Source organism: Dendropsophus ebraccatus, chromosome 2 (assembly GCF_027789765.1).
Source record: "Dendropsophus ebraccatus isolate aDenEbr1 chromosome 2, aDenEbr1.pat, whole genome shotgun sequence".
NCBI lineage: Eukaryota > Metazoa > Chordata > Amphibia > Anura > Hylidae > Dendropsophus > Dendropsophus ebraccatus.
The window spans coordinates 85,666,411-85,738,499 of NC_091455.1; the positions used below are offsets into that span (position 1 = coordinate 85,666,411).

The 72,089-nt window shown below is 44.8% G+C and overlaps 3 protein-coding genes across 4 annotated transcripts; 2 read left to right on the plus strand and 1 right to left on the minus strand.

Annotated features, from left to right (window-relative positions):
* The first annotated feature begins 1,123 nt into the window (after positions 1-1,123).
* HSBP1L1 (heat shock factor binding protein 1 like 1) lies at positions 1,124-7,635 on the plus strand. The gene is made up of 4 exons (XM_069960135.1): positions 1,124-1,259; positions 4,646-4,712; positions 5,082-5,173; positions 6,894-7,635. The coding sequence occupies exons 1-4, from the start codon at positions 1,143-1,145 to the stop codon at positions 6,897-6,899; spliced, it is 282 nt and encodes a 93-aa protein (XP_069816236.1). The 5' UTR covers positions 1,124-1,142; the 3' UTR covers positions 6,900-7,635.
* A 1,576-nt stretch (positions 7,636-9,211) lies between these two features.
* On the minus strand, positions 9,212-20,498 carry TXNL4A (thioredoxin like 4A). Its single transcript, XM_069960136.1, has 4 exons — positions 20,312-20,498; positions 16,268-16,440; positions 11,006-11,109; positions 9,212-9,647 (listed from the first exon to the last, which is right to left on the minus strand). The coding sequence occupies exons 2-4, from the start codon at positions 16,418-16,420 to the stop codon at positions 9,476-9,478; spliced, it is 429 nt and encodes a 142-aa protein (XP_069816237.1). The 5' UTR covers positions 16,421-16,440; positions 20,312-20,498; the 3' UTR covers positions 9,212-9,475.
* A 468-nt stretch (positions 20,499-20,966) lies between these two features.
* LOC138784543 (glyoxylate/hydroxypyruvate reductase B-like) lies at positions 20,967-49,138 on the plus strand. Of its 2 annotated transcripts, none has more exons than XM_069960137.1 (6): positions 20,967-21,035; positions 35,026-35,411; positions 36,409-36,580; positions 37,994-38,169; positions 40,282-40,378; positions 48,765-49,138. In XM_069960137.1, the coding sequence occupies exons 2-6, from the start codon at positions 35,027-35,029 to the stop codon at positions 48,919-48,921; spliced, it is 987 nt and encodes a 328-aa protein (XP_069816238.1). In that variant the 5' UTR covers positions 20,967-21,035; position 35,026; the 3' UTR covers positions 48,922-49,138. The 2 variants fall into 2 exon arrangements, with proteins under 2 accessions (XP_069816238.1, XP_069816239.1); XM_069960138.1 differs by lacking the exon at positions 48,765-49,138 and adding an exon at positions 43,759-45,793.
* The last annotated feature ends 22,951 nt before the right edge of the window (positions 49,139-72,089 follow it).

Genomic DNA, 72,089 nt, shown 5'->3' on the forward strand with positions numbered 1-72,089 from the left:
GATAGTAACGATCTGCTCTTTCTTTAGCTCATTGCTGAGACCCACTGTGATCAGGAGATATAACTAGGGATAGCTAGCAGCAGGCTGCATCGTCACAATAAGTGCCTGGAAAGTGGATCGCATGGAAGCTGCACGCTCTCCCTGGCTATATCTGAATTTAAAGGGGTAGTGCGGCGCTAAACATTTATTCACAGAATAACACACATTACAAAGTTATACAATATTGTAATGTATGTTATGTATGTGAATGGCCCCCTTCCCCGTGTTTCCCCCCCCCCCCCTACGCTAGACCCGGAAGTGTCGGTGCATTATACTTACTGCATTCGTGTCGACCCCTGGCCGCCATCTTGTGACAGTGACGTCATCTTTAGGAGGCCAGCCGAACCGCTCCATCGTCCCTCTTGTCAGCCCCCCTCTGCCGCGTCACCAGCTGCTCAGCCGCGATTGTCTGAGCACAGTTATGCTCAGCCAATCGCGGCTGATCAGCTGATGAGGCGGCATAGGGGGGCCGGCATGAAGGACGGATGGAGTGGTTTGGCTGGCCTCCTAAAGATGACGTCACTGTCACAAGATGGCGGCCAGGGGTCGACACGAATGCAGTAAGTATAATGCGTGGGTGGGGGGGACACGGGAAGGGGGCCATTCACATACATAACATACATTACAATATTGTATAACTCTGTAATGTGTATTATTCTGTGAATAAATGTTTAGCGCTGCACAACCCCTTTAATGTGCCTGATGACTTGTCAAAAGTGATTTTCAATGACAGGTACTAGTATTTACCACCTAGTGAATGCCATAAAAATGAGTCCTCAAAAAATATTTATATTACTATGTATTTCTTATATTTTACTATTATATCACTTTTTATTTATATGATTTATTTATGGTTTCAACCCCCCCCCCCCCCAAAAAAAAAAAAAAAGTATTAAAAATCCAAACAATGGTGGCCTGTCCTTAGGATCTGTGCCCCCCAGCCCTGGACCCCCCAGCTGTATGAAGGCTCCATGGCACTCCTGCAGGTGCTACAGCAATAACACTGTATGGAGAAATAAGAATCCTGCTGGCTACCGCTATATACTCCGCCACCTATATGGAGGCTGCTGTGTGGTACTGTCCTAGAGCGCACACAGCTCGGGATGACACCGCGTCCTTCCCGTGTCCTGGCTGGGCTCCCCGGCGGGGCTGCGGGGACGGTTGGAGGCACATTCCACAGAGCAGCGGTGGCCTCCGGGGAGGGCGTGGCCGCCTGCCAGGTAGGGGGCGTGTCCTCAGCGCTGCGAAGGTTTCCATAACAGTTGCCGGGCTATTGTTCCTGCTGTTTGGGGACGCTTCCCCCGGTACATAAGGCAGGAGGCGGGCGGGCGGGGGGCGCACACTGTCACCTGCACCATGGCGGACAACGACCCCAAAACACCACAAGACCTCTCGGATTTTGTAAGTTTGTGTAATTTCCTGTGTCCTGTGATACGATGCAGGAGTTTGTGTAACTTTACATGGAGACAGAGCGGCGGTGAGGGGTCTGTATGTCAGCAGCCTGGGAGGAGGAGGGGGAGGGGTACAGCTCCAGGTGCCATGAGGTGTGTGTAGGGTGATGCTGGCACAGGACTATAGTGAGAGGGTGCCACCCCAGCACAATGCCTGGCACTGGGGGAATAATGCTCCAGGGGTGGCATTAGGATTATAGGGAGAGGGTGCCACCCAAGCACAATGCCTGGCACTGGGGGGAATAATGCTCCAGGGGTGGCAATAGGACTAAAGTGAGAGGGTGCCACCCCAGCACAATGCCTGGCACTGGGGGAATAATGCTCCAGGGGTGGCATTAGGATTATAGGGAGAGGGTGCCACCCCAGCACAATGCCTGGCACTGAGGGAATAATGCTCCAGGGGTGGCAATAGGACTAAAGTGAGAGGGTGCCACCCCAGCACAATGCCTGGCACTGGGGGAATAATGCTCCAGGGGTGGCATTAGGATTATAGGGAGAGGGTGCCACCCCAGCACAATGCCTGGCACTGGGGGAATAATGCTTCAGGGGTGGCACAGGACTATAGGGAGAGGGTGCCACCCCAGCACAATGCCTGGCACTGAGGGAATAATGCTCCAGGGGTGGCATTAGGATTATAGGGAGAGGGTGCCACCCCAGCACAATGCCTGGCACTGGGGGAATAATGCTTCAGGGGTGGCACAGGACTATAGGGAGAGGGTGCCACCCAAGCACAATGCCTGGCACTGGGGGAATAATGCTCCAGGGGTGGCATTAGGATTATAGTGAGAGGGTGCCACCCCAGCACAATGCCTGGCACTGGGGGAATATTGCTCCAGGGGTGGCATTAGGATTATAGTGAGAGGGTGCCACCCCAGCACAATGCCTGGCACTGGGGGAATAATGCTCCAGGGGTGGCATTAGGATTATAGTGAGAGGGTGCCACCCCAGCACAATGCCTGGCACTGGGGGAATATTGCTCCAGGGGTGGCATTAGGATTATAGTGAGAGGGTGCCACCCCAGCACAATGCCTGGCACTGGGGGAATAATGCTCCAGGGGTGGCATTAGGATTATAGGGAGAGGGTGCCACCCCAGCACAATGCCTGGCACTGGGTGGAATATTGCTCCAGGGGTGGCATTAGGATTATAGTGAGAGGGTGCCACCCCAGCACAATGCCTGGCACTGGGGGAATAATGCTCCAGGGGTGGCATTAGGATTATAGTGAGAGGGTGCCACCCCAGCACAATGCCTGGCACTGGGGGAATATTGCTCCAGGGGTGGCATTAGGATTATAGGGAGAGGGTGCCACCCCAGCACAATGCCTGGCACTGGGGGAATAATGCTCCAGGGGTGGCATTAGGATTATAGTGAGAGGGTGCCACCCCAGCACAATGCCTGGCACTGGGGGAATAATGCTCCAGGGGTGGCATTAGGATTATAGTGAGAGGGTGCCACCCCAGCACAATGCCTGGCACTGGGGGAATATTGCTCCAGGGGTGGCATTAGGATTATAGGGAGAGGGTGCCACCCCAGCACAATGCCTGGCACTGGGGGAATATTGCTCCAGGGGTGGCACAGGACTGTAGTGAGAGGGTGCCACCCCAGCACAATGCCTGGCACTGGGTGGAATAATGCTTCAGGGGTGGCAATAGGACTAAAGTGAGAGGGTGCCACCCTAGCACAATGCCTGGCACTGGGGGAATAATGCTTCAGGGGTGGCATTAGGATTATAGGGAGAGGGTGCCACCCCAGCACAATGCCTGGCACTGGGGGAATAATGCTCCAGCGGTGGCATTAGGATTATAGGGAGAGGGTGCCACCCCAGCACAATGCCTGGCACTGGGGGAATAATGCTCCAGGGGTGGCATTAGGATTATAGGGAGAGGGTGCCACCCCAGCACAATGCCTGGCACTGGGGGAATAATGCTCCAGGGGTGGCATTAGGATTATAGGGAGAGGGTGCCACCCCAGCACAATGCCTGGCACTGGGGGAATAATGCTCCAGGGGTGGCATTAGGATTATAGTGAGAGGGTGCCACCCCAGCACAATGCCTGGCACTGGGGGAATAATGCTCCAGGGGTGGCATTAGGATTATAGGGAGAGGGTGCCACCCCAGCACAATGCCTGGCACTGGGGGAATAATGCTCCAGGGGTGGCACAGGACTGTAGTGAGAGGGTGCCACCCCAGCACAATGCCTGGCACTGGGTGGAATAATGCTTCAGGGGTGGCAATAGGACTAAAGTGAGAGGGTGCCACCCTAGCACAATGCCTGGCACTGGGGGAATAATGCTTCAGGGGTGGCATTAGGATTATAGGGAGAGGGTGCCACCCCAGCACAATGCCTGGCACTGGGGGAATAATGCTCCAGGGGTGGCATTAGGATTATAGGGAGAGGGTGCCACCCCAGCACAATGCCTGGCACTGGGGGAATAATGCTCCAGGGGTGGCATTAGGATTATAGTGAGAGGGTGCCACCCCAGCACAATGCCTGGCACTGGGGGAATAATGCTCCAGGGGTGGCATTAGGATTATAGGGAGAGGGTGCCACCCCAGCATAATGCCTAGCACTGGGGGAATAATGCTCCAGGGGTGGCACTGGGTCTCTGTGCCCATCACTTACTTGTGGCTGAGAGCAGCATACATTGCACTGTGCACAGAGATAAGCAGCTGTAGGAGTAACACATCCCTGTTTAATGGGAACATCAGATTATACAGCCAGGTGTGTATTAGGCATACACATCCCACCATAGTGTTCCTGGTGACCTAGGGCGGTCACTGGGTTATCAGTAACATTCATGGTACACCAGGATGGTGATACTGTGTAAGGTCTAAGGGGTGTAAGAGATTAGTACTTAAAGGAGAACTCTGGGGAAATGTAAAAATCCTGGGTGGGCAGGGGCGTTCGGGAACATAATAAAGAAGCAATGCTTCCCCCTCCCCATGCCCCCCGCAGCATCACCAATCCTGTATAATTACATCCCGACTCAGAAACGCCCGCTCAGCCAGTCAGTTTCCTGAACCCCCAGTGCCCACCCTGGATTTTTAAATTTTGCCATTAACTGAATACAGATCAAAGGGCCACTAGACATGTTTGGTTCTTAGAATCATGTTTCTATGCTTTATTATTACATTTTTTTTCTTTTCACCTTTTAGGCTGAGAGCCTTTTAAAAAACGTCCAAGAACGATTCCAAACCATGTCAGATCAACTAACACAGAGAAATATCCTTTTTGTGTGTTATTTTCAGCAGTATTATATTTTATACAAGGGGGGGGGGGTATATTTCTAAAGATAATGGGGGAGATTTATTAAACATGGTGTAAAGTGAAACTGGCTCAGTTGCCCCTAGCAACCAATCAGATTCCACCTTTCATTCCTCACAGACTCTTTGGAAAATGAAAGGTGGAATCTGATTGGTTGCTAGGGGCAACTGAGCCAGTTTCACTTTACACCAGTTTAATAAATCTCCCCCATTGAGGGCACATCACTAGGATAAGTCATTCATGTCCACACATATACATGAGCATATACATATATATGGGCTGTTATTTAAGCAAATTTATATGATGTTATTTTCCTGAATGTTTTACTGGATGAAATGGGTTCTAACATAGAAGAACTACAGAAGAATGTCAGCGACCTTATGACTCAGGCTGGGATGGAAAACACTGATGACACTGCAGTAAGTATCTTTAATTTACATTTATAATGTTGTGTTCTCACACTGTGCAGTTTCATTGCAGTACTGTGACTGTACTGCAGCGTTTTCCATGAAATGACTCAATACCATGCCAGTACCGCAACTTAAGAGAAACTGCAATGTCTGACCACAGCCTAGAGATGTGTAGTCAATATTGTAAATCATATTCCTATTACTAAAGAAAAGGGCTTTATCCTTTATAGTGTGAAGGATACACCTGTACAGGGATGTAGGTGGGATTTATGGGGCCCCATAGCAAGAAACTGTACAGGCCCCCTCCCCCCATAGTCACATTACCCGGTGCAGTCCCACGGCATTCCCTTCTCCCAGATGTAATGTCACTGGGGTGCTGGGAGAACAGAACACAGTGAGACTGGGCTGGGTCATGTGAGTATGGGGGGAGGGGGCTCTTGTGACTCTAAGTGCAATGCTGCCTCCAGCCACAAGAGAGATTGGCAGATTTTTCCCTCCTATTGTTGACAACTCGTTGTCTAGGTTATAGACCACCACTCTAATCTAAATACAGTGGTCTGGCTGGTGTATATATATAGCTGTAATGTAGATGTATAGAGATATAGGGTGGAATTGATTAACATGTCCCCTGGCATACACCAGGGAAGAGGTGCAGATTTTTGTGCAAACCAGACCACTGTTACCAGAGAAGAGAGGTGGTCAGTAACGTAGACAACAAACTGAAAGGGAAAGAGCGGGATGAAATTAATGTATTTTTTCAAAAATATTTAAAGGTGAAGTCCGGCCAGACCCTTTTTATTTATTTTTTTATAGAAAGTGCTGAGGGGGAATAAAAGAAATAACATGCTCTTACCTCCCCCACTTCAGCGCTGGTGACTGCATACTGCCGCTCCGGTCCCCGGCCATTTCCTTGTCTGAGTGGGGAGCCAGGTCGTGACGTGTGTGGTCCGCCCAGCCAGTCAGCGGCTGAGGTGGGACCCCATCTATGGCCGCTGGCTAACCTCACATGTCACAACCTGGGTCCCCTCTCAGACCAGAAAGCAAACGGGGACCCGAGCGTCAGTATCAGTAGCGGATTATAATAGGTCCTTTCTGGGCATCCTAAAAAGACCTATACTTTTAGTGGTGAAATGTCTCCTGGCTTCAGTTCTGCCATGATTTGCAAAAAATTGCTGCTTTTCTACAGCAATTTTGCACATATCAGGGCATCATTACTTTATCTATCCTGTACTATGAACACTACACTAGTGGTGCCATAGTTTCAATGGGTTGGGGGGGCCCAGGCTTGGTGAACAGCCCGGGGCCTATAGTAAAGTTAATCCGCCACTGGTCAGTATGCAGCCACCATCGCTGGAGCGGGGGAGGTAAGAGCACATTATTGCTTTTATCCTCCACCTCCCCAGCACTTGCTAAAAAAAATTGGGTCTGGCCGGACTTCTCCTTTAACTTAACAAGTATATATTCAAACAACATCTTTTTTTCAGCCATATTTTTAGACAGCTGTCATTTTCTTTGTGTTCTTTCCCCCACTTTATATGACTACACCATGTGAGGATGTCTTTCATAGTGACACAGCAAAGCATCATTTTGGACATTATTCCAATGTTTATTTTAGATCATTACAAAAGGATTTTTAAATTGAATTGAGAAACTCATCATTTGGAGATCTCTATAGAACTTAATCTACTTCTAGTTTATAAATATATCTTTTTTTTCTCTTCTCTTCCAGCATTGACAGAATCATTGAAGAATTCCTGCAACGTATTTTGTTATTGTATTAATAAAGTTTTAAGCTAAAATTATTTTTATGAAATGAATGCTGCTATATCACTATATTACACACTGTACTGTGAATGAGCAATATGCATTGTACATACCGTACCAGTATATTTTGACCTTCTGGCTGCAGTTACTATGTACACAGCTACTCTAACATATAGTACTGTGCCTCTTCTGTTCAATTGATTGTGTCTAATTAAACTTTTGCCTTTTTTTCCATTAAATTTGTGTTCCAGATGTGTTATTTTGTTCTGTACAGCTAGGGGGCAATATTGTTACAGAATAACTATGTTTAGTTATTTGGGTGTGTTCCCTTGTTCAGGTTGCAATTATTAAATACAAAGCTAGGAATAGATTTGAAAAGAACAATCTCTATGACACTCTGCCATTTATGATAAAATCTTGGCCTAATATTAATAAATCCAGAAAGATTTCCTGACCCATAGGGTTCTATTGGGCACTGAGAGCCTTTCAAATTTTTCTTGAAGGATGTCCATGACAGGAAATAGGTCCAGAAAATATAGGACATGTCCTATGATTGTCCTGAATTTGTGGCATGGATGCCCCATAAAACCCTATGAGAGCATTCGGAAACTGTCTGGAATTCCAGATGAAGCACCCAGCACTTTAACTGTACGTGTTGCTAATCCACAGTTGCAATGAGTGCTTATGGTTAAAGGGGTACTCCAGCGGGGGGGGCACTTTTCTGAGCGGACTTAGAGAATAAAAGGAAAAAAAATTTATAACATTTGTTTGATGGTACTTTTTCTTGCTGTATGTACTAAAAGAGAATGTATATGTAGTTTTATTTTGTTCTTATCTTATTACGATAAAATAAATAATAAAAAAAAAAGTTTTAAAAATCACTCAGACCCTGACCGAATTGTAGGACAAGTTGAGAAACTACTATCTTCTCGTCTCACTGTGTCTGAGACCTAGACAGGCCCATAGACTTGCATTGGCAGTCCATCTAGTTCACAGCCCAGTAGTGAAAACACTAAGGGGGGGGATTAATGAAAGGCCCGCCCCCCTTTTTCACGGCAGGATTCACTAAGAGACATACGCCTCTTAGTGAATCCGACCGGCCGGGCACCTGAATCTGCTCCTGGCATACCAAATCTACACCTGCTTCCAGCGTGGTAAATGAGGCGCGGGAGGAGGCCACGCCTCCTCCCCGCCTCATCACGCCCCCGCAAGCTCTGCCAGCCCGCACATCGGGCGAGCGAGGCGCACGCCAGGGAGAAGGGGCGAATTTGCACCTTCTCCCTGGCGTAAGCTTAGTAAATCCCCCACTATGTGTGTACTTCTGATCAGTTGTAGTCTGAACTCAGTCGGACACATCTCTGCAGCGCGCGCACGGCTCCATTCATTCTCTATGGACGCCAGACCTATCTCCACAGCGCTCGCGCCGGCTTCTGACTAGGATATCTCAGTCCCGGGACCGGGAGCCGGACTCGGCGGTATGAGGTCAGTATAAGGGGATCTAGCTGCGGGTCGGGAGCCTGTCACCCCGGCATGGGGGGGCGACAGGTCTCCTTTAAAGGGGCACCATATCAGGCTCTCTGCCCATCAGCGCGCTCAGAGAGATGATTGACAGGCAGAGAGGCCAGTAACAAACCTCTCTGCCTGTCAATCATCCCTAGAAGCGCTGATAGGCAGAGCGAGGTGACTAGGTATGGACAGGGAGCTGCCCGCCTCTGCCTGTCACACCCCCGGGTGATTAAAGTCCTTTTCTTTGGGTTTACAGCTACTGCTGCAGCCGCGGCCGGTATGTGCCAAGGCTGCTGCAGGAGCTGTATACAGTGTTTCAGGGAACCATATCAGCACGATTGGGCTGATTGGTTCCCTTCAACCCCCCCCAACTGATCAAAGTTTTTGATATCTTTTTTTTTATGAGAGTGGCCCTTTAAGTAATACTATAAATTTGTTTAACACTCATCTATAATACAGCCAGGTGCATCAGGCCTTAGGCCAGTTTGGACTGATGAAATCAGGCCACAAGCTCCATATAAATGTATCCTACAATGTAGTATGACAACTGGTAATGTTAGCTTATTGTCACTTTCACAGCAGAAACTATTTTATTCTGCACACAGGCTATGGCCATTACAATGGCTTCCCTATAACTGTAGTGTTTCCATTGTCTTTTGTACTGAACAAATACTGTAATTCAGGATTATCTCCTCCCTACTGTGAACCTAGAAATAGCTTGGAGAAGCAAAACGGAGCATCCTTGTGCGATGACCATATAACAGACACAGACAGCTGTTTTCTTAAACAAAAGATACACATTTCAGATTTATTGAATACAGTACAAAAGGACAAATACTTATTAACATAAATAAGATGTTCATATCTTGTGTTTTCCAAGTCTCAGATGAGGAAACTCACAATACATCCTCCTTGTCACAAGGTATAAACAGTAGAATTGCTCACTCCTTCTGAACTCACATGTCGATCATCTCATGACTGTCCAAGTTGACGTAATAAAATATATGTATAAAAGTAATATACAAGCAGGCAGTAACATCTTCAGTATCTGTACTTTGTGGAGTAGTCCTTGGGAGACACCACTAACCCTCTGCCCTTTCTGGCACCTCTGTACACAGTTTCCACAATATCAATCATCTCCTGTTTGTCTTCCATTGCCCAGTTAATCTTGTTGTTGTTACCAGTGCCTAAATCAATCATAATGTGCTTGTTCCTGTGGAAGGAAAGACACACAAAAAAAATTATAGCAAAAGCAGTACTAAAGAAAAGCAGCATAGGTACAGCCCATAAAATCTATGGGGGAGATTTATCAAACATGCAACCAATCAGATTCCAGCTTTCATTCCTCACAGACTTTTTGGAAAATGAAAGGTGGAATCTGATTGGTTGCTAGGGGCAACTGAACGAGTTTCACTTTACACCATGTTTGATAAATCTCCCCCTATAAGCGTAGATATTCCTGATGTATTTCACATATTTTGTGGAATACATCAGGAAACCAGCTGAATGATATTCAGTGGTATACCACTGCCAGATGCATCAATTGCAATACACTCACCACAGTCCAAAGCTGGCTACATTCAGTCCATTTATGCTCTTTTTTTTTTTGCAGACGCAAATAACTGCATCAAGCGTCACTTTCGGACTTTGTTGGGGCTACAAAAATCATTGGATCCTGATAAAATGTCAGATTCTGCCATTTTTCCGACGCATACCACAAAATAAAATGTATGTATAGATGTAAATGTAGCTTAAGGGTACAAACCCACTTGATGTATTTGCTGCGTGAATCAGTCTTAAAAATAAGCAGGCAAAACGCAGGTTGGCTTTATACAATTGTTCTGCGTTAAAATACGCAATTGCGTATTTTTGAAGCGTGAAGCTTGTGTTAGCAAAGCATCAGTTGTTAACAACCTGTGCGAAAAACGCATGTAGCTTCACGCTTCAAAAATACGCAATTGCGTATTTTAACGCAGAATAATTGTATAAAGCCAACCTGCGTTTTGCCTGCTTATTTTTAAGACTGATTCACGCAGAAAATACGTCAAGTGGGTTTGTAGCCTAAAGGGGATTTCACACACAGCCTTTTGCGGCAGTTGTTTGTGCAGTGTTTTTTTTTTTTTTTTTACATAGGCCCCGTTCCCTAAGCGGTTATTGGTGTGTGTCATTCTAGGGGGTGGGGTCTATGCGGTGATGACTTCACTGATAGGGCCGGGCTAAGTGGCGATTAGCCAGCGAAGCCCAGCCCACATATACCAATCCACAGATAATAAAAAACACTTTTTACCAGAACAAGCACCATGACGAATAATATAAAATAAGTAATGAAAGCTGTAACACTTACCCTTTACACCTGTGTAGAGCAGTCAAAATGCAAAAAGGGGGTGACAGTGTCACTTTAAAACAACAGCAACAAAATGAATATTTGGAATGATTCTTTAAGTGTCACTGTCAATATAAAAAACTTTTGGCATGTCATAGAGACATGTCAAAAGTTTTTATCGGTCCGGGTCTAAGTGTTCAGACCAGAAATATAGATCAATAAAAGAGTAATAAATCTATAAATCTTACCTGAAGAAAAACATGACTGTACAGGGATCATATAACTCATACATTTTATTAAAATCTGGTACTTCTGTTATATCCACCAGATAAATCACAGCAAAGTTTTTCACCTACAGTGAAGAATAAGATAATGTACAATTTTAGTTCTTCATGTTACAAGGCATTGCAGACATACAGCAAATGTTTCTAAAGAATAAACTGCGCAAACTCAAAACATATCATCCATATCACATCATCATCCAAGGTTCTACATTTAGGGTACCTTCACACCTACCGGATCCGCAGCAGATCTCACTTCTGCGGATTCGCAGCGAGATCAGCTGCGGATCCAGTATCATTCACCCCTATGATAGCACATACTCGCAGCGGGATTGATATCCCGCTGTGAGTACGTGCTTTAACTCCCTGGTGCCCGCAGCCCCGTCCCATCAGCCCTGCCGCTGGCATCCTCCATCCCCGCGCCCGCCGCCGAGAGCATACATTACCTTCTTGGCGGCGCAGCTACAGTGAGGTGGTGATCGGCTGAGCAGGACCGGAGCCGGGAGCCTCACTGCAGCCGCGCCGCCGAGCAGGTAATTAATGTTCTCGGCGGCGGGCTGCAGGATGCAGGCTCAGAAATGGAGGATGAAGGGGACGAGGATGAGGGCGGCGGGCACCAGGAAGTTAAAGCACATACTCACAGCGGGATGTCAATCCCGATGCGAGTATGTGCTATCATAGGGGTGAACGATACTGGATCCGCAGCTGATCTCGCTGCGAATCCGCAGAAGTGAGATCCGCTAGGTGTGAAGGCACCCTTAGGGTGCCTTCACACACACACCAGATCCGCAGTGGATTTCACACTGTGAATTCGCAGCGAACTCCGCTGCAGATCCAGTGCCTGTTCATCCCAATGAGAATACATACTCGCAGCGGGATTGATATACCCCACCGGCCAGAGCATACATTACCTGCTCTGCGATCCGGCTTGCTTTGGGGGTTCCCGGGGTCTGCCTGTCCCACTCAGCCAATCAGTGAGCTGCCTCGCCGCAGCCACTGATTTGCTGAGGGAGACGTCCAGCCGAGAACCCCCGAAGCAAGACGGATCCTGGAGCAGGTAATGTATGCTCTGGCCGGTGGGGGGTTAAATTATATACACACAGTGGGATATCAATATCTGCAGCCGAGTTCGCTGCGAATTCACAGTGTGAAATCCACTGTGGATCCAGTATGTGTGAAGGCACCCTTAGAGGGAGATTTATCAGACTGGTGTAAAGTGGATTCCACTTTTCATTCCTCACAGATTCTTTGAAAAATGAAAGGTGGAATCTGATTGGTTGCTAGGGGCAACTAAGACAATTCTAATTTACACCAGTTTGATAAATCTCTCCCTTAGGGTCCATTTACACAGAAAGATTATCTAACAGATTATCTGCCAAAGATTTGAAGCCAAAGCCAGAAACAGGCTATAAACAGAGATCAGGTCATAAAGGCAAGCCTCAGATTTTTCTTCGTTTCTAGTGTCAAAGTTTTTATTGAGGAAGATTTAATGCATACAATAAACAGGATCAAGGCAAAATCGTCCCACGCAGGGGGAATAAAGTACAATGTATACCTCCTCCAGGTTTGGAAGAAGAAAACATAAGATCAAGGAAGAGGAAACATAAAACAAACAAACAAACAAACAAACGGATATACAGTATTAGCATACAAGGTCGTTCAAGTGCCTGCAGGATTTAAACATAAAGGGTAATAGAGTCCTTGGGGGGAGTGGAGGGTTCAGCTCATGCATAGGTACGGAGGATTGCATTGCTAGGAAGCTAGACGGAGCATTGAAAGTAGGGATGGGGTGGTTGCGAAGTCTAGCCATGGGTGCCAGACTGTGGTGTATCATTCAAGTGTGTCAGTACGGGTGGCTTCAATTTTTTCATAGAGCATGATTACATTCACCCTGTCAACAACTGCCTGGACTGACAGTGTGGGAGATCTCCATTTGGCCGCTATGTGGATTCTGGCAGCCATAAGGACGTGTTGGAGTAGTTTATGTTGTTTGGAATTAGTGGAGGGAATTTTGTCTCCTAGTAGGAGTGCTGATGGCCTTTTAGGGAGGGCTTTGTGAAGCAGGGAGGAGAGAATTACCAATATAGAATCCCAAAAGCTAGAGACCACAGGGCAGGTCCACCAAGTATGCAGTGTATTGCCAATATCTGAGCAGCCACGGAAACAGGTCGGTGGCACATGGAGATAGAATTTATGAAGGAGGCTGGGCACATAATGGACCCTATGTAGCACCTTAATCGAGGATTCCATAAGAGATACTTGTCGGCTTCCTTTAGTGATCTGTTCACAGCAATGATGCCATCGCTCTGGGGATAGTGTAGGAGCAAGGTCAGTTTCCCATTTGATCATGAAAGGTAATTTGGTCTGTGGGGGGGGCGGGGAGTTGAATGTGGAACAAAGATCGGAGATTATCCCCTTCCCAGTTGGGTCAGAACGGCAAATGTGTTCAAATGATGAGAAGGAGGTGCTAGTATTGCCTTGCCACGGGAGGGATGCGAAAAAATGGTAAATTTGGCGTAGTCTAAACCTGAGGTTCTGAGGGCGGAACGACGTGGACTTGGCGGAATCTGTCTAAAGGGACTAATATGGAGTGGATTTTTCCTCTTTTCAAATCCATTACGGGCTTTAGCTTCAAATCTTTGGCAGAAAATCTTTCTGTGTAAATGGACCCTTAGTGTGCAATGAAAGCTTCTAATGTGCATGCTAAGTTAAAGTGGTTGTCTAGCGAAAATCTTTTTCTTTCGAATCAACTGGTGTCAGAAAGTTATCTAGATTTGTAATTTACTTCTATTTAAAAAATCTCAAGTCTTCCCATACTTATTAGCTGCTGTATGTCATGCAGGAAATGTTGTCTTATTTTCAGTCTGACACAGTGCTCTCTGCTGACATCTCTGGCTGAGACAGGAACTGTCCAGAGCAGGAGAGGTTTTTTTTATGGGAATTCAGAAAAAAACGAGACAAAGTTCCTGTCTCGGCCAGAGTCAGCAGAGCAATCTCGGCCATAGTCAGCAGAAAGCAGTGTGTCAGACTGAAAATAAAAAATCATTTCCTGCATGACATACAGCAGCTAAAGTATGGGAAGACTTGAGATTTTTTAATAGAAGTAAATTACAAATCTTTATAACTTTCTAATATCAGTTGATTTGAAAGAATTTCGAAGATTTTCGCTGGATAACCCCTTTAAACAAGTCTATAGAGTTATTATACCATAATGTGCCTTTGGGCCTTTATCGGACTGGTATACATGAGTAACAGTTTCCACATATAAAAACATGCTTGCTTCAACTATGCTGTATGGTAATAGTCTCATATGTAAATCTTTTAGTTGCTATGAAACTAGGCATTTTTGTCAGATTATGGGAGTTTTAGTTTCACAACAGATATGTCTTACAATTTACTGAGAAATACCAGTTCAGTCTCATTTATTGCTAAAAACCCTGAAAAGACAATGGGGAACATGTCCAGCATCTGATGGAGAAATAATAGGGTGTATGGTACGAAATCTCATTACATACGGAGGGATTGTGTCATTTGCCAATTGGTTAACTGACTTTTTTATGACCAGCTTCATTGTGATAAAAACCCTGTGCACAACATGCAGTATGAGGCTATGTTCCCACACAGTATTTTTAACCTCTTAAGGACGGAGCCCAAAATGGCCTTAAGGGACGATTTTCAATTTAGCGTTTTTGTTTTTTCTTCTAAGACCCATAACTTATTTTTCCAGCTACTGGGCCATGTGAGGGCTTGAATACAGCGATCTGCAGTTTATATAGCGTTTCTAATGTTTACTATTTATATTAAGGGTAAATTCACATGGGCGGATCCGCCGGGAGTGTCACGCACGAAATCCGCAGCTAATCCGCACTACACGTATTAATAATAATAAGAAGAAGAATAATATGTGTATTGCGGATTAGCTGCAGATTTCGTGCGTGAGACTCCCGGCGGATCCGCCCGTGTGAATTTACCCTAACAGTAAAACTTTTTTTTGCAAATAGGTGTGATTACAATGGCCCCTTTTTATTTTTTACTCTTATAGCATTTCGATTTTTTCACCTACGGGGCTGTATGGGGTGTCATTTTTTACGCCATGATCTCTAGTTTTTATTAATACCATATGTGTGGAGATGAGACATAATTGATTAATTTTTATACATTTTATTTAAAATAAAATGTAATAAAAATCATTAATCCTGACGGTTTTTAAACTTTTTTTTTTTTCTTATGCCGTTCACCGTGGGGGAACAATATTGATTTATTTTATTAGATCGGACGATTACGCACGCTACGGTTTATTGTATATTTATTAATTTTTATGTGTTTCATTTATAAAATGGGAAAGGGGAGTGATTTAAACTTTTATTGGGGGAGGGGATATGGTGTGTTTTTTAAAACTTAAAAAATAAAAAAAATAAAATTTTAACACATTTTGTGTCCCCTTAGGGACATTTTTACATTGGATTTTTAACACTGATCATTGCTATGCCATAGCATAGCATTGATCAATGTTATCTGCGATCATTGCATAGAGCCTGCCTGTGCATAGCATAGCATTGATCAGTGCTATCTGCGATCATTGCATAGAGCCTGCCTGTGCAGGCTCTATACAGTGATCGCCGATCTGACTGCCGGGAGGAAGGTAAGAGACCTCCAGCAGTCAGATACAACGATCGGAACCCCCGCAGTCACGCTGCGGGGGTCCCGATCGGTCGGTGAGAGGAGCACAGCTCCTGCCACTGATGTAAATGCCGCAATCGCAGCACTGCAGGGGTTAATGGCGGGCGGCCGCACGATCATGATGGCCCGTCATTACCAGTAAGGACCTAGCTGCATATAGCAGCCGGTCCCCATAGGCTTCGAAGTGAGCTCAGCTCCTGAGCTCACTTCAAAGCGCCGATGGACTACATGCCATGTCCATGTTTTCCTGGCAGCCCTAGGGCGGCATGCAATCTCTGCAGCCACCGGTAATCAAATGCCGAGTCTTTCAGTTACCGACTCGAACACTTTTGACAGATCAGCTTAACACTAGTCACGACCCGACTCCTAGAGCTATGCGGGCTGTGGCTGCTGGAGAAGATGATGGCAGAGGGATGCTCAGTGTCCCTCCAGTGCCCTGTGTCTTATAACTTTTGGGGGGCAATACAATACTTCAATAAAAATGTTCACCATACTTTTCCTTTAATATGTACCAGTCCAGCAATTGTAACCCCTCATGTTCACACTGACCTTCTCAGCTATGCTGTACAATACTTCATCCATCTTCATACATGTTGGATCCCAGTCATGTCCAAAGCGGATAACCAACACACGGTCTTCCTCAGAAAGGATGGCCTGGTCTACTTGCCAGCCATTGTGCAAATGTGGAAGCATATAAGACATGATGGCAAGTTTCTTTTACCCTTTCAAAAGATGATATAAAACAATTAATAATACATAATGATGGTTACAATAGAAATGATTAGTATTGAACGGACCTGTCAAACTGGTTGGGTTTGGCAACATTCTTCGACCCCTCGGCATTTGATTCCCAAGGGCTGTAGAAGTTGGAGGCCATCCTAGGGAAAACATGGGTAGAGCCATAGGCTGAACCCAAAGAGTTTGACAGTTCATTTCAACACTAGATAAAAGTTGGCCCATAGATACCTATAGGTATGACCATTTAAATACATTGATATTGGCCACACATCCCATTTAGACAGAGAAATGTGCAGCCTATAACAATGATTTTAACAGCTGCACATAAGATCAAATCGGCCAACGAGCTACCTCCCTTATGGTTCATCTGATTCATTTAATTTCTGAAGCCAAAGCCAGAAATGGATTTGAAAAGAGGAGAAATCTCAGTCTTTACTTTATGACCTGTTCTCTGTTTATAGTCTATTCCTGGCTTTGACTTCAATGATCTGTCAGATAAATCTCTCTGTGGAAACACACCTTAGAGCACCGATCACTGCAGAGCGCCAAGTATCAAGCCATGAAGCCGATCACAGGGATTCTCTGTAAAAGCATGATCCTATTCTTCATTATATGTTAAAATAACATAAATAACACTTGGAATGAAAGTATCCTCTTACCAATTTCAGGCTTGCACCTAGGGCTGGGCGACATGAACGATATGCAAAAATATCGTCATCAATTCGGATGACGATATAGATTTTCGCCATATCGTCATATCGCGATACATGCCCACGGAGCGGTAGTGAATAAGCTTCTCACTTACCGCTCCGTGGTACCGCGCTGCAGGGCCTTTCATTCACACATCGTCAGCGCGCTAGCCAACGATGCGTGTGACGTCAGGTCTCTCCCAGTGCATGCTGGGAAGAAGACGCGGCCCGTCTCGCCTCGCGGACTCCATCAGCCAGCCCTGCAGGAAAGGTAAGTAGCAGAGGGGTCAGGGGGTGCAGATGGCTATGGCATGGGGCTGATGATGGCCCAGGCTGGGGGGACATGATGTGGCAATGGCATGGGGCTTGGCTGGCACATAGGGAAAGCTGATGATGGCATAGGGGAGGGGGAGATGACTGGCACCGGAGGGGGGGGGGCTGATGACTGGCAACGGGGGGCTGATAACTGGCAAGGGGGGGGCTGATAACTGGCAAGGGGGGGGCTGATAACTGGCACAAAGGGAGGGGGCTGATAACTGGCACAAAGGGAGGACTGATAACTGGCACAGGGGAGGGCTGATGACTGGCACCAGGGGTGGCTGATTGCACAGGGGAGGGCTGATGACTGGCACAGGGTGGGCTGATGGCACAGGGGAAGGCTGATAACTGGCACAAGGAGGGGCTGATAACTGGCACAGGGGAAGGCTGATAACTGGCACAAGGAGGGGCTGATAACTGGCACAAGGAGGGGCTGATAACTGGCACAAGGAGGGGCTGATAACTGGCACAAGGAGGGGCTGATGGCACAGGGAAAGGCTGATGACTGGCACAAGGGGGGCTGATAACTGGCACAAGGAGGGGCTGATAACTGGCACAAGGAGGGGCTGATGGCACAGGGAAAGGCTGATGACTGGCACAAGGGGGGCTGATAACTGGCACAAGGAGGGGCTGATGGCACAGGGGAGGGCTGATGACTGGCAAGGGGGGGGGGGTGATAACTGGCACAAGGGGGGGCTGATGACTGGCACAGGGGAGGGCTGATGACTGGCACCAGGGGTGGCTGATTGCACAGGGGAGGGCTGATGACTGGCACAGGGTGGGCTGATGGCACAGAGATGGCACAGAGATGGCACAAAGGGGGCTGGTTGCACAGGGCTGAGCCGCTGATGGCACGTGGGTGTGCCGTGGTGTGTGTCACATTATCTTGTTAATGCCCATGCTGTTTGGTTCTAGTCTTCTTTATTGTTAATTTAAGATGTGTTATTTTCGTCGTTGAAAATAACGCTTTATAAGTATAAAAAAAACCTTGGCTCCTAGATTCTGATGAAATTTGGCAAGCCCTGACATAAGGGATAATGGTGCTGGCTGGGAGAAAGGATGATGGCAAAAAATGGCATGGGGCTGATGTTGTATACACACACAAAAAAATTGATATATCGTGATATATCGTGCATGCATCAAATTATATCGTGATATAAATTTTAGGCCATATCGCCCAGCCCTACTTGCACCCTTAGGACGCTCTATGACGAAGGGTGCAAGCCAGAAATGTGCAAGTAAATTGTGTCATGTGTGATTTATTTATCTTTTTAGTTTTTAATATATAAAGGAGAACATTGAGACTACATTCACACGTTCCGTGCATGGTCCATATATACAGACAATGGTGCCGGGGGGTTCCGAAGTCCGGTCCATAACACATAACGACTTTTTAATTGCTTTTTATTACAATTTTTCTGGATTTGATGCGACCAAAAATAAGCAATTTTGCACTTTTTGCGCTGACGCCGTTTACCGTACGAGATCAGTAATGTGATTAATTAATAGTTCAGGCGATTACGCACGCGGCGATAGCAAACATATTTATTTACTTTTATTTAAAACATGGGAAAAGGGGGGGGGGTGATTCAAACTTTTATTAGGGGAGGGGGCTTTTTACTAATAACAACACTTTTTTTTTTTTTCTGGGGGACTTCTAGTATATACACTTAGATCTCTCATTGCGATCTTTGCTGTATACTTATACAGCAAAGATCAATGAGATCGGCACTCGTTTGCTTTCGGCTGCTGCAGCTGAAAATAAACGAGTGCAGAGTCGGGGTCGGCGCCATCTTGCAGCGGACCCCGGCCGGCACCACACATGGAGATCTCCCCCACTAGACACCAGGAAACGCCTGCATCCGGTAATCGGAGGCAGCTGTCAACTTTGACAGCTGCCTCCGATTACCTGATTAGCGGGCACGGCGATCGGACCGAGCCCTCTAATAGCCGCAGTCCCGAGCTACACGCGGCACCCGATATTGCGGCGGTTCAGAGCGGGGTCGCCGCGTGGCCCCGCTCTGAACAACTTCTGGGGACATATGACGTACCGGTACGTTAAGGTTCAGACCTAAAATCATCGTTCACCACCAGTGCATCGCTACGGTTGAATAGCGGTGTGCGTCGGCGACCGTCGATTTCAGCAAAACCATACATTACCTGTCCGGGCGGAGGTCTTCTTCTCCCGATCCCCCGCCGCAGCATTGGCTTCAGAGCGGGGCTGTCCGAACTGACAGACCGCTAAGCCAATCACTGGCCGGGACCTCTGCGGCCAGTGATTGGCTGAGCGGTCTGTCAGTTCGGACAGCCCCGCTCCGAAGCTGCTGCAGCTCGCGGGAGAAGAGGACCTGCCCCCGGAAAGGTAATGTATGAAGCAAGGGCTGCAAGGACATCAGTAATAATGTCCCTGCAGCCCTTGTTTCACGATCATCGGGGCCGTGGAATAGGCCCAGTATACGAGCGCCGATCTAGCAGATCGACGCTTGTTTACGTCGTTGATCGGGCCCTGCTCGGCCTGTGGAATAGGACCCTTACAGGGGCCCGTCATGTATTACATAGCACTAATTACAATAACATGGACCCATAGCAGCACATAGTGTGCAGTAGAATGAATGGGCTCATGACCAGATCACAATAAAGTTGCAGGCAGGTGCAGTGAGATGTACAGCAGTCTTCCCATGGACAAAGCACATATCCATAGACCACAAGGTGCAGCCCGGGTACTACGGTCGGTGGTTACATGGGGCCCTCGTGATGAGAGGTTACATGGGGCAGGCACAATTCTGTCAGAGACATCAGCCCCAGCTCGTGAGCCCCGCAGCCCCGAGCCACCCACACCGGCACTTACCGCGTAGCCGCCGCCGGTACGGATCTCCTCCAGCACACATGCAACAGAGACCGATCCGCCCACAGCCCCGTACAGGAACCTCCTGGAAACTTCCACACCGGACGCCTATGCCGCCATGTTTAACAAGGGCAATGGAGAACGACGGCCTCTTCCTTATTCAGAAATAAAACCTACGTCCTATATTATTCAATACTCGGCACATTTAGAATTCCTAGTCACAAATTCTGTTGCTTTTTTGTAAGAAAAACAGACAAAAGTTCTGCTTAATGGCTAATGCCCAAAGTAAAGATGGCGGTCCACGCTTCATCCAGAACGCATGCGCTCTAGGGCCGTCCCAGTGACGTCAGGATTGTGACTCCGCCCGTGTAACTTGCTCCGTAGTAGCACATTCGGTTGTGTTATGGGACGGCCGTGTTATCATGTGTCCCCCTAATGCTCTATGTGCAGGAATGTGATAGTGTGTATTGCCGCCACATAGAGGCTCCAACTATAGCGGTCTGTAATGCTGGAACTTGTATTGTGCAGACACATTCTATGGGGTGATCCCATAGTGAGGAGGTATAGGAAGCCGAGGTGTATACACGTGGGTATAGAGCTGTGGGCGCTATGCCAGTAGGGGCGAGGGTCAGGGTGGCCTGGTATCATGGGTTGCTACAGCGCATGCTCAGTGCCGGCAGTAGTGATTCCTGGGGTGAGCGGCTTCTCTGCGGTTTTCCAGCTTGAGGTGAGTGTCAGAGAAGTACAGAAAGCTGTGCTATAGACATGAGTGGGGGCACCCGATTGCCGGGGTGCCCGTATGTAAGACAGCTGCCTTCCCCAGGGTATAGATTGTGTCAGTGAAGGAAGAGTCTATGTTTCTTAGCCAAGGCTGTGTTCACACCATGAAGGTGCTATCTGTGGCATGCACATGACTGCACATTGTCATAGTGAGGTGGTGATGATGTACATGTGCGGGACAGGGGCTAATGGGATTCGCTTTGGTCAATTCCCGAATGTTTGGACCCATTCACACTGAGCAAAATCGGCAGAATTCGTGGAATCCCGCCTGCCTCGGTGTCAGACGGCGTCTCTAAAGGAGGACTGGCACGCTTCTGCTACTCTCTGCTCAAGGAATTAACAGATAAAGCCGCTTCATTGAAAGAGATGGCAGGCAGGATTCTCTGCTGCGGAATTCCACCGTTTTTCTATTAAATGTGTCTATTAGATGTGTCTATATAATGTATTATTATATATGTACGATTCTGCCACACTGGTAGCTGATAGAAATCCAGGAAGTGAAGAGAACTGGCCTCTGCGCCAATTCACATTGTCTCCTGCTCCTTCTGCTCTCCCACCTTAGGAGACAAATATTCCATTCCTCTGTCTCACATTGTGTGTGTTTGCTGAGATCAGGCTGATGATGCAGACAGGGGGCAGGGCGTGATGTCACAGGAGGCTTGGCTAGATCCCCCAATCTCCTGAGTGATTCACCATCTCTGACCAGCCAGAAGCAGGTGCAGCAAATTCGCTGTCTACATTGAAATTTGGGCTATGTTCACACATGTTGGAGTTTCATTGCAGTACTGCAGCGTATTAACGAAAATGATGCAGTAACACAATAACATGATGCTAAATAGCACAGAGGATCAGAGCCGGCACTGCCAATCCCACCTTGACAAAAAACAAGACATAAACAGTATATCCCATGTAAGATAATATTGGATAAACTCCTTATTGTGGGGCTCAACTTCACAGATAAAAGATGTTTGTTCGTAATATGCGTGTAGAGATGAAAAGAAAAAAAAATAATTAAGAAAAGTTCTTTATTGCAATATCGGCCTTATAGGTAGGTAAACAGTGTGCTGTGTGGTGTTACAGGTAGAGAATACAGCGTGCTGTGTGGTGTTATAGGTAGAGAATAGAGCGTGCTGTGTGGTGTTACAGGTAGAGAATACAGCGTGCTGTGTGGTGTTACAGGTAAAGAATACAGCGTACTGTGTGGTGTTACAGGTAGAGAATATAGCGTGCTGTGTGGTGTTACAGGTAGAGAATACAGCGTGCTGTGTGTTGTTACAGGTAGAGAATACAGTGTGCTGTGTGGTGTTACAGGTAGAGAATACAGCGTGCTGTGTGGTGTTACAGGTAGAGAATACAGTGCTGTGTGGTGTTACAGGTAGGGAATACAGCGTGCTGTGTGGTGTTACAGGTAGAGAATACAGCGTGCTGTGTAGTGTTACAGGTAGAGAATACAGTACGCTGTGTGGTGTTACAGGTAGAGAATACAGCGTGCTGTGTGGTGTAACAGGTAGAGAATACAGTACGCTGTGTGGGGTTACAGGTAGAGAATACAGCGTGCTGTGTGGTGTTACAGGTAGAGAATACAGCGTGCTGTGTGGTGTAACAGGTAGAGAATACAGTGTGCTGTGTGGTGTTACAGGTAGAGAATACAGCGTGCTGTGTGGTGTTACAGGTAGAGAATACAGTGTGGTGTGTGGTGTTACAGGTAGAGAATACAGTGTGGTGCTACAGGTAGAGAATACAGTACGCTGTGTGGTGTTACAGGTAGAGAATACAGCGTGCTGTGTGGTGTTACAGGTAGAGAATACAGCGTGCTGTGTGGTGTAACAGGTAGAGAATACAGTGTGCTGTGTGGTGTTACAGGTAGAGAATACAGTGCTGTGTGGTGTTACAGGTAGAAAATACAGTGTGCTGTGTGGTGTTACAGGTAGAGAATACAGCGTGCTGTGTGGTGTTACAGGTAGAGAATACAGTGTGCTGTGTGGTGTTACAGGTAGAGAATACAGTGTGGTGTTACAGGTAGAGAATACAGCGTGCTGTGTGGTGTTACAGGTAGAGAATACAGTGTGGTGTTACAGGTAGAGAATACAGTGTGGTGTTACAGGTAGAGAATACAGCGTGCTGTGTGGTGTTACAGGTAGAGAATACAGTGGGCTGTGCGGTGTTACAGGTAGAGAATACAGCGTGCTGTGTGGTGTTACAGGTAGAGAATACAGTGTGCTGTGCGGTGTTACAGGTAGAGAATACAGTGTGGTGTTACAGGTAGAGAATACAGCGTGCTTTGTGGTGTTACAGGTAGAGAATACAGCGTGCTGTGTGGTGTAACAGGTAGAGAATACAGTGTGCTGTGTGGTGTTACAGGTAGAGAATACAGTGTGGTGTTACAGGTACAGAATACAGCGTGCTGTGTGGTGTTACAGGTAGAGAATACAGGGTGCCGTGTGGTGTTACAGGTAGAGAATACAGCGTGCTGTGTGGTGTTACAGGTAGAGAATACAGGGTGCCGTGTGGTGTTACAGGTAGAGAATACAGCGTGCTGTGTGGTGTTACAGGTAGAGAATACAGTGTGCTGGGTGGTGTTACAGGTAGAGCATACAGTGTGCTATGTGCTGTTACAGGCAGAGAATACAGCGTGCTGTATGGTGTTACAGGTAGAGAATACAGCAAGAGAAAGGGATCCCCGCTCCACAATCGCATCCTGGCTGGAAGATCCCCACCCCACTAGACACCAGGGATGGGGGACACAAACTATTTAAAGGGAACCTGTCACCCCCCGTGCCGGGCTGACAGGCTCCTGACCCCCCGCTAGAGCCCCCTATACTTACCTGATTGCGCCAGGTCCCGCTTCTTGATCGGGTACGGTGATGGAGATTTCAGCGCCTGAAGCCCGCCGCGCACGCTCCTGAGATGAGTCCGACGCTCATAGAGAATGAATGAAGTGTCGGACTCACTATCCACTCTCTACGGGCATCGGACTCATCTCAGGAGCGCGTGTCGGGGACCCGGCGCAGTCAGGTAAGTATAGGGGCTCTAGCGGGGGGTCGGGAGTCTGTCACCCCGACACAGGGGTGACAGGTCCTCTTTAAATGCAACTGTCAGCTTTAACAGCTGCATTTAAATGGCTAATTAGCTGGCAGCCGCCTTGCGCTGTGAGCCCTCCCTGCTTCCCCTTAACGGCAGCAAAACAAGTATACTCATGCATCAATCATGTCCCACCTTTCACTCTAGATCTATGCTGCTTAAACTGTGAGGCGCCCCCTAGTTGTTGTTAAGGCACAGCTGGGGAGGCAGTTCTCACAAAGTGACTATAAGCTGTACAATCCTTTCCCTGTCTGCAACAATCTCAGGTTTAGGAACATTATTGACTCATTTTGTACTTATTTTAATGTTATACAGAGTGTAGAATACAAACGAAGAATAGACTGAGCACTAGTTTTTATTTTTCCATGAACTTTCACCACAGATGGTGAGGGCCCAGCGTCCTCTTGATCATTCTGGTGAGGCCCAGGCATCATTATCATTGTTGGGTAAGGCTCCAGTAGAAAAAAGCTTGAGATGCCCTGCTCTAGATTATACAAATTTAATTCTGTAAAGGGAACCTATCAGGTAATTTTGAACATAAGATCTGCATATTCCCTTACATAGACAACAGTATAACTAAACCTGTATAAGTGCACCAGTATAAAGCGTACCTGTCATCAAGTGTGTGAAAAATAATACATGCAGCCTTGCTTGAGCAGTCTGTGATCCTTCCTAAACCCTTTTGTAAGCAGCTATATTCCTAGGAATGTGCCATAACCAATGTAAGGCTTAGCAGAACTACTACTTCTATAGTGACAAACAAAGCAGAGAATGATAGAAGTTGAGTTGTTCATAAGCCCTAGCTTGGGTTACACATTCACAAATACTGTTTCCCTGAAAATAAGACATACTCCGAAAATAAGACACCCCAACCAGCCTACCAGCTAGCCTAAAGTAAGGCATCCCCCTGAAAATAAGGCTGGCAGGCATACTGGTCCATGGTCCCCACATTCTGCCACACGTCAGAGGTCACGTGATGCATGTCCCACCGCTGTAAAAAGATGTTTATCAAATGATGCCAAGAAAGTAGACGAACTGTAAATGTACATTTTTCAAAAATTTGTGGGGTGTTGTATTTTTTGTAAATGCTATTTTTTAAAAAACTTTTAATGAAAATTTTAATTTGTTCATAATAAAAGGTTGACTATATTGACCAAAATCTACAACTATCATAATGTACAATATGTCACGACAAACTGTCAGAATTACTTATGTAAGTTTAAACATCTCCAAGTTTTTACAAAATAAAGTCAGACAGGTCAGATTTGCAAAATGTCATAATTTTGACTCTGATCATATATATATATATATATATATATATATATATATACAGTGGTACCTCGGTTATGGAACTTAGTTGGCTCCGGAAGGCAGTTTGAGAACCGAGCAGTGTCTTTCCATAGGAAATAGTGTAAATGTGTTTAATTGGTTCCAGCACCCACCAATAATTACCTACAGTACCCATATATTACATTGTATAGTGCCCAGTATAATCCCTAGAGTACAGGACAGTACAGCACTATATACTGTACAGTACATTATACACAAGAAACATTCAACAAAACCAGCAATTATAGTACAGTAGTCACTAACTCCTCACTCATCCTTTACTGTATAGCGTCCCGCCCACCCCAGCAATGTAACAGATGGGAGATGGTGGTGCACTGACTGTACTACTACTGTACTGTATATGCCCTACAGCAGTCTTATACAGCACTGTACTGTATGTGAAGTCTCGCAAGTGCTAAACTCACCAGGTACAACCCACCATCCACGCTTGCAAAAACATTCAGATACCGAGTACTTCAAGACAAGTGTTTGAGAACAGAGCAGAGTTTGAGAACCAAAGCAAAGTTTCCTTGAAAATACAGTTTGAGTTCCAAGCAGTTTTAGAACCGAGGTACCACTATATATATATATATATATATATATATATATATATATATATATATATATACTGCTATATTGCTTTCACTGCTCCACAAGCTTCATGCAGTGCTCTGCAGTGTTCACAAGTTTTTACACTGAGGCATAATTGTGTTTAGACATTGAGGCCTGCTGATCTTACACAATTACCTAAACTAGTGGACCTAAGTGACCCTTGCAATATGCAGAGTAAGCAGATGTCTACTTTGAAGGTTGTTTGAGCAGCAAGGACAGAGATCTCCACTCTCCAGGTACAATACTTTTTATTTATATTATTCTGTTTTGGGGAATATAAAATGGAATATACTATGTGATAAAATGATATACAGTATAATGGGTGGGGGACACAAGAATGCCTGGTATACTGGACATATTAAGGAGGGTAATAAAAAGTTTAGATATACTAGTGAAAAGAAGAAAAAGAAAAACTGCTGCATTACTAAGATAAGTAAAGGGGACAATACATTTATTGATGTAGATAAGACGGTCACTGACCATTTGAACAGCTACTTCTGCTCAGTGTTTTCAGAAGGAGGTCTTCACAATCACAGTTTTGTTGAAAACAGCATTGGCTCATTATATGGGTTTAGACCCAGTGTTTTCGGAGGCTGATGTTTCAGAGGAACTTGCCCATTTAAAGAACTTGGATCTGTGATTGCTGACCCCCTGACAGATCTGTTTAACCAATCCCTCCAAACAGGAGATGTTACTGATGATTGGGGAATAGCCAATGTTATACCAATCCACAAGAAGGGGAGTAGAGAAGAGCCCAGTAACTACAGGCTAGTTAGCTTAACATCTGTAGTAGTAAAAAAAATTATGGAAACACTTCTAAAAGAGAAGATAATAGATCATCTAAGAATCAACAATATGATGGATCCAAACCAGCATGGCTTTACTGAGGGCCGATCATGTCAGACTAATTTCATTGATTTCTTATATTATGTCACAAAAGTGCTGGATGAAGGTGGTGCCATGGATATCACCTATCTGGACTTCAGCAAAGCCTTTGATACAGTTCCCCATAAAGAGCTGATAGAGAAGTTAGATAAAATTGGACTGAATCCCTGGATAGTTCAGTGGATTTGTGGTTGGCTGAAGGATAGATATCAGAGGGTTGTTGTTAATGTTGTATATTCCGAGCAGAGACTGGTTACTAGTGGTGTACCACAAGGGTCTGTTCTGGGTCCTATTTTTTTAATATGTTTGTAAGTGACATAGGAGAAGGTTTGGTCGGTAAGGTTTGTCTGTTTGCTGATGACACAAACGTGTGCAATATGGTTGATATTCCTGGATGTGTCAGAAATATGGAAAATGATTTAGCTTTACTAGCTGTACTATATGTTTCCAAATGTAAAATAATGCACATGGGGGAGGAGGAATCCTCTATTCGAGGATCACATCGGCAGTTCTGTGTTGCCAAAGACTTAAAGGAGAAGTCCGGCCAAAATTAATTTTTGATATGTTGTTACTTATGAAAAGTTATACAAATTTCTAATGTACATTAATTATGGGAAATGCACATATAGAGCTATTTCCCTTAATTTAGTAGATCAGGAAGTGTTAGAAATATCTCTGAAGAAGTGACGTCACGACCCAGGGTGTAATTCCTATGGAGTGTCCAGCAGGGGGCGCTCTCTATATAGAAGTCTATGGGACTTTATTGTTTCTATGGGTTTCTATGTAATGTAATGTAATGTAATGTAGTGTACAGTGCTTTATTGAATGAATACATCTATGGAATACTTTGGGGAGCAAGTGTCCTTGCTCCCCAAAGTATTGCATAAATGTATTCATTCAATACATTCAATACACAGTAAGCCCGCCGATCCGCCGCATTTCCGCCGAATTTCCGCCGCATTCCCGCCGATCTGCCACACGCTGATCCGCCGCATTCCCGCCGATCCGGACCATATACATTGAACTACAGCTCCCATCATCTGCTTCTAGTATGAACAGGTGATGGGAGCTGTAGCTGGGTAATGGATATCACATGCCGCCGGGCGCAGGGGGGAGCCGCTCAGTACACAGCAGCTCTCCCCCCTCCTCCTCCTCCTTCCGTGATAACTTCCGCCTATACCAATGCTGACTCCCTGCCTGGCCGCCGCTCTCCCCCCCATACATACCGGCTCCCGATGCATCCTGGTGTCCGCGCTGATTCCGGGAGCCGGTATATGTGAGCGGGGAGCGGCGGCCAGGCAGGGACTCAGCATTGGTATAGGCGGAAGTTATCCCGGAAGGAGGAGGAGGAGGGGGGAGCGCTCCTGTGTACTGAGCGGCTCCCCCCTGCGCCCGGCGGCATGTGATATCCCTTACCCAACTACAGCTCCCATCACCTGTTCATACTAGAAGCAGATGATGGGAGCTGTAGTTCAATGTATATGGTCCGGATCGGCGGGAATGCGGCGGATCAGCGTGTGGCGGATCGGCGGGAATGCGGCGGAAATTCGGCGGAAATGCGGCGGATCGGCGGGCTTACTGTGTATTGAATGTATTGAATGAATACATTTATGCAATACTTTGGGGAGCAAGGACACTTGCTCCCCAAAGTATTCCATAGATGTATTCATTCAATAAAGCACTGTACACTACATTACATTACATTACATTACATAGAAACCCATAGAAACAATAAAGTCCCATAGACTTCTATATAGAGAGCGCCCCCTGCTGGACACTCCATAGGAATTACACCCTGGGTCGTGACGTCACTTCAGAGATATTTCTAACACTTCCTGATCTACTAAATTAAGGGAAATAGCAGTATATGTGCATTTCCCATAATTAATGTACATTAGAAATTTGTATAACTTTTCATAAGTAACAACATATCAAAAATTAATTTTGGCCGGACTTCTCCTTTAAAGGAGACCTGTCACCCCCGTGCCAGGGTGACAGGCTCCCGAACCCCAGCTAGATCCCCTTACACTGACCTCAGCTCGCCAGATATCCTGGTCAGAAGCCGGCACGCGCGCTGTGGAGATAGGTCCGGTGTCCATAGGGAATGAATGGAGCCGTGCACGCGCTGCAGAGATGAGTCCGGCTCCATTCATTCTCTATGGACGCCGGACCTATCTACACAGCGCGTGTGCCGGCTTCTGACCAGAACATCTCCTTCCCGGGACTGGCTCGGCGAGATGAGGTCAGTATAAGGCGATTTATTATTATTTACTATAAATATTACTTTACTGAAAGAGTAGTAGATGCTTGGAATAAACGTCCAGCAAATGTGGTTGGTAAATCTACAATAACAGAATGTAACCCTGCCTGGGATAAACATATATCTAGCCTAAGATGATGATCAAGTAAATAGTAAAACGGCAGACTCGATGGACCAAGTGGTCTTTTTCTGCCAACAATCTCCTGTATCTTTGTTTCATATTTAGGGTCTATTCACACATACAGAGTGTGCAGGAGATTGGATGCTGCAGATATCAATGTAAATAAATGACTTAACACAGCATTAAATCTAAGGGAACTATTACACGGAACGATAATCGGCCGAATCGGCCCTATCCGACTGATTATCGTTCCGTGTAATAAAGACAACAATCAGCTGATGACAACAATCATTGTTGATATAGGTTCTGACCTATAATCGCCGGGGCGCTGAACGCGCACCACTACGTGTAATAGCGGTGCGCGGTCGGCACTGTCGATATGAATAGAAGAATACATTACCTATCCTACTGCAGGGCTCCTCTTCCTCTGTGCTTCTCCCCGGGTCCCGCGCTCCAGCTTCACAGCGGCTTGTCTCAGTTTACAGGCCGCTCGGGCAATCACAGGCCAAGACCGTTGCGGCCAGTGATTGGCTGAGCGGCCTGTCGGCTGTGAAGCTGGAGCGCGCAGGACCCGGGGAGAAGCACAGAGGAAGAGGAGCCCTGCAGGCTGGATAGGTATGTATACAGTTTAAACAAGGGCTGCAAGCAGGGCCGTTTTAATACATTGGTGGGCCCAGTGCACAGCCCTCAAGAGTGGGCCCCCCCCTTCCCTTTCGGCACATTGTATAATGTACTGAATTTGCCCCCACACTGTATCAAGAGCCCCAATACATACAGTAGTTACCTTATAACACTATTTCCACCATACAGTGATTACATATTACATAAAAACTGCACTAAACAAATCAGAAAGACATCACCAATGATACCATTACATAATACCGCCACATCATGACCCCTAACTCTACAACCCTATAACAGAGTGCAGTTACATCCAGCAGTTACATCGGCGTCTTCTCCGATCAGAGTCTGTCACTTTTTCTTTTTCTCTCCATCCAAGTCTTCTCCTGGCTGTGAATCTTCTCTCCAGAATCTGCCAGACAAATATTTTAGGCTCCAACATATACAGTAGTTAGGTCCCTTGTACCCCTATACAGTAGTTACACCCCTCTGTACCCCTACATAGTTTTAAGGTATATAGACCCTCATGTGCTCCTCCAGTTATATACAGCCCTCCTGTGCATTCCCCCATTAGTATATAGCCCCCCTGTGCTCTCCCCCAATAGTATATAGCCCCCCCATGTGCTCTCCCAAATAGTATATAGCCCCCCTGTGCATTCCCCCATTAGTATATAGCCCCCCTGTGCTCTCCCCCAATAGTATATAGCCCCCCATGTGCTCTCCAATAGTATATAGCCCCCCTGTGCTCTCCCACAATAGTATATAGCCCCCGTGTGCTCTCCCACAATAGTATATAGCCCCCCTGTGCTCTCCCCAATAGTATATAGCCCCCCTGTGCTCTCCCCAATAGTATATAGCCCCCCTGTGCTTTCCCCCCAATAGTATATAGCCCCCCTGTGCTCTCCCCAATAGTATATAGCTCCCCTGTGCTCCCCCATAGTATATAGCTCCCCTGTGCTCCCCCATAGTATATAGCTCCCCTGTGCTCCCCCATAGTATATAGCTCCCCTGTGCTCCCCCATAGTATATAGCTCCCCTGTGCTCCCCAATAGTATATAGCCCCCCTGTGCTCCCCCATAGTATATAGCCCCCTGTGCTCCCCCATAGTATATAGCCCCCTGTGCTCCCCCATAGTATATAGCCCCCTGTGCTCCCCCATAGTATATAGCCCCCTGTGCTCCCCCATAGTATATAGCCCCCTGTGCTCCCCCATAGTATATAGCTCCCCTGTGCTCCCCCATAGTATATAGCCCCCTGTGCTCCCCCATAGTAAATAGCTCCCCTGTGCTCCCCCATAGTATATAGCCCCCTGTGCTCCCCCATAGTATATAGCCCCCTGTGCTCCCCCATAGTATATAGCCCCCTGTGCTCCCCCATAGTATATAGCTCCCCTGTGCTCCCCCATATTATATATCTCCCCTGTGCTCCCCCATAGTATATAGCCCCCTGTGCTCCCCCATAGTATATAGCTCCCCTGTGCTCCCCCATAGTATATAGCCGCCCCCCCATAGTACATTGCTCCCCAATAGTATATAACCCCCCATAGTATATAGCTTCCCTGTGCTCCCCAATAGTATATAGCTGCCCCCATAGTATATAGCTCCCCTGTGCTCCCCCATAGTATATAGCCCCCTGTGCTCCCCCATAGTATATAGCTCCCCTGTGCTCCCCCATAGTATATAGCCCCCTGTGCTACCCCATAGTATATAGCTCCCCTGTGCTCCCCCATAGTATATAGCCCCCTGTGCTCCCCCATAGTATATAGCCCCCTGTGCTCCCCCATAGTATATAGCCCCCTGTGCTCCCCCATAGTATATAGCTCCCCTGTGCTCCCCCATATTATATAGCTCCCCTGTTCTCCCCAATAGTATATAACCCCCCATAGTATATAGCTTCCCTGAGCTCCCCAATAGTATATAGCCGCCCCCCCCATAGTATATAGGTCCCCCGTGCTCCCCAATAGTATATAGCCGCCCCCCCATAGTATATAGCTCCCCTGTGCTCCCCCATAGTATATAGCCGCCCCCTTCATAGTATATAGCTCCCCTGTGCTCCCCCATAGTATATAGCTCCTCTGTGCTCCCCCATAGTATATAGCCGCCCCCCCCATAGTACATAGCTCCCCTGTGCTCCCCAATAGTATATAACCCCCCCATAGTATATAGCTTCCCTGTGCTCCCCAATAGTATATAACCCCCCCATATTATATAGCTTCCCTGTGCTCCCCAATAGTATATGGCCGCCCCCCCATAGTATATAGCTCCCCTGTGCTCCCCCATAGTATATAGCCGCCCCCTTCATAGTATATAGCTCCCCTGTGCTCCCCCATAGTATATAGCTCCCCCATAGTATATAGCCGCCCCCCCCCATAGTGTATAGCTCCCCTGTGCTCCCCCATAGTATATAGCCGCCCCCCCATAGTATATAGCCCCCTGTGCTCCCCAATAGCATATGTGCTCCCCCTCCCATATAACATTGAAAAAAACAAACACTGTTACTCACCTAGGTCCACGCGTTCCTCTTCTCTTCCCTCTTGTGGCCGCACTTCCTCCGGTCACAAGTGACGTCGGGCGCTAGAGGGAGAGTGCGGCCTCTTGTGACCGCAGGAAGTGCGGCCACAAGAGTGACTGACAGGGAGGGAGCCAATGGCTCTCTCTCTGTCAGTATCGCTGCTGCTGAAGTGCCGCAGCAGCAGCGGGCGGATGGGGGGCCCTGCAGGGGGCGCCATGGAGGGGTAAGTAGATTACCCATCCATGGCGCTCCCCCCTGACAGGCTGGTGGCCGGAGCCCTGTGCGACCGCATTGGTCGCACATAGCAACGGCCGGCCTGCTCGGGGGGGCCCCTTTAAGCAGTGGGCCCGGTGCACGTGCACCATGTGCCCTCTGGTTAAAGCGGCCCTGGCTGCAAGGACATTGGTAACTATGTCCCTGCAGCCCTGGTTAAACGATTATTGGGCCGTGTCATAGGCACGGTAAAACAAGCACATCGGCGCTCGTTTACAGGTATTATCGGGCCCCCATCGGCCCGTGTTATACCACCCTAAGGTAGCAAAAGAATGTATTGTGTGAGTTCTACTGCTAAATACCTAACAAGGTTAACCTAGGAATTTCTATACCTTAAGGAATGTAGTACAGCAAATAGGTAAAGAGCAAAGGTAAAGGTCCTCTAGTTAGATATAAAATACATCAAATTTACTAACACAAGTAAAAATGAAGTAAACGCATATAGTGTGAATCATAAAGACATATCAAAAGCTAGCAACTGGGAAAAGATGGTAAAATGTGCACAGAAAAATATGATCAATACAATATATAGATAAAGGGTACAAACCCACTTGCCGGATCTCCAGCGAGTCCAATCGCTGCGGATCCCGGCCCTATACTTTTAATGCCAGACAAACTCGCAGCAGAGATGTACATCCCTGCTGCGAGTTTGTCCGCAGCCCACCCCGTTAACCCCCTGCCGGCTGGACACTATACATTACCGGGTCCCCGCTCCTGCTTGCTTCGGGGCTCCCGGTGTCTGCACGTCCCGCTCGGCCAATCAGAGCGAGAGTTTCCTCGCTGCCAGTATGATATTGATACATCAAGCCAGGCAGGGAACCGATCCATAACTTGCCTTTCCCGTCTGTAAGGTCAGCAAAATTGCAGACGTGTGAAAGCAGCCTAAAGGGAAACTTTAGGAAAGCTTCTAAGCATTTGTCTCTATAGCCCACTGGGCGCTGAGGATGAAGATCATTTTCTTACCTTGATCCTCAGAGCCATTTTGAGGATATTTGTTTGTTATTTCATATGCAAATGAGGAGGGTCCGCCAGGGCGGATCGATGCAGTGAGGGTGGTAGCCCTACCCCCAGTGCAACAAAACACCTAATTAGCATATGGATAAACTACAAATATCCAAAAAATGCCACTAAGGATCAAGGTAAGAAAATAACCTTCATCCTCAGCACCCAGTGGGCTATGGGGAGTTATCAGCAGGTAAGATGTTTCCATTTAAAAGGTGGGACCCATTTTTTCTATATAGAACATGTAAAAAGATTTATCGAGCTTTCCTCTAGTCAGAGCCAGAGCTAAGAAACTAAAGCTGAGCTCTTATTATCCCTTTTAAAAAAACCTTCCAAACTCCACTGGTGTCACTCACCACCCCCCTGGAGTGTTTAGAGCGCTATCCTGTCCTTTTTGGTGTTTCCATTCAAACCTTCTGATAATCTGGCGCTATATCCAAGATGCCACCAGCCAGGATACTACATCTCCCAGCATGCTGGGAGATGTAGTATCAGAACAAGTACCTGCCCCCGTCATAGACCGATGCCTGATAAGCAAAGTGCAGAGAGCATTTTACATGCTCCTTACCGCTCTGTTATAGGATTGTATATAATGCTTCTGCGAAGCAGCACAGAAGACATGGCTGGTATACCTTGTTCCATCGCTGGCATCAGTGGTGGACTTGGCTTGCTCTCACTAGGACAGGTCCAACTCTCAGATGAAGAAGACCACATGGGCATCGTCTTCAAAAAGGATTGGGGAGTAAAGAAGGGAGATGGAGTGGACCTGCAGATGAGGACTTTTCAGCACTTCATGGGGGTGAGTTGCCCTGAAAACTGCTGAAACACTGCACATTGCTTAGTCAGGTTATATTACAGACTTACATAGCTAGCGGTTAACTTTGTATTGGTGAAAGAATGTTTTTGAGCAGTTTACCCCTTTAAAGCTGAGAGAAGCAGCTTTTAATGCTCTAATTGTGATTTGCTGGCCTGCATAATAGCTGGAATTAATCTATTGCCCATGTACAAGAGATGCGGGGGGTAGGACTGAGCTACTGGATGTTTCAAAAGCAAATACTATGTATATATTTACAGAAAGGGAAACTGTCAGCCAGAAAACACATCCCAAACTTACATGGCTACAAAGCTATAAAAGCAGTGAGACTATCCATCCAAATCTTTGTTGTTGTTGTCCGAGGCTGCAGCAACCTACAGAAATGCTTTTTTTTTTTTTTATACTCTTGACACTTTTTTTTTTTTTAGGATGAATCAAGGCAAAGAGCTACCTGGGGTATTAGTACAGGAGATTGGAGGACGTGATGGAGTCATGGAAGAACATGTGGACTTTCTCAAGGAGCGCTTCTCTCTGATTACTATGGAACAGTTAGAGGAAAATAAGGAAAAGTTAGCCGAAAAAGTGATATGCATATTTAACTGGGCAAATAAACCCGATGTTACCAGCGAGCTTCTAAAATGCCTGCCTAGGCTCAAAATAATAGCAAGTGCTGGAGCAGGAGTTGACCACTTGGATATAAAAATGATTTCAAGTTATGGTGTGAAAGTGGCAAACACACCGTTTGCTGTGACCAATTCTACAGCAGACTTGGCAATGACATTGCTTCTAGTGTCAGCCCGCAATTTCTTGGAAGGTAATGTTAATATACAACCTACACATCTCTAAACTCTTTGTACACTGATAACTACATACATACACTTTCCTGTAGCCGTCTTAGCAGTGCATGTAAGTTCACATTGCTTTTTAATCACTTTGTGCATCGGTGACTACCATCTCCCCATATACATCTATATGTACTGTGTTCAGAGGAAGTTCTGTCTACTATAACAGGATGTTGTGTTAAGTCCCTCCCACTAGGCAACAAGAGGCATCATAAGATCGGGATGTTTCTGGATGACGGCAAGGCAGGAAATACTTTACATTAGATGCAATGTTTGTACCTAGTGGGAGGTTCAGATTAGACATGTTGAAGCTAGTTCTGTAAAGGAGAAAATGGCGTGCATTATGACTGGATTTATAGAGCATACATGGATGTGTTTCCCAGTAGCAAATGATGCATTTGAAGAGGCCAATATAAGGATGGGCGTAATACTACAAAATGCAGGAGCCAGCTGTAGATTGTTTATAGTAGCCAGACAATAAAAACTCTCAAAGACTATAATAAAAAGCAAAGTTAAAGAGGGTTTCTGTTGTTCAGTGGGTTTCTGATGATCTCCACTTTGTGGTCCTGTCTTGACACAGAGAATGCCTGCTCAGCAAACCGCTGGTGAGGGGGATCACCAGCGATGACTGACTGGGCATTTCATTGAGGTTGAGTTTAATAATTAATACCTAATCATGATGCTGGGAGCTCTGAGGTTTGGTCCACAGAACACCGTCTGTACATGGACAGAATTCTGCGGATGTGTGAATACCTGAAAGTTATAATACAGTCTCCTGACTGTCTGCAGATTGGTTAGAGGTAATGTTAAATACACTACAGTGATTTGCTAATGCAGACATCATTTTTCAGTTTCAGGTTCTGTGTTCTATTAATATTTCATCCTTTGTTATATTTTGGCAGTATTTTGGTTCTGCTTAGGAATATGGATACTATATTTTTACATGAATTCTTATTTCTTTGAGCACAGCTCACCAGATTGCAGTGTCCCCCAACACTGAGCGATTTGAAGCTAACTGGGTAGGAGGAGACATAACCGGGATGACACTTGGAATTGTCGGAATGGGGAGGATTGGATACAAAATTGCTCAGCGAGCTAAAGCATTTGAGATGAAGATTCTGTATCACAATAGAAATCGCAGGTAATTCGGGGTTTCAAGTTCTGGTTATACAAAGAAGGGAAATCTCACAGGCAGCCAATGAAGATAAATTGGTAAAGGGAACAAATCAGGTTGACTGGTCCCTATTTGACAAGGATGATATGAACCTGCTCTCCTTTCTACACATGCTATATTATAAATCACAGTTGATGTCATGATCACACTCCATTTATCAGTAGGCCTGGCTCTAATCAGTCCTGAGAAGAGACAAATACATATTACAATAGATCGAGTGGTGGCCATGCCATGTAAAAGTCAAAGTGAATGGTTAAAGGAGAAGTACGAAGTAAATTACGAATATACACTTAGTATGGAAAATGATGGCAGAGGGATGCTCAGTGTCCCTCCAGTGCCCTGTGTCCCTCAGTGTCCCTCTGCCATCATTCTCTCCAGCAGCCACAGCCCGCACAGCTCTGGGAGTCGGGACGTGACATCACCATGTTATCCAGGAAGAGAAGCCTTGATGCAGTAGTAAGTGACGGGAAAAAACACTTTATCTGCATTTCCTGTAATAAGTGTATATTGGTGATTTGTATAACTTTTAGGGTCTGATCACGGAGGTCTAGCTGCTGGGACTCCATTTATCCCCTCTAAAGAGTCCATTAGTCAGATGAAAGCCAGCATGGAATACAATAGGAGATTATGTTCGTTCCATAAATGACATCTTAAATAAACCCGTCATGTGTACCTCATAGAGCTAAAATCAGACTCCCTTCCTTCAGGCTGTGCTGTCCTGCTCTGTGGGGATTCTGTCCATAAGATGGCCGACATGGAGGAGCATGTGAGCATGCCCCGCCCCCCATTGTCCTCCACAGGCATACACAGGCTCAGTGATGACTCATCCATGTCGGCCATCTTATGGACAGATTTACTACAGAGCAGGACAGCACAGTTTGGAAGATGGGAGTCTGATTTTAGCTCTATGAGGTACACAGGGAGTTGCTGTCAGTATATACAATAAGTACAATTATTAAAACTGAGCAATTTTGCTATAAAGTGGGCAACCCCTTTACACGTAAGGGATCCGCAGCGGATTTCTCACTGCAAATTTGCAGCAAGATCCACTGGGGATCCTTGCCCTGTACACATATAGGCAGACAAACTCGCAGCAGGATGGACATCCCCCTGTGAGTATGTCCGCAGCCCGCCCTGTTAACCCCCCTGCCGCCAGAGCGTATACATCACCTTCTCCCCGCTCCGGCTGAACGCCGGCTCTATTACACAGGGAGATACAGTATCTGCCTGATTTCACAGACAACCTCTCCATGTTATAGGGATTATAGATCTATAATTTATTGCTAAGTAGTAGAATAGAAATAAATTTGTGTTTGTCATAAATTGCAGTGTTGATGAGAGCCATTTTTTCATTCATCTGTAATACATAATATCTTACAGGCTGGAGGAGGAAAGATCTGTAGAAGCCACATATTGTGCACGGCTGGATGATTTATTACAGCAGTCCGATTACGTAATGCTAGTTGTCAACCTTAGTCAAGAAACTAAAAAAATGATTGGAAGACATGAGTTTCAAATAATGAAACCTTCAGCGACATTGATAAATATAAGCAGAGGTGTGTATCTAAGGCCCATCATATATACACTGAGCCATGTGTTAGGTATTTTTCTTTATATAAAGAGGATGTACCACCAGGTACATCCTCTTGAACTTAACACACCGCGGCCCTGTTCCTGTGTACGGCGCCGTTCTATCTAGCAGAGCCGCGTCATAGAGGGGAGGGAATTCCCTTCCACTGAGGGCGGGCAGGCTGACCTCCAGTGCTTCAGCACCGGTACCGCTGGATAGAATGTCGCCGTACACGGGAAACGGGCCGCAGTTCGAAAAACTGACCGCGGCACCGGTTTCCCCATGACGGCGCCGATCTATCGGTGTGTTAAATTCAAGAGAATGTACCTTGTGGTAGATCCTCTTTAAAGTGGTAGTGCGGCGGTAAAGAATTATTGACAGAATAACACACATTACAAAGTTATGCAACTTTGTAATGTATGTTATGTCTGTGAATAGCCCCCTTCCCCGTGTCCCACCACCCCCACCCGTGTACCCGGAAGTGTGGTGCGCTATACATACCTGTCACGTGCCGACTCGTCTCCGATCTTCAGTCTGCGATGTCGTCTTTGGACGGCCCGGCCGAATCCCTCCGAGCATCCTGAGTGCCGGCCGCCCTCTGCCGCGTCATCATCTGCTCAGCCGTGATTGGCTGAGCCAAACTGTGCTCAGCCAATCGTGGGGAAGGGGGCCATTCACAGACATAACATACATTACAAAGTTGTATAACTTTGTAATGTTTGTTATTCTGTCAATAATTCTTTACCGCCGCACTTCCCCTTTAATGTTTGTGAACACAATAAGATTTATATGCTCGAGTAAGGACAGTACCATCACTTATGTTGTAAGACCACAATTAACAATTTCTTGCTCGTCCTTTAAAGGGAATCTGTCAGCTCCTGGGCCCTACCTGAGGTGCTGACAGTATGTTGTAGCTGGCAGCCCCCAGTGAGCATGGTGGCTTTTTTGGTAATTTTCTGTGCAGCGGATTATGTACAATTCTATGTCTCCTATTGTACTAAAGAGTCACAAAGCAGTTGTTCGTGCCACACTCTGGCATGCATCCTCCTCCCTCTTCATGAATAATCAATGCTGCCCCGCCTCCTGCTCGCTCAGCTGTCAGATTGCAGATCAGTCCTGTGTAGGCAGTTTATGTCTCAAAGAAACACTCAGGTATAATTGAATCTCTTCTCCCAAATGTGTTGGGGCTGTGGTCTAGGGGTAACTCACCTGTCTGGGGACTTGCCAGCAGTTCATTCTCTGGTTTGAATCCACTGATGGAAATTAGATGTCTTTTTTTTAAAACAATGTCCAATATTTGCCATTAAATGACGGCCATCAACTAAATTTCATCAGTGTGAGAACATAGCTTTTCTGTGTTCTCAATCCACTCCTGGTTTTGGTTGCAAAATACTGACAAAATACTAAGTAAAAATACTGTATGTGAACATAGCCTTAAAAATCATACAATAATGAGAAAAAAGACAGGTCTCTAAACAGGTGAGTTACCCCTAGACCACAGTTCCAACACATTAGGGAGAAGAGATTCAACTATATCTGAGTGTTTCTTTTAGACATAAACTGCCTACAGAGGAATGATCTGCAATCTGACAGCTGAGCGAGCAGGATGCCGGGCAGTATTGATTATTTATGAAGAGGGAGGAGGATGCATGCCAGAGTGTGGCACTAACAACTGCTCTGTGACTCTTTAGTACAGTAGGAGTAGGATTGAACATAATCCGCTGCACGAAAAATTACCAAAAAGGCACCATGCTCACTGGGGGCTGCCAGCTACAGCACACTGTCAGAACCTTAGGTAGGGCCCAGGAGCTGACAGATTCCCTTTGATCATTTGCTACTGAATATTTACAACAGCAGATAATCAATAAATTGTGATCACTATCACAAACTTTTGAACAATGATTCACTATGTGTAAAAGGACCATTAGCAGAGGAGTCCATTAACGCTTGTTTAAGCTGCACAATCTTCCTCTCATTTTCCTTTTCATTTCTTTACTATTATTAGTGATAGTTTAAAGGAAACCATACAGCATGATTGTGCTGACTGGTTCCTGTAAGAATTATATGGTGCATTGTAATGTAATACCTTTGCACTTAGGACTTGTTGTTGACCAAGATGCTTTGGTGGAAGCTTTACAGACTGGTGAGATAAAAGCAGCTGCATTAGATGTCACTTATCCAGAACCACTGCCAAGGTAAATACTTTATGTTCAGTTTCTTTATGTTATTACATTGTTAGATAATTTTTTTTACTATTTATTCAGGGAAAGCCACGTTTGCAGCTCCACACTGTCCACGTCACTTGAATGGGCTCAGCTGCATTACCAGGCAAACCTCATTTAAAACAATAAAGGGTTGTGACTAGTGATGAGTAGTTCGGAAATGATCAATTCAAAATGAACTAATCTTCAAAGTGACCTAAATAATTTAGTTCACTCTCCTGGCTAAGATTAGTTAAAAATGAATTACATCCAGGAGGCGACAGAGAGTCCAGTACAGCAGCTACACCTCTATCACGTTCACACTGCCATTTGTTTTTTGGTCCCCCATGCTGAAAAATAAAAATAATAAAACACAGCACATTCCAGAAAATGTAAATTAAAATAAAAGCTATTAAACTACATTTCCTATACACAGCCCATTTGTGAGAGTGTGTGTCTATGTGCGTGTAATAGAGAGAGAGAGAGAGTCTGTGTGTGAGAGAGAATGTTGACCCAGCTCACATGTAATGTAGCCATCTGGTTAGCCCAGGGATCCAGTCTTGTTGCCAGCACTGGTTCCTGTATCCTCACTCTAAGCTGTATATGCTACTTGCAGCTTTACTGCTCCCACACACATTCACTATAGTCAGTACCTCTAACCACCACATTTGTCACTGCTGAGCACAGTCATACACATGAACTAGACTCTCCTTATTGGTTCTCCTGGCTCATGTAGTTCATAGCTTACTGAGTGAACTAGATTCTCCTAACTCATTCTCCTGGCTTTGGCTCAATAGCTCATCTAGTCAGTAAGTCACTGAACAGCTTCCTCGTACATTTACCGTGTCAGTGCCTGCAATTACCACGTGTCACTGCTGAGCTCAGTTATTTACATGTGATTCATCTAGACTGTCCTGATTGGTTCTCATATGGTTCTTAGCTCACTGAGAGAACTAGATTCTCCTGATTCGTTCTCCTGTAGGTCAGTACTAGTTCACAGGTCACATGATGCTCCATCACCGGATAAGGCTCCTCAGGACACAGAGATGTAAGCTGCAGCCATGGTGGAGCCTGTGCTGTACTCCCATTTACTCCACCAAGTATCTTGATCTTATTACAATTTTTTAGCAATGTTTTTTTCTGACATTTTGCCACATATAGAGGATCTTGAAAAACTTGTCATGGGAATTATTCTGAAAAATCACTGAGCTAAAGGATGCAAAAAAAATGCCATGTGGGTATGAGGAGTATGAATAGGGGTATGAATGTGAGTAGTGGGTATGAGGGGTACAAATGTGGATATAACTTTATATTACTCTACTGACTCCCAGCTGATTTAAAGCTGCAGCGTTTTGGACAAAAAAATGCAATAAAGTTTTAAAAGCAGAAAAAAATAAATAATTGATTGATAAATTAGCAGCGTTCACTACGACACTATGAGCTTGTTATTTAAGTGATTGCATTAACAAAAATAATAACTAATGAATTGTCATCCCAGAAGGCTCTAAGTGTATTAGAGAAGATCTGTTTCTAGTGACGTCTTATCCGTATCTCAGAATCAGAGATATAATGAACTAAACGATATTTTGAACTACTCTTAAATGAACTAGATCATAGTGTCCTAATCCCCAAAATGAACTAGATTTCCCATCACTAGTTGTGACGCTTTAAAGAGCAATGTGGCCACTTTGTTCTGCTGATCAGTGGGAGTGTTTAGAAGTTTTAATTTCCGCCAATTACATGTTGATTGTCTATCATAGGGGTCCATGTACACAGAAAGATTATCTGACAGATTATCTGCCAAAGATCTGAAGCCAAAGCCAGAAACAGACTATAAACAGAGATTAGGTCATAAAGGAAAGACTGAGATTTCTCTTTTCAAATCCATTCCTGGTTTTAGCTTCAAATCTTTGGCAGATAATCTGTCAGATAATCTTTCTGTGTAAATGGACCCTAGGAATAGACCATCAACAGAACATTAATGGGAACCAATTGGCACAATTATGCTGATAAAGCTCCCAGCTGTGCTACATAGATGTCCTAAACAGCTCCTCTACTATATATGTGGTTTCTTCTTCTGTGGCCTGACATCCAGGAAAAATCTGGCACTTAGGGTAGGCAGAGTGCTATGAACTAGGCATCAGGGTGGAGTCTGGGCCATAACTAGCACAGCTCTTGTCACCATGCTCTGGGAGGTGATTGACAGTCAAAGAGACCTGTTAAAAGCCTCTTTGCCTGTCAATCAGAGAGCTATGACTAGTTATGGCCCGGACTCTGCATCGATGCCTAGTTCACAGCCTACCCCAAGAAACCACATATATAGTAGGGAAGCTGGTTAGAACATCTATATAGCACAGCTGGAAGCTTTATCAGCACAATCGTGCTGATTGGTTCCCTTTCAAGGAAATTTTAAATTAACTATATGCCCTACCATTTTTTATCACATTGTGTCCCGGGAGCTCAATAAAGATAATTCTATCCATGGCACTTAATATATCACCAATGTGTGAAGCTGTAATATATCCATGTGCGTGAGCTGTAAATGTAAATACATTACATTACTGTCTAGCTTGTCATCATACATGTCCTAGCAGTGACACTGGTCACCCAAATGGATGTGTGGACCACAGGGGAAGGCAAATTCATATGGTTTGGCTGCCTTCCCGAGGATAATGATCAGACATTAGTGTTCATGTAGGCTGATTATTTTTTTTAAATAATGCCAATAGGAAACAGATCATTATGTAATAAGCACTTCTGGTTGTTTATAGCTCTTTATTTTTGAAAATAATAGTTAAAGGAAAAGTCTGGCAATTTTAAACATTTTTCATCCGGCAGGAGGTAACATTATAAACAACTACAACACACCTCTCCCCATGCCCTTGCAGCGCTGGATTCCCAATCGGTCAGTGATGGGGACGAGAAACCACTGTAGTCACTGATCACAATCCATCAGCCTGGTCAGGCATTTTTCCCTGAGCCCTGACGTCATTGGATCTTCGGGGAAAATGCCTTCCAGACCAGAAGGCGGGCAGAGGGGGAGGTAAGTAATGATTGTTTCTTATGTTCCTTCCTGCCCCTGCCAGTTGTGATGATCAAACAGGGTCAAGGTTCAGGTTTGTACAAACCCTGTTTTCCAGGCAGTACTCAGGCTGTCCCCACCTTCCCCATGGAAGGGAAGACAGCGGGAGTCAAATGCCGATGGTTCGGGTTCGTACGAACCTGAACCTCGACCCTGTTCGATCATCACTACCTGCCAACTGTGAAAGTTTTCAAATTGCCAGACATCTCCTTTAAAATCTCAAAGTGGAACACTGCACAATGTATAGGAACCTTTTGGTTTCTTTATAACTGAGTTTACTTTTTTTTTTCAGAGATCACCCTTTGCTTAAAATGAACAATGTTGTTTTAGCTCCCCACATGGGCACTGCAACCACTGGCGCTCTATACTTAATGATGGAAGATATGGTTCAAAGTATGATGGACGCTGTTAATGGTCTCCCAGTGTCCAATGAAGTTACTGTGTGATAACTCAACATTTTGCACTTTTGATTATTTAGATAGTGATTTATACCCTTATACCTTTAACCCCTTAAGGACAGAGCCTGAAATGGCCTTAAGGATCGGGCCAATTGTCACTTTTGCGTTTTCTTTTTTTTCTCCTCGCCTTCTAAGACCCATAACTCTTTTATTTTTCCACCTACAAGGCCATGTAAGGGCTTGTTTTTTTTAAGGATAAGCTGTACTTTGTAATGGCATCTTTCAATCTGCCATAAAATGAATGAGGGAACCCCCAAAATACCATTTATGGGGTGAATCTGGGTCAAAAAATGCGATTCAGCAAATGTTGGGGGGGTTCCATGTTTATGTAATGCACCTTACAGTAAAACTGACATTTTTCCTTTATTCCATAAGTCAGTCTGAACACAGCGATATGCAAGTTTTTTCTAGGTTTTCTAACGTTTTACTATTTTTATTAGCAGTAAAACTTTTTTTTTTGCAAATAGGTATATTTAAAATGGCCCTATTGTGACTCTTATAGCGCTTTTATTTTTTCACCTATGGGGTCGTATGGGGCATCATTTTTTTGCGCCATGATCTCTAGTTTTTATTAGTAAAATTTTTTTCTAGATCAGACGTATTGATCGCTTTTTTTATATATATAAAATGTAAATTAACAAAAGCAATCTTTGCGTTTTTTTTACCGCTTTTTGTTCACGCCGTTCACCGTGTGGGAACAATATTGTTTTATTTCAATAGACGGATTATTACGCATGTTTCGGTATATTATATGTTAATTAACTTTATTATTTTTATGTGTTTTATGTATAAAATGGGAAGGGGGGGCTGATTTTCAATTTTTTTCGGGGGAGGGGCTTTGGGGCATTTTATTAAATTTTTATGGGTTTTTTTTTTTTACACTTTTTAAGTCCCCTTAGGGGACTTTTACATTAATACATTAGATTGGTCACACTGATCACTGCTATGCCATACGCTCCTATTCAATGGAGCGACGGCAGCAGACCGCTGCTATATGAGTCGCTTGTTTTTCAACAAGTTGAAACACAAGCGACTGCAACGATCAGTCGACATGAACGATGTCGGCTGATCGTTGCACTCTATTCCACGGGACAATTATCGGCCGAATACTAACGATAAACGTTCCGTGGAATAGGGCCTATAGCATAGCAGGGATCAGTGTTATCTGCGATCTTCTGATACAGCCTGCCTGTGGCAGACTCTATCAGAAGGCTGAAGACCTGACTAACAGAAGGAAGGTAAGAGACTTCCGGCAGTCAGGCCATGCAATCGGGACCCCCACAGACACACTCCTGTCACTTACACTTAAACGCTGCGGCGTTAAAGGGGTTAATGGATAGCAGCCGGTCCTCACCCACTATAGAGCGAGCTCGCGGCCTTGAGCCCACTCTATAGCCCGGGACCCTGGCAGGGCATACATTTACGCCCGCCTGCGTTAAGGCCCAGACGGCCCATGGTCGTTAAGGGGTTATGGGTCTATTTATAAGTACTTTAGCTGCTGTATGTCCTGCAAGAAGTGGTGTATTCTTTCCGGTCTGGCATGGTGCTCTCTGCTAGCACCTCTGTTTGTGTGAGGAATTGTCCAGAGCAGTAGCAAATCCCCATAGAAAACCTTTCCTGCTTTGGACAGTTCCTGTCAGAGTTGGCAGCAGAGACCACTGTGTCAGACTGGAAACAAAACATTATTTCCTGCAGGACATACAGCAGCTGATAAGAAGGCTGGAGATTTTTAAATAAGTAAATTAAATATCTATATAACTTTCTGACACCAATTGATTTTTCTCCCTTTAGTTCTAGACAATTATAGATGCGTGAATACAATTTTTGAGATGGAAAGAAGGCTAAATAAAAGTTTCTCTTTATTGTGAATGCTTCATCTTTTTTTCTTATGTCTTATGACTATACAGAATTATACTTGTGTTGCTAAACAGATTGCATTTTCTAAATAGAAATTCTTGCTTACATGGATTACGTTTCTGTTCATATTTGCATTGTGGCTTTTGTTCATGACGGAGACTCAACACACAACCATATTCCTTGCATTACAGATACAGCTGGTGCACAACAAACCTCAGTGACTTTAACCCTTTGAGGACCTGGCCCAAAATGACCCATTGGACCACGCAAATTTTCATTTTTGCGGTTTCTTTTTCCCCTCCTCCCCTTCTAAGAGCTCTAGCACTTTCAGTTTTCTATCTGCAGGGCCATGTGAGGGCTTGTTTGTTACAGGAATAGTTGTACTGTGTAATGGCGTCTTTCATTCTACCATAACATGTATGATGGAATTCCAAATATATTATTTATGAAGATATAAATAGGTGAAATCGCAAAAAAGAATGCAATATGGTAACGTTTGGGGGCTTCCTGTGTCTACGTAATGCACTATATGGTAAAAGCGACATGATACCATTATTCTATAGGTCAGCCCGAACACAACCATATGCAGGTTTACACAGATTTACTAATGTTATGTATATTCTTTGGAATTCTTTTTTTTTTTTTTTTTGCAATTAATTATTAATAAAATGGGCCTATTGTGACGCTTATAACTGTTTTATTTTTTCACCTACGGGGCTGTATAAGATGTCATTTTTTTCCACCACGATCTCTAGTTTTTAATAATACCATATTTGTGAAGATCAGACGTTTTGATCACTTTTTATTATTTTTTTTTATATATAATGTAACAAAAAATCGGTAATCCTGGCACTTTTTTTGCTCTTTTCGTTTACCCCATTCGCCGTTAGTAATGACGCCTGTTATATTTGAATAGACTAATTACGCACGCTGCGGTATATTATATGTTGATTTACTAATTTATTTGTATGGGGTTTTTTTTATATAATGGGAAAGGGGGCTGATTTAAGCTTTTATTGGGGGAGGGGCTTCAGGGGTATTGTAATAATGATTTTCACTTTTTTTTAAAAACACATTTTAAATCCCACTGGGGGACTTGTTAACACCATACTTTGATTGCAGACACTGATCACTGCTATGCCATAGGCATAGCATTGATCAGTGTGATAGGCGTTCTGCTCATTGAGCCTGCCTGAGGCAAACTCAATGACCAGAAAGCCGATCGGACTGCACGGAGGAAGGTAAGAGACCTCCTGCGGTCCGATACAGCAATCGGGACCCTTGCAGTCACACTGCAGGGGTCCCGATCTGTAAGCGACAGGGGACTCCCCCTGACACTTCCACTTCCACGCAGCTATCGCGGCGGTTAAGGGGTTAAAGACACGATGTAGTGCGATCGCTGCAGCCTGTCATTACCTGTGAGGGCCCGGCTGCTCACTGCAGCCGGCACCCACCTGCTGTGAAGCGCGCTCCGCTCCGGAGCACACTTCATAGCTCAGGACATACCGGTACGCCCAGGGTCGTCTAGGGGTTAATGGTGTCCAGCAGCTCTATGCCAGGACTGCTGACAGTGGCACCTAACAGAGCCTAAGTCTATATAGCCTATGTCTATGTTTGTTTATATATTTAGTAAAAATATACAAATGTAATGCTAACCATGAATACTGTATAAACTATAAACTTTGATCCAGGTGTGTGTTTTTAGAATATGATGGGAATCTGTCAGCTGCAATTTACTTTTCAAACTGCTGAGAGATATCTGTTAGGTCAAGGAGACACATGGTACCTTTCATATATCCTTCTGCACTTCTAGAACCTCACAAAATGATTTTATTCTATAGTACAAAGAGTCAAAGAGGCTTTCCTAAGCTCTTGAAGTGCAGAAAGATATAACGCCTCCTCACTCCCCCATCTCATACCAGAGCCTGCTTTAGTCTCATCTTCCAAGTGTCGATAAAGCAGGAGAGGAGGCATTATAGCTTGCAGCTTTTCAGGAGCTTGGAAAAACTTGACTGACCTACACAGAGCACTAAGCTCAACCCTATAGAACACCTTTGAGATAGAATGGACATTGAAAGCTAGGCCCTCAGTGACTTTACAAATGTACTTTGGCAAAAATTCTCACTGACAAATTCCAAAATCTTGTAGAAAGTTTGCAAAAGAGTGGGAGGTGTAAAGACTGCAGAGAGGATTACCTTTGCGGGTTCCATAAGGTGGATGCAACCAAGGGCAACAGATTATAAAACAAAGAAGGCACATGGGGGGGGAGGGGGTAATACAAAAAATGCAGCAACTCACTGCTAATGGCAAGACATAAACCCAATGCAAATATGAATATCACTTAAAACTGCCCCCTTACTGCTAAAGAAAATCTCTATCAAAATAATGAGGCTCTTAGGTTCCATCCTGTGTATGAAGCCACTTTGCTGTGGTGGTGGTGGTGGGGGTACACACTATTTGCAAATGGTATGCCAAAGCGGGCGGATACAGCGGGAGGAACGCCTGGAAAACTGGGATACAGCCTATGGCTGTATCCCAGTTTTCCAGGCGATCCTCCCGCTAGATCCGCCCGCTGCACGGAGCGGGCAGACAGCGGGAATCATTACCGAGGGTTCGGACCATCCCTAGTCTTAACAATAGCGGTGAGCTGCTGCATTTTTTGCGTGTCTGCATTGTCAGCCATAGCAATGTGCACCTGCCTAGTGCGAATGGTGTTGTAGGAGAACTGACCAAAGGTTTTTTTTCGCTTTTTTATATGTGGGATTACAATACATTTGTTGCACATTAGAAATATGTTAAGTTTTAACATAGTGCATGAGTTTAGGCTTACTGGGAAAAACCATTTAATGGTCACTTTACATGTCAGCCAAATAAAAAAACATTGACCAACCTGGTTCACAAATGTTAGGGTTTTTTGTTTGTTTGTTTTAGTGTAGACTTTTTAAACATTTTTTTAAACTTGTTTTATTTACATTTCTTCTAGAGATCACCTACTTCTTAAACTCAGAAATGTTGTTTTAGCACCCCACATGGGCAGTGCAACCTTCCAAACCAGGCATCTTATGATGGAGGAGATGGTGCAAAGTATGATGGATGTTATAAACAACCTTCCTATTTCCTATGAAGTTACTATGAATTAACATAGGAGATCCTTTGAAGATCTCTATCTCTAAGATATCCATTACTATAATACAAGAATGTCAATCCTTTTCACATGTGACACTCCAGCCATGATATTCACATTTGTTATCTAGATGATTTTGCTCAGATTACCCCTTACAGTTATAATTGAGCGCCTACACTCCAATCAGCTTAACTGTAAAAATTTTTAGAAATAAAATTTGTATCATTGCAAATGTGAAAATGTAGCCCGAACAAGAGACTGTTAAGTTTTTTTTTTAGTTTTTTTTAAATAACAGTGATAAAAAAATTATGTATTTTTGTTATTCATTTTAGATTGTTGTGACACACTTAGATCAAGTCTCCATATAAGTAATTTTATAGAAAGCAGGAATTGCTTTTAGTAGTAGTAGTCTTATCTTGTCTGTGCTTCGTTGCGTTTTTCTGTACTGTGAAGACACATATTTGTCAGAATCACACTACCTTCTTTATTAAGTGATCTTACGACATAAGATTGTTAAATACAGCTGCATTGGGACTGGGAGGGATAAAGAGTGAGTTGGTAAGCAACATGGACACGACAAAAGCTGCCTGTTGGTTGGATCTGGTCATTGAGAGGCGGGCCAAGAGAATGGGAAGCCGTGCTGACACAGATCAGCACACCAGGACCATGTATTGTGAGGCACAGTAAGTTAACAGACAGCGTTAAAAGATAGGATTAAAAAAAACAGCTCCACCCCTGTCCTCAGGTTGTGTGTGGTATTACAGCCCTGTTTAATTGACTTAAATGGAGCCACATTGTAATACCACACACAACCTAGGAGCAGGTATGGTACTGTTTTTGGAAGAAAGCTATTTGTTTTTTTAATCCTAGATAACCCCTTTAACCTGACTATATCTATTGACCATATAGGCTGGGTTCCCACTATGTATATTTGAGGCTGTATTTGGTCCTCATGTCAGGTCCTCATAGCAACCAAAACCAGGAGTGGATTGAAAACACAGAAAGGCTCTGTCCACACAATGTTGAAATTGAGTGGATGGCCGCCATATAACGGTAAATAACTTCCATTATTTCAATACAACAGCTGTTGTTTTACAATAACAGCAAATATTTGCCATTAAATGGCGACCATCCACTCAATTTCAACATTGTGTGAACAGAGCCTTTCTGTGTTTTCAATCCACTCCTTGTTTTGGTTGCTATACAGCCTCAAATATACGTAGTGTGAACATAGCCATAAAGTGTATATAGGTAATAAGCTTTTTATCTTTAAAAGTATGCATCTGGTTGGGTTCTCATGTTTGGATTGTACGTGCAGTCCAAGATACCTGATGAGCTGGTAGGTAATTATTTCATACTAGATCTATCTGTCTACCTTATATTTCATCTTTATAATCTATCTATTTAACAGTATGAGGATTGTGCTTTAGCTGATGGGTTGATTATCTGGCTAAAAGCTAAAGCAGTGTTTAGAGGTGTAAGTGGGGCTCCAGAGCAAACTTTTAGAATAATCATACAAATATACAGGTAAGAAACAATATCACTGCACCATGTCTACTTATGAGTAGATAAGCCACGGCACACCAGTTGGATGCAAGTTAGAATATTTAGTTACAGTGAAAATAGACAATGATAGTCTTTACTCCAGCCAGGCTATGTATATTGGTACAGCAAATGAGACCAAAGCTTAGTTGCTATGTTTCGGTCCTCACCAGGACCTACCTCAGGCACAAGGGTCTGTAATGCGAGTTGAAGGAATATGGTCTGGTGAAGAACGGATGGTTAGTAACGAAACACCACAACTAAACTTTGGTCTCATTTTCTGTACCCATATACTTATCCTGGCTGGAATACAGACTATACTTGTCTATTTTCACTGTAAATAAATATTCTCACTTGCATCTTCAACTGGTGTGCCGTGGCTTATCTACTCATACGTGACTGTTGGTTGAAGAATAGAGATAAGCAAACCGGGTTCGAGTCGATCCGAACCCAAACGTTCGGTATTTGATTAGCGGGGGCTGCTGAACTTGGATAAAGCTCTAAGGTTGTCTGGAAAACATGGATACAGCCAATGCCTATATCCATGTTTTCCACATAGCCTTAGTGCTTTATCCAAGTTCAGCAGCCACCGCTAATCAAATGCCGAAAGTTCAGGTTTGGATGGACTCCAGCATGCTTGAGGTTCGCTCATCTCTATTGAAGAACCAGTTGCTACAAGACCACCCACCACAGTGGCAGAGATGTGTAGTTCTGAATTCTATTCCTGGCAATTTACTACCAATACTATCACATAGTGACTAGTACCACTATACTGTCACTGAATAAAATCAACTATATAAGCACATATATTACCAAAACCAGTATATACAGGGCAAATAATACCATCACCACATGGCCACTACAGAAACTGGATAATACCACTATACTGTTACTGTATAAAATTCATTATATAAAGACCAATACTCTCCCTAAGCAGTGAACTGGATAATACCACTATACTGTTACTGTATAAAATTCAGTATATAAAGACCAATACTCTCCCTAAGCAGTGAACTGGATAATACCACTATACTGTTACTGTATAAAATTCATTATATAAAGACCAATATTCTCCCTAAGCAGCAGTGACTATGTAGAAGTAGATCCAGCTGTATACAGGTTCTGCAGACTTTATAAGTGTTTATGGTGCAGTTACATCCAGTGACTCACAGGGGGTATCTTCTCTGCATATGAATTGCCGGTGATGTTTTTGATAATTAAAGTTGTTGACTTTTTCATTTCTTCTCCATATTACTCAGCCCATTATGAAGACTTCCCTGGCTATCAATCTACCAGACAAACATTTTAACCCCTCCTGGCACCACGACGGACAGCTGCATTGTGGTGCCGGTAAGATGGTATAGAGGGGTCACCATGTGACCCCCCCTCTATACCGGATGGCCCCCGCCTACTGTCAGTAGCTGGGGGCTGACGCTAGTAGCTGGCACACATAATGCTCTGTCCTGGCTAATTAATCATTTAAATGCCACTGTCAAAACTGATAACGGCATTTAAATGGCTTCCCTTACCTTACATTGGTGGTACAGTGGCTAGATCAGCTACCCACAGCGAGATCATGGAAAGCTGATCATTTCTATAGGCAGCCCAGGTCCTCTTTTATGTGTCGGGCTGCCTATATTCAGCGAGGGGCTACAAAAGTGTGTTAAAAGAAAAGGTCTTTTAAATATTAATTAAATATATCCCAAAATGAAAGTTAAAATCACATTTCCTCATTTTTAAAATTAAAAAAAAAAAAAAAAACCCTAAAAATAAACATGTTAGCTATCGCCACATGTAGAATCGCTTGAACTATTGAATTATTACATTCCTCATTGCGCATGGTAATCGAAATAAGAGATTTTGGGCACATCACATCCCAGAAAAACTTGAATAAAAAGTGATCAAAAGTCGCATATATGCAAGTGTGGTATGGGTAAAAAGTACAGATCATGGCGCAAAAAGTTACAACTAAAATAGTCCCATCAACCACAAAATGAAAGCGTTACACATTGATTTTTTTTAAAAAGGTTATTTTTATTAAAGGAGAAGTCCGGCCAAAATTAATTTTTGATATGTTGCTACTTATAAAAAGTTATACAAATTTCTAATGTACATTAATTATGGGAAATGCACATATAGGGCTATTTCCCTTAATTTAGTAGATCAGGAAGTGTTAGAATTCTCTCAGATCCAGTGACGTCACGACGAAAGGTGTAATTCCTATGGAGTGTCCAGCAGGGGGCGTTCTCTATATAGAAGTCTATGGGACTTTATTGTTTCTATGGATTTCTATGTAATGTAATGTAGTGTAGTGTACAGTGCTTTATTGAATGAATACATCTATGGAATACTTTGGGGAGCAAGTGTCCTTGCTCCCCAAAGTATTGCATAAATGTATTCATTCAATACATTAGGATATCACAGTAAGCCCGCCGATCCGCCGCACTCCCGCCGCATATACACTGAACTACAGCTCCCATCATCTGCTTATAGTATGAGCAGGTGATGGGAGCTGTAGCTGGGTAATGGATATCATTTGCCTGCGATGCCACTGCTTATGCTGCCTGGCGCAGGGGGGAGCCGCTCAGTACACAGGAGCGCTCCCCCCTCCTCCTTTCGGGAACCTTCCCCCCTATCCCACTGCTGACTCCCCGCCTGGCCGCCGCTCTCCGCTCTCATATACCGGCTTCCGATGCTTCCTGGTATCCGCGCTGATGCATCGGGAGCCGGTATATGGAAGCGGAGAGCGGCGGCCAGGCGGGGAGTCAGCAGTGGGATAGGGGGGAATGTTCCCGGAAGGAGGAGGGGGGAGCGCTCCTTTGTACTGAGCGTCTCTCCCCTGCGCCCGGCGGCATAAGCAGTGGCATCGCAGGCAAGTGATATCCATTACCCAGCTACAGCTCCCATCACCTGCTCATACTATACATCCCCCCCCATATTCCCCGGGAGTTCTTTTGGATTTGTGTGAATTCACGCGAGATAAAGGGAGTGTTCAGATAGTGGCGGCAGGGGACTGTAATAATGTTATAAATGAGGAGCTGGACAGGGTAAGAACTATGGGAGATTCAATAAAAAAGGCCCCAACCTCTTTATGGTAATTTATGCAAGGTGTGAGTTGGATTGATTTTTGGAGGAGAATGCAAAATCCTGAAGGTAAGGCGTACTCTCTCAAGAATAGACCTAGCGATAGGGCATAAAGAACTGCTTCCTTGGATCCAAACTGTCAGGTATAAACCAAGAAGTGTATCTGATCACTCACCTATGTTAATTAAAATGAAAAGAGAGGTAGGAAGTCATAAAAACAGGGCTATTAGAGGTGTCAGATTTAATCCAACATGGTTGTCATTATGGAAGGATAAAAAAAGAGTTAAGGGAGAACATACAGATGTTTTTTGAGATAAATCAAGGAACGGCGTCAGAGGAGGTGATATGGGAAACCTTTAAGGCATATTTAAGAGGGATTTGGAGCGGGTGATAAGAACAAAGAAATTAGAAGTAGAAGAAGAACAGGTAAAAGAGAAGATAGAATAGTGGGAGATAAGATATACCCAGTCAAAGAAGGAAGAAGATAAAGAGGAATGGGAAAGGGCTATTCTATTATAAAGAAGTGTTGGAGGTAAAAGCTAAAAATTGGTTAAGTGATATGGAACAGGGGAGATATTTGGAAGGTAGGAGACCAGGTAGTTTTCTTGCATCTATGGTAAGAGATAGGAAAGATCAGAAAATTATAGCCGCAGTTAGGAATAGAGAGGGGAAACTGGTTAAGGATATGGATAAGATCAGGAAGATATTTTCTATGTTTTATAAGGAATTATATACAACTCAGCAGACAGTGGATCAGAATGTAATAAGGGATTATGTTAAAATGTGTAACCTGCCTAGCCTGTCTGAAGAGGCGGTAGAGAGCATAGAAAGTGAAATAACATCAGCGGAAATATGGAGGGTAGTAAAGGAAGCTCCCAGGATGAAAGCATCAGGACCAGATGGGATACCATTTGAGATCTTTAAAGAGTTTGGGGATATATTGGTACCTAGACTTGTGTCATTATTTCACAGTTTGCAGAAGGGGGGAGTTTGACGAGTTTAATGTATGAGGCAACAATTATTCTTCTGTTAAAGCCTGGTAAGGATGAATTAGAACCAGAAGCTTACAGACCAATATCGCTGCTCAACGCGGATGCTAAGATTTTGGCAAAGGTTCTGGCTAACCGTTTGGTAAAAGTGGTATCAGAACTAATTGCTGGAGATCAATGTGGATTTATGCCTGGAAAATCAACAGCGGAAAACATCCGTAGGCTGTTTTTTGAATCTTCAGATTGAGGGCGGGGGGGGGGGGGGGAACGCTCTATGCTGTCGTTGGATACGGTTAAGGCCTTCGACAGGGTAGAGTGGTCCTTCCTCTCAGAGGTTGTGAAGGGAAATGTGTTTGGGCCCAATTTTGTGAAATGGATGCAGTTATTATATAAGGAACCAAGGGCAGCGGTATTGGTCAATGGAGCTCTGTCTAACTGTTTTGCGTTGACAAGGGGGACGAGACAAGGTTGTCCTCTCTCCCCGCTTATCTATGCCCTTTTTATAGAACCATTAGCTATAAAAATAAGGGACGCGCAAGAGATTCAGGGGTTTGGATGGGGTGGGAGAGAGGACAAAGTCTCTCTCTACGCGGACGATCTGTTGCTATACCTGGGGAATACAAGGGATTCCTTAGAGAGGGTTATACATTTAATTGAAGAGTATGGAAAAGTCTCAGGGCTTAAAATAAACTGGACTAAGACAGTTTTGCTGCCACTTGATAGAGAGGTTGAGTTCCGGAATCTAAATGTCCTACCAAGGGATGGCACATTCAGATACTTGGGAATTGAGGTGGCAAGAAATATCAAAAGATACCCTCAATTGAATGTTGCCCTGATGTTATATAAGATTAGGACAGGGATTATGATTTGGTCAAGATTCCCTCTAAGTATGGCAGACAGAGTTAGTCTGGTTAAAATGATGATCCTGCCTCAGATTCTCTACTTTCTGGTGAATAGCCCTGTTTGGCTGGGAGAGAGGGTCTTTAGGCAGCTGCGGGCCCTGATAAGAGATCTAATCTGGAGAGGGAAAAGGCCACGAATATAAATCGATTACCTACAGTATGTAAGGAGTAAGGTGGCCTGGCGGTTCCGGACACAGAACTTTATTTTCTGGCATCTAGAATGCAATTTTTAATGGAAGAGAGTGAGAGAGGTCATCTGGTGGAGATGGTTAAAGGACAAGTGCCATGAAAACCTTTTTCCCAGTAATTGAAGCACATTACAAAGTTATATAACTCTGTAATATGCTTCAATCACCTATCTGCCTCCCTTCCCTGTCTTTTCCCCCCTCCACCCCCCACCAGGAAGTGCACTAAACTCACACAGACCTGATTACTGTCGTCACCGTCACCAGGCAGCTCCTTCTTGTGAGGATGAGTCATCAGCAGGAGGGCTGCTCTAGGTCCTGTTACACCAGCCTCCCCCTCCCCTCCTTGTCAGGTGACTCTGCTTGCTCAGCTTATCTTCTCTAGTGACATGACTCCTTCACTGAGTCCACGGCAGCAGGAGAGAGGGTATGAGGGGAGGGGGGAGCTGCCTATGTGCCAGAGTCAGTCTGAGGGAAGATAAGCAAGTGAGATGTGACAAGTGATGGCTTGCAGTTGTTCAGCCAATGGGAGATGAGCAAGCCTGTCACCTGACAAGGCAGGGGAGGGGGAGGCTAGTGTAACAGGAGAAGGAGCTGAGAGAAGAGCTTGGTGACAGTGACAACAGTAATCAGGTCTGTGTGAGTCAGGACACTTTGTGGTGGGGGTGGAGGGGGGGAAAGACAGGGAAGGGAGGCAGATAGGTGATTGAAGCACATTACAGAGTAATATAACTTTGTAATGTGCTTCAATTACTGGGAAAAAGTTTTTCATGGCACTTGTCCTTTAAGCAATCTGGGGGGAGGTTTGTGAGCTTTTGGGAACTGTTAGAATCAGGCTGTCTTAGTGAAAAAGGTCAAGAACTGTACCCTGCAGTTGATATGGTGTATAGGGCATGGTTAAAAGTTAAGATTTTGCACATTCATGGAGCTTGTTGTTTTACTCCTTTATTTTTGAATAAGTATTTAGGTGAATTTGAAAAGACACAAGCTAGAGGGTTATGGCACAAACATGGGTTGAGGTATGTGACACAGTTCTTCGAGGGGGGTCAGATGAAACCCTTAGAAGATTTGTGTATAAGTTTAGGGGAAAGGAGGAAATTACAATTTAGTTATGTTCAGATTAAACACGCATGGGAGAAGACACAGGATAAAGATAAACTGATAGAAGAGAATTCATGAGTCATCACATATATGCACGAGACAAAAAGTAAAAACAAAGGTGTTATCTAAGATTTATAAAATGTTATTGGAAGTGAAGGGTGAAGGCTTGGTTCACAGGAGTTAAAAGGAGTGGGAAAATAAGTTAGGTGGTATAGATTCAGTGGAGTGATATTTGGAAGATGGTTAAAATAGGGACATATAATAATGCACACAATTATTTAATTATTATCACATAATAATAATAATGCACACAATTATTTAATTATTATCACATAATTATTATTATCACAATTATTTAATAATTATCATTTATATTTCACGACAAAATTACTTTCAAAATTTAAGAAAGGGAATAAGGTGAAGTGCCCTAAATGCGATATTGAGGAGGCAGGGTTGATGCATATGTTGTTGGACTGTCCCATATTACATGATAGCTGGGGGAAAATTATTAAAAATATACAGGACAGGACACAGATGAAAGACATTGGAGGACCTCTATCATGGATTTTGGGAGGGGTAGGTCATATTCAATTGCATTATGCTAGGAGAATACTGCTGGGGTAATTGCTACTGGCAGATAGGATCTTAATTGCTAGAAAATGCAAAACCAAGACAGGCCCCTCGGTAGCTGAATATAATAGATGGATTAAGAAAGTTATAAATCATGAATATGGTGCGAGTGTGGAGAGAGGGAAGATAGTAAAGTTTTACAAGATTTGGGACCCCTGGCTTAAAAGTATATCCTTAGAAGAAAATATGGATTTAGTTGCTATCCTAAGAGAGGATTAAAAAAACAGCAGGATGGAAGACAAGTTAAAGATATAGTGGCTTATTTGCATGGATTTTATAAATCCCTCCGTCTCCCCCTTTTTTTTTTTTTCCCGCTCATCTCGGCGCCCTGGGTGGGGGTTTGGGTTTGGGACAAGGGGGGGGGGGTAATGTTGCAATAGGTGAAAAGATGGGGAAAAATTAAATTCTTGTGGTTTTGTAAAGGGTGGGGTTGCGTCGGACCCTCCGGATGAGGCTGAAGGGGGGGAAGAGGTAAAAGAGACTACATAGCTAGAAAGCGGAGGGGCTGGGTGGGGTGGGGTTCGGGGAGGGGGCCCATCCCGTTTCTGTTTAGAAATATTATTATTTATTTAGTTTTATTTATTTTTCTAATTTTTTTTTTTTAATATTTTGTTTGGTTGTTGGTTATTTTTATTACTTCTGTTTAGTTATGGAGGGAAACTTTATAAGGGTTGGTTAATGAGACAATACACTTAATAAAAAAAAAAAAATCCTCGCACTCACTTGTTAAGGCGGCAGGGCAATAGGTCTTGGTCGATTGGCATGGTGAGATAGTCTCAGGGGGTGAAGGTGCTTAATAATGGTGCCATCCTCCATGGGGAGAGTCGGGGAATCCAGTTAATAGATGAAAATGGTAGAAAAGAGTGAGGAGTTGTTTATACTGATTAATGTCTTTAGATCAGGCATGTCCAAAGTCCGTCCGGAGGGCCATTTGCGGCCCGCGTTCCGAACTTTTACGGCCCCCCAGGTATCCAGCTTGCTATTATCTGCCTGTGTTATAAAGCATATAGCATGTAGCATGTAAAATGGTCGGCCCTCGCACATGTTCACTTCAACAAATTTGGCACTCTTCGAAAAAAGTTTGGACATGCCTGCTTTAGATGGTGGAGTAAATTAGATTATGTTTATTTATTTATTTTCATTTCATTTCTTTATATATATATTTTTTTTTTTACTCTTTGGGAGAGAGGTGTTGGGTCCTCTTCGCCGGTTGCCCCTCGGTTCTCGATTCCCCGCCCTGCAGTTTCCAAAGCTTTGGTAGGCATTCCCCTTATTTTAGGTTTTGTTTTTTTTATGTGGAAATACTGTCCCGTAGCCGGAGCTAGAAAATACTAAAAAGGGTGTTATGGGCAATAAGAGGAATGTAAAGAAGATATAAAGTTGAGGAAGGGGTTGTAGTCTTTGACCAAGTTTGGGGGGCCCGATTCAGCCTCATTCTGGGAAAAAATCATTTCCCTGGAGAAATGATAAGTGTAAAAGGACCACTATGAAGATATGGGTTATTTTTAGGGGTTAGGGAATTTGTGATTTTGGACATTTGGACTTTGGTTGAATTTTAATGTCCCTCACTATTCGTTAATAAGAGGTGAAATTTTTGTATGGTGCTTATTGCAAAATAAAAGTTTAAATTAGGGATGGTCCGAACCCGCCGAGGTTTGGGTTCGGCTGAACCCGAACGCTCGGCATCAGATTCCCGCTGTCTGCCTGCTCCGTGCAGTGGGCGGATACAGCGGGAGGACCGCCTGGAAAACTGGGATACAGCCTATGGCTATGGCTGTATCCCAGTTTTCCAGGCGTTCCTCCCGCTGGATCTGCCCGCTGCACGGAGCGGGCAGACAGCAGTAATCATTGCGGAGGGTTCGGGTTCGTACGAACCCCGTCCGAACCAGGTTCGGACCATCCCTAGTTTAAATAAAAAAAAAAAAAACATTCGTTTGATGGTATTTTAACTTGCTGTATGTACTAAAAGAGAATGTATAAAGTAGTTTTATTTTGTTCTTATCTTATTGAGATAAAAGAAAAAAGGATAATAAAATAAAAAAAGTTTTAAAAATCGGTCAGACTCTGACCGAATCTTAGGACAAGCGGAGAAACGACTATCTTCTCGCCTCACTGTGTCTGAAACCTAGACAGGCCCATAGACCACCTAGTTCACATTCCGGTAGTGAATACACTAAGGGGGAGATTTATCAAAAGGTGTAAAATTTAGACTGGTGCAAACTGCCCACAGCAACCAATCACAGCTCAGCTTTCAGCTCTGGTGAAAGGAAAGCTGAGCTGTGATTGGTTGCTGTGGCCAGTTTGCACCAGTCAAAATTTTACACCCTTTGATAAATCTCCCCCTAAGTGTGTACTTCTGATCTGTTGCAGTCTGAACACTTAACCCCCCCCCCCCCCCAACTGACCATAGCTTTTGATCTCTTTTTTTTTTCTTAATGACAGTGCCCCTTAAAGCAATACTTTGGATTTGTTAAACACTCATCTGTAATACAGCCAGGTGCATCAGGCCTTAGGCCAGTTTGGACTGATGAAATCAGGCCACAAGCTCCATATAAATGTATCCTACAATGTAGTATGACAACTGGTAATGTTAGCTTATTGTCACTTCTGCACACAGGCTATGGCCATTACAATGGCTTCCCTCTAACTGTAGTGTTTCCATTGTCTTTTGTACTGAACAAATACTGTAATTCAGGATTATCTCCTCCCTACTGTGAACCTAGAAATAGCTTGGAGAAGCAAAACTGAGCATCCTTGTGCGATGACCATATAACAGACACAGACAGCTGTTTTCTTAACCAAAAGATACACATTTCAGATTTATTGAATACAGTACAAAAGGACAAATACTTATTAACATAAATGAGATGTTCATATCTTGTGTTTTCCAAGTCTCAGATGAGGAAACTCACAACACATCCTCATTGTCAAAAGGTATAAACAGTAGAATTGCTCACTCCTTCTGAACTCACATGTCGATCATCTCATGACTGTCCAAGTTGACGTAATAAAATATATGTATAAAAGTAATATACAAGCAGGCAGTAACATCTTCAGTATCTGTACTTTGTGGAGTAGTCCTTGGGAGACACCACTAGACCTCTGCCCTTTCTGGCACCCAGGGCCGGACTGGGACTGAAAAGCAGCCCTGGCAAACACACCCCACGAGCCAACATACAAGTCTTCCTGCACCCATTGCGCCAACTGTGCCACGCAAATTTTTTTTTAGATATGATCAGATACCAGGTGTACGCAGGTGCAGAAAATTATTTTCACCCCGTAGACTATATAAGAGTATACAGCTGTGATCAGACACAAAATACTGAACAATAATAGATTATCTGTTTGCTCTCCTGTCATCTGTCATATGAATCATACTAATAAAGGTAACCGTATTCTGCCCTGTAAACTATTTTTCAGGAACAGCAGAGCCCCAGGAGAATTTCATCTTATGGCCATGTTCACACAAAATATGCTTAGCATAAATCCCAGCCGTAATTTATGCAAAAACATACGTTGTATTGGAATTAATGGAATGCCGGCCGGAGCGTATACATACATTGAATAACGGCCGCACAGACATGTCAGTTCACACAATGGAGCATGTGGTTCTGGCTGCACGCTCCATTGTGTGCAGCAGTGAATTGAAATTCGGGCGTACACGGGTGCCCTGCATCTGAATTCACCAGAAATAAAGATCATCAGTAACACCTGCCGTTCTGTGACCCGCCCAGGTCACAGAATGGCCGGTGTTATACCATGTGTGAACATGGCCTAAAGTTACACTACTGAAATAGTTCAGGGGCCTCTTTCCTCCCTACCTTTGTATTGTGCAGTTCCCCTGTTATTCTTCCTGGAAATGGTTCCCCTGGTCCCTACACACTGACCCATCCAATAATCACTGACAGTATCAGACTATGGGGACACATCTTATTAAGCAGAGGATTGGTAACAACCAGATGTCAGTCAGGCCTGGGATACACAGAGTGTTATGTTCCTGTGTCACTCTCCATGTAGACCAGGCCTGAGAGAACAACACAAAGCTGTAATGTAGGATCCTCCAGAATTGTTATCTCACGGGCACAGATATTTCCTATAAGAGATGTCAGGAGAGCGGATAGTGACGACCGGGGACGTCTTCTCTGATCCCAGTCACTCTCCTATCCCAGATCACTAAGGAATGACCCCAGACCCCTAAAAAAATGAATACTCATGAAAATTCAGACCACCGTGTTAAAATACCCCAAACACAATAACTACTCAGCTTAACCCCTTAAGGACAGAGCCTGAAATGGCCTTAATGACAGAGACAAATTTTATGAATATGACCAGTGTCACTTTAGTCATTAATAACTTCGGGATGCTTTTACCTATCCGGCTGATTCTGAGATTGTTTTCTCGTGACATATTGTACTTTACATTTCTGGTAAATTGGAGTCGATACTCATAACAAATCTTTATGAAAAAAACCCAAATAATGTGAAAAAATGTGAAAAAATGCATTTTTCCAACTTTGAAACTTCTTTGCGTATACAGAAAGTGGTTATACCACATAAATTATATATTAAATAGCATTAGCAACATGTCTACTTTATGTTGGCGGTATTTATTAAACTATCTTTCATTTTTTTTAGACGATAGGAAGCTTAAAACATTAGCAGCAAATTTCCAAATTTTCAGTAAAATTTCAAAATCAGATATTTTTAGGGACCTGTTCAGGTTTAAAGTGTATTTGAGGGGCCTGTATGTTAGAAAGCCCCACAAAGCACCCCATTTCAGAAACTGCACCCCCCAAACTCTGCAAAAGCACATCCAGAAAGTGTTTTAACCCTTTAGGGGAGTCACAGAAATAAAAGCCAAGTGTGTAAGGAATTTGAAAATTTTAATTTTCTGTGCAGAGATTTTATTGTAATCCAATATTTTTCATAATTATAAACCTATTACCAGAGAAATGCACCCCAATAATTATTGCCCCGTTTCTGCAGTTTATAGAAATACCCCATATGTGGCCCTATTGCGCTATTTGACGCAACCACAAGCCTCAGATATAAGGGAGCGCCTAGTGAATTTCAACACCTCCGTTATATTTGGTCATTTTTGACTGTACCACTTCAGGTTGGCAGAGGCTCTGGGGTGTCAAAACCTAAAAAACACCCCTAAAGGGACACCATTTAGAAAACTACACCCCTCAAGGAATGTAACAAGGGGTGCGGTGAGCATCTGGACCCCACAGGTGCTTCACAGATTTTCCCAACAATATGGCGTGAAAAAAGAAAAATTTATTTTTTACACTAAAACGTTGTTCTAGCCTTCAATTTTTCATTTTCTTAAAGGGTTAAGAGGCAAAAAAAAACAAAAAATGTGTAGCGCAGTTTCTCCCGAGTACAGAAATACCCCACATGTGGCGATAGAGTGCCAAGGGGGCGCAGGACGAGCCTCCAAAGGGAAGGAGCGCCAATTGGCTTTTGGAAGCTGAATTTCACTGAAAAGGATTTCAAGGGCCATGTCGCATTTACAGAGCCCTCGTGCTGCCAAAACACTGGAAACCCCCCACAAGTGATTCCATTCTGGAAACTACACCCCTCAAGGAATCTAACAAGGGGTGCAGTGAGCATATGGACCCCACTGGTGACGGGCACAAATGTGGAACAATGTGACGTGAAAGGGAAAAATTTCATTTTTTCACTTTCATGGCACAAATGTGCCCGTCATCAAGGGGTCCATATCCTCACTGCACCCCTTGTTAGATTCCTTGAGGGGTGCAGTTTCCAGAATGGGGTCACTTGTGGGGGGTTTCCAGTGTTTTGGCAGCAGGAGGGCTCTGTAAATGCGACATGGCGTTCATCATCCATTCTAGCCAAATCCAACCTCCAAAATCCAAATGGCGCTCCTTCCCTTCGGAGGCTTGCCCTGCGCCCACATGGCGCTTTATGTCCACATGTGGGGTATTTACGGACTCGGGGAAAATTGCTCTACACATATTGTGTGTTTTTTTCTCTTTTAACCCCTTGTGAAAATGATAAATTCAAGGCTAAACCAACATTATAGTGTAAAAAATGTAATATTTCATTTTCACGCCACATTGTTCCACATTTGTGCCCGTCACCAGTGGGGTCCATATGCTCACTACACCCCTTGTTACATTCCCTGAGGGGTGTAGTTTCCATAATGGGGTCACTTGTGGGGGGTTTCAACTGTCTTGGCAACACAGAGGCCTTTTGAATGCAACATGGCCCCTCGAAATCCATTCCATCCAAATCCAGCCTTCAAAAACGAAATGGTGCTCCTTCCCTTCGGAGGCTTACCCTGCACCCGCATGGTGCTTTATGTCCACATGTGGGGTATTTACGGACTCGGGGGAAATTGCGCTACACATTTTGTTTTTTTTCTCCTCTTTTAACCCCTTGTGAAAATGATATATTCAAGGCTAAACCAACATTATAGTGTAAAAAATTTAATATTTCATTTTCACGCCACATTGTTCCACATTTGTGTCCGTCACCAGTGGGGTCCATATGCTCACTACACCCCTTGTTACATTCCTTGAGGGGTGCAGTTTCCATAATGGGGTCACTTGTGGGGGGTTTCAACTGTCTTGGCAACACAGGGGCCTTTTGAATGCAACATGGCCCCTCGAAATCCATTCCATCCAAATCCAGCCTTCAAGAACCAAATGGCGCTTCTTCCCTTCGGAGGCTTACCCTGCACACGCATGGCGCTTTATGTCCACATGTGGGGTATTTCCGTACTCAGGGGAAATTGCTCTACACATTAAATGTTTTTTTTTATCTTTTAACCCCTTGTGAAAATGAAAAAACATGACAAGATTAATGATTTAGAGTAAAAATTTTACAAAAATTACACTAAATGTTGGTCTAGCCTTGATTTTTTTCCATTTCCACAAGGGGTTAAAAAAGAAAATGAACACAAAACGTGTAGGGTAATTTCCCCTGAGTACGAAAATACCCCACATGTGGACATAATGTGCCATATGGGCACAGGGCAAGTCACCAAAGGGACAGAGCGCCATTTAGAGGCTGGAATGGAGGATGGCGGCCATGTCGCAATTACAAAGCTCCTGTGCTGCCAGGACAGTAGAAACCCCCGACAAGTGACCCCATTCTGGAAACTACACCCCATAAGGAATCTAACAAGGGGTGCAGTGAGCATATGGACCCCACTGGTGACGGGCACTTACGTAGAACATGTGCCGAGAAAATAAAAAATACAATTTTTTTCATTTTCACGTCCCAAATGTGGCCGTCACCAGGGGGCCATATCCCCGCTGCCCCCCTTCTTAGATTCCTTATGGGGTGTAGTTTCCAGAATGGGGTCACTTGTGGGGGGTTTCTACTGTCCTGGCCGCACAGAGGCTTTGTAATTGCATCATGGCATCCTCTAATGGGAATGGCGGCCATATCTATTTAGCTGGGGAAAAGGGACAATTCTAATTTATTTGGGGGTATTAGGCCAATTATTAGTTTATAAGGTTGGAAATGACAGGTGTCCATCAAATTCAACCTGTGTTGATCCAGAGGAAAGCAAAAACCCCTCGTGAGGCAGACGACAGTAGCCTCATCACAGGGGAAAAATTCCTTCCCGACTCCATAATGGCGATCAGAATAATCCCTGGATCAACGTGACTCCTGAAATAGGAATAAGGGACAGAATTTAGATAATGTAGAACCCCAGTGACGTGTGGTGCACCTTGGAGCGATCCAGTATGCAGAGGCCGGGGGGATCAGGACAGGTGTCACACTGGTAAATGGCGTCCTTCCTGATCCCCCTGTTACACCACACTCTGCACTTCTTCTGGGGTCTCCCGTTCTCCAGTGTGGGGGACGTCACCTGGAAAATGTTGTCCTGGTGCGATACGGGGTCCTTCATATCCAGAAGCGCTGGGTCCGCTCCATGGCTGCTAAATATTAGGGCGCTATTACTGCTTCTGATATGTTCGGATCGTGCCGCAAGCTACAGGGCAGCGAGAGACCAGAGGAGGGGGCGCTGGTATAAAAGTTATCCCCGTACAGGTGGTAACCTTTATCCAGCAGTGGGAAGATCAGTTCCCGGACGATCTTCCCACTTGTTCCGAGGATGGGGGGGGGGGCGGGGGCATCTGGGGGCTGGATTCGGGTGTTCCTTCCTACATACACTCTAAGGGTACATGCACACTGCGGAATCGCGACAGATAACCCTTCGTGCATTCCACAGCTGGCACCCACCGGCGGACTGATGCAGGCGCGCGTCTCCACACGTGTCATAGACTCCATTCTATGCACGGGCGGATTCCGCTCTCCGTCCAACGTGTTCATTCTTTGGATGGACGATGGAATCCGCCCGTGCATAGAATGGATTCTATGACACGGGTAGAGACGCTCGCCTCCATCAGTCCGCCGGCGGGTGCCAGCTGCGGAATGCACAAAGGGTTATCCTTCGCCATTCCGCAGTGTGCACGTACCCGAAATCTGTAAGTGTACCCTAAGGCACGCTCACAGAGTTTGTAGAATTTCACACCATGCCGTCATCTCTTATTGGGACGGTACTGGCGGAAAAGATGTGTCTGGGGGGCAGCGTACACTACGCTACCCCCAGACACGTCACTGGATGATGAGGATGAATGGAGGAACGAAGGACCCCCCATTCATCCTCACTGGCTGTTTCGGTGTCGGAGGTAATAATAACGTATCCCTCTGACGCCGAAAACACCCTGGGGGCCATCTTTATACGGGGATTGGTATATGGGGTATGTAGTGGTGTAGTGTCAAACTTTATTCAATGTAGTGTGGTGTAATGTAGTGTTTTTTACGTGTTTTTTTACAGTAAGTATAAAAAAAAAACCTACGCCAACAAAGGAGTTGCTGATAAATGCCGCACTTATGTGCGGCACTTATAAGCAGACCGTGGCAGTAGAATATAGAAAAAAAACACCCTACGCCAAAAAGGAGGAGTTGCTGATTAGCAGCGCACTTTCGTGCGATGCTGATCAACACTCAGCGGCGATAGGGTGCGGAAAATAGAAAAAAAATAAAAAAAAAAAATTTCTACATTTGAACATCCCTGTAGCTGCTGATAAGTGTATTACACATATCAGCCGCTAGAGGGCAGCAGAGCGCAAAATACGGAAAGAGCCGACGCTGGAGCCGAAAATAGCCGAGAGAAGCCGAACGTGACGTCACGGAAGAAGCCGAAGACCCGAACGAAGACGAGGATGCCGCGAACCCGGAAGACGCCGATCAGGAGCCCGGGACAGGTGAGTAATGTACAAATACCTGCTCTGGACCCCTCGGCTACCTAGCTGAGGGGTCCAGGGCAGGTATTTACTATATTGTGGGACTCTGATCGCCGTGCCACCGGCCCGATCGCCGTGAATGGCCGGCCGGTACCGGCCGGCCGTTCACGGCGATCGGGCCGGTGGCACGGCGATCAACATTACTTTTTACAGTAATGGCGGTCGGTGCCGTCCTCGGACAGCACCGACCGCCATTTTTTTCCGGGTCATCGGGTCGCCGATGACCCGGAAAGGTTCCGATCGCCGCTATTGGCTGATCTGAATTGATCAGCCTATAGCGGCGATCGTAAGCACGGGGGGTGTTAACCACCCCCCGTGCCGTGAAGCTAAGATGGCCTGCTATGATTTATAGCAGGCCATCTTCCCCGACCGCTGTGTGTGAACACGCAGCGATCGGGGAAACATCGGGCGTAAATTTACGCCCTGATGCGCCAAGTACCAGGGCGCGAGGGCGTAAGTTTACGCCCGATGTCGTTAAGGGGTTAACACCTCTAAACTCTATTTTTTTTTTTTATAGTGCACCAATTCCCTACCTGAGGATGTGATGCACTATAAAGGATGGGGGAGAGCAAATAACACTGCCATACCATGACCACATATTACCACCAGCTAATGACTAATACCATGATACTGTATACAATACACTGTATGCAGAGTGCAGACCATTTATACCTCCATACAGTGAGCACATTACAGCACAGTTACAGCACACTCAGTGACTCACATGTGAAGTCTTCTCTGATTGGTAGCAAACAAAAAAAGCAAGCCTGAAGAAAGAAAATGCTCAGCACATCCAAAATTAATACACAAAATATTCTTTATTAAGCATTAGCAGATAAAAACACAAAAAAAGAAAAAAGCTGTATACAGCGATTAAAACCAACTACAAAGAAGGAGACCCTAATGCGTCAACCCTCAAACCGAGGTCCTCCACATGAATAAATCATGCCTTAAAGGTGCAGCAACCCTCACTAGTATGAAAATACAGGTATACAATACATGCATGAGTAATAGTACAACTTAAATTACATGTGAAAATAAACATATAAACAATAACTTATCACATGCACTTATGTACAAACCAGAATATAGAAATAGTGAAGGGATGAGAGTGACCCCGGTACTACCATGCCCAAATGCTCACACCATATTTGTTTGTAGGTTTATTACATGTTATGTTTGCTTTTTCTCTTCTCTGATTGGTGTCTTCCTCTTTCGTTGTTTTCCCACTTGGCCCCGGCTTTCATGATGACGTCTTCTGGTCACCACTTATCTCCACCGAATCTGTCAGACACACATCTTAGGCTCTGCACTTTCATAACACCACCTACCCACCTCTATACAAGCTGCCCATCCATAGTGTCCCAAATGGTTATAACGCCCCCTTCTGTAGCCCATGCAGTATTAAATCAACGTTAATTCCAGTACGCTACTACAATAGTCCCAATACTACAAGTGTCCCGAATAGTATATCCCCCAATAGTGCCCCATATAGTAAGTAATCCCTCCCATATACTAATTAAAGCCTCTTACCGCCTCTCCCCAGTGTCGCTCCTCTGATGCTTGTACATCACATTGCTATAGAAATCTGTACATTAGTATGTTAGGAGCCCTGTGGGTGTTCCTAGGCCCCCACTGCACCATTTGCCCCCACATGTTGCCTCCTACACTCATACCTACTTAAGACTAATTTACAGATTTTTTAGGATTAAAGTTAAAAAAAAACCATTCTAATTTACAAGGATCGGAGGAGGTAAGGAGCTACCAGGAGCTATAAGCAGGTTAAACTAAAGCAGTTTTCCTTTAATTCCAACTGGGCCTCTTATATTTCCATCATACAGGATGCTAGGGAAGCTGAGTGACCCCATTATACAGGATGCTAGGGAAGCTGAGTGACCCCATTATACAGGATGCTAGGGAAGCTGTGTGACCCCATTATACAGGATGCTAGGGAAGCTGTGTGACCCCATTATACAGGATGCTAGGGAAGCTGGTGACCCCATTATACAGGATGCCTGGGAAGCTGAGTGACCCCCATTATACAGGATGCCAGGGAAGCTGAGTGACCCCATTATACAGGATGCCAGGGAAGCTGTGTGACCCCATTATACAGGATGCCAGGAAAGCTGTGTGACCCCATTATACAGGATGCCTGGGAAGCTGAGTGACCCCCATTATACAGGATGCCAGGGAGGCTGAGTGACCCCATTACACTGGATGCCAGGGAAGCTGAGTGACCCCCCCATTATACAGGATGCTGGGAAAGCTGAGTGACCCCCCCATTACACAGGATGCTGGGAAAGCTGAGTGACCCCCCCATTATACAGGATTCTGGGAAAGCTGAGTGACCCTATTATACAGGATGCTGGGAAAGCTGAGTGACCCTATTATACAGGATGCCAGGGAAGCTGAGGGACCCCCATTATACAGAATGCCAGGGAAGCTGAGTGACCCCCATTATACAGGATGCTGGGAAAGCTGAGTGACCCCCATTATACAGGATGCTGGGAAAGCTGAGTGACCCCGATATACTTACCATCCTTCCAGTTGTCCATGGCGTCTCTCCTCCTCTGGCCCTGTGTACTCTGCTGGTTAGTTAGCCCCGCGGTGGGAGCCGGGGGCGGGGCTTGTCACGAAGGGGGCTGCGCTGCCGGACACTAAACTGGCACACACTGTTAATAGTGCCAAATTAAATTTTCAGCCCGTCGGCCCACGGACTGACAATCTGGGCAGCCCAGCAGGCATTTGCCAGATCTGCCAGATTGTCAGTCCGGGCCTGCTGGCACCTCTGTACACAGTTTCCACAATATCAATCATCTCCTGTTTGTCTTCCATTGCCCAGTTAATCTTGTTGTTGTTACCAGTGCCTAAATCAATCATAATGCGCTTGTTCCTGTAGAAGGAAAGACACACACAAAAAATTATAGCAGAAGCAGTACAGGTACGGCCCATACAATCTATGTACATAGATATTCCAGTGCATATTTTGTGAAATACATCAGGAAACCAGCTGAATGATATTCAGAGGTATACCACTGCCAGATCCATCAGTTGCAATACACTGACCACAGTCCAAAGCTGGCTACATAGTCCATTTATGCTCTTTTTTTTCCAGACGCAAATAACTGCGTTAAACGTCAATTTTAGATTACAGTCATGGCCAAAAGTTTTTAGAATGATACAAATATTAATTTTTACAAAGTCTACTGCTTCAGTTTTCAAAATGGCAATTTGCATATACTCCAGAATGTTATAAAGGGTGATCAGCTTAACAGCAATTACTTGCAAAGTCAATATTTGCCTAGAAAACTTTATCTCCCAAAACACATTTCAACATCATTGCAGCCCTGCCTTAAAAGGACCAGCTAACATCGTTTCAGTGATTGCTCCATTAACACAGGTGTGGGTGTTGATGAGGACAGGGCTGAAGGTCAATCTGTCATGATTAAGTAAGAATGACAGCACTAGACACTTTAAGGGTATATTCACATGGGCGGGCTCGCAGCGAGATTCTCGCTGCGAGCCCGGCAGGTCCTGTCAGTTCCCATAAACTACATACTTGCTGCGGTCTAAACGACCGCAGCGAGTATGTAATTATACCGCGCTTAACCCCTTCTACTCCCGCCGGCTCCCCCGCTGTAAGCATACATTACCTGTCCTTGCTGCACGGGTCCGGCGTCCTGCTCTCCCGTCCGGCCAATTAGTGGCTGCGGCTGGGCAACACACTAATTGGCCGGACAGGAGAGCAGGACGCCGGACCCGTGCAGCAAGGACAGGTAATGTATGCTGCTTACAGCCGGCGGGAGTAGAAGGGGTTAAGCGCGGTATAATTACATATTCGCTGCGGTCGTTTAGACCGCAGCAAGTATGTAGTTTATGGGAACTGACAGGACCTGCCGGGCTCGCAGCGAGAATCTCGCGGCGAGCCCGCCCGTGTGAATATACCCTAAAAGGAGGCTGGTGCTTGGCATAATTGCTTCTCTTCTGTTAACCATGAAACATGTGCAGTCATCATTGCACTGCACAAAAATGGCCTAACATGGAAGAGTATCACAGCTAGAAAGATTTTATCATCAAGAACTTCAAGGAGACAGGTTCTATTTATGCCAAAAAGGCTCCAGGGCGCCCAAGAAAGTCCAGCAAGCGGCAGGACCGTCTCTTAAAAGTGTTTCAGCTGGGGGATCGGGCTACCAGCAGTGCTGAGCTCGCTCAGGAACGGCAGCAGGCAGGTGTGAGTGCATCTGCACACACTGTGAGGCGAAGACTCTTGGAGCAAGGCCTGGTCTCAAGGAGGGCAGCAAAGAAGCCACTTCTCTCCAGAAAAAAACATCAGGGACAGACTGATATTCTGCAAAAGGTACAGGGTACAGGACTGCTGAGTCATTTTCTCTGATGAATCCCCTTTCCGATTGTTTGGGACATCTGGAAAACAGCTTATTTGGAGAATACGAGGTGAGCGCTACCACCAGTCTTGTCTCATGCCAACTGTAAAGCATCCTGAAACCATTCATGTGTGGGGTTGCTTCTCAGCCAAGGGAATCAGCTCTCTCACAGTCTTGCCTAAAAACATAGTCATGAATAAAGAATGGTACCAGAATGTCCTCCAAGAGCAACTTCTCCCAACCGTCCAAAAGCAATTTGGCGATCAACAATGCCTTTTCCAGTATGATGGAGCACCTTGCCATAAAGCACAGGTGATACCTAAATGGCTCAGGGAACAAAACAGAGAGATTTTGGGTGCATGGCCTGGAAACTCCCCAGATCTTAATCCCATTGAGAACTTGTGGTCAATCATCAAGAGATGGGTGGACAAACAAAAACCAACAAATTCTGACAAAATGCAAGCATTGATTGTGCAAGAATGGACTGCTATCAGTCAGGATTTGGTCCAGAAGTTGATTGAGAGCATGCCAGGGAGAATTGCAGAGGTCCTGAAGAAGAAGGGTCAACACTGAAAATACTGACTTGCTGCATTAACTCATTCTGTCAATATAAGCTTTTGTTACTCATAATATGATTGCAATTATATTTCTGTTTGTGATAAAAACATCTGACAAACACACATAAAAACCAGAGGGCAGCAGATCATGTGAAAATATAAAATTTGTGTCATTCTCAAAACTTTTGGCCATGACTGTATGTTTGGGCTACAAAAATCACTGGATCCTGCTCTGGCACACACTCGTATGTTAGATTCTGCCATTTCTCCGACACATAACACAAAATAAATTGTCTGTATAGATGTAAATGTAGATTAAGGTTACAAACCCACTTGCTGGATCTGCAGCGAGTCTCCTTGCTGCGTTTTTGCAGCGAGACTCGCTGCAGATCCTGGCCCTATACTTTCAATTGCAGAGAAACTCGCAGCAGGGATGTACATCCCTGCTACGATTTTGTCTGCAGCCCGCCCCTTTAACCCCCCGGCCACCGGACATTATACATTACCGGGTCCCCGTTCCTGC

Coding starts and splice junctions, on each gene's coding strand:
- TXNL4A (XM_069960136.1), bottom strand. CDS start 16,420: ATGTCTTATATGCTTCCACATTTGCACAATGGCTGGCAAGTAGACCAG. Junction 11,110..16,267: donor TGTACAGCATAGCTGAGAAG/GTCAGTGTGAAC, acceptor TCTTCACTGTAG/GTGAAAAACTTTGCTGTGAT. Junction 9,648..11,005: donor ACAGTCATGTTTTTCTTCAG/GTAAGATTTATA, acceptor TTCCTTCCACAG/GAACAAGCACATTATGATTG.
- LOC138784543 (XM_069960137.1), top strand. CDS start 35,027: ATGAATCAAGGCAAAGAGCTACCTGGGGTATTAGTACAGGAGATTGGA. Junction 38,170..40,281: donor ATTGATAAATATAAGCAGAG/GTGTGTATCTAA, acceptor CTTTGCACTTAG/GACTTGTTGTTGACCAAGAT. Junction 40,379..48,764: donor TATCCAGAACCACTGCCAAG/GTAAATACTTTA, acceptor CATTTCTTCTAG/AGATCACCTACTTCTTAAAC.
- HSBP1L1 (XM_069960135.1), top strand. CDS start 1,143: ATGACACCGCGTCCTTCCCGTGTCCTGGCTGGGCTCCCCGGCGGGGCT. Junction 1,260..4,645: donor AGGGCGTGGCCGCCTGCCAG/GTAGGGGGCGTG, acceptor TTCACCTTTTAG/GCTGAGAGCCTTTTAAAAAA. Junction 4,713..5,081: donor AGATCAACTAACACAGAGAA/ATATCCTTTTTG, acceptor TGAATGTTTTAC/TGGATGAAATGGGTTCTAAC.